This window comes from Perca fluviatilis, chromosome 2 (assembly GCF_010015445.1).
Source record: "Perca fluviatilis chromosome 2, GENO_Pfluv_1.0, whole genome shotgun sequence".
Lineage (NCBI taxonomy): Eukaryota > Metazoa > Chordata > Actinopteri > Perciformes > Percidae > Perca > Perca fluviatilis.
Window position 1 is genome coordinate 10,675,953 of NC_053113.1, and position 72,089 is coordinate 10,748,041.

Here is a 72,089-nt window from a genome sequence, read left to right on the forward strand (position 1 = left end):
GCAGGCCGAAGGTACTGGAAGCAGCATGGCATTAGCTGCTCTGCAATTCTCTTTCCCGCTGGAGCCCAGACGGAGAAAGAGCCCAAATCAAATACCCACAATCCCGTTGGCGAAGAGTGGGAGTCTGGCAGTGTTAGATTAGATGTAGCTGTGTCAATAATACAGCGCTCGCATTGGCAGTCGCCAGGAAAATAAAATCTGTTCACCTACAGTAGGTGATAACAATGGTCAGTGAAATATTACAGACGGGGGACATTTTCCCTAATAAAGCATCCCGTGAAGTTGAATCAAATACAATGGAAAAAGTCAGGAAGAGTAAAAATGCCAAACATCGGCAGAGCCAACAGCACATACAGGCACAACATATACTTAAAGATATACATATATTCATAAAGACATGGTCAGAAGAGAAGAGAGGCAGAGAGGTAGGATTAAAGAGAGGCGCAACATGTAGAAATATAAGCAATAAATCCACACAAAGTAAGACCCGAGGGGGGAGAGAAATAGAAAAAGAAATAAATAAAAAGGGTGGTTGGTGGAAAGAAAAGGGAGGACAGTGAAACAGAGGCGAAAGAAAACATTCATTTAATGTTGCATTCGTGTATGAGATAGTGAGGAGGAAAGGATGAAAGCTGAGGACATTCATTTCAGAAATAGAAAAACAACATGCTGACAAGGAGAGGTGTGATGGGGGAGAATAATGGGAGGAGATAAAGAGGGAGCGAGGTGGAGAGCGGGAGGGGAACAGCCAGAGGAAAAGAGAGAGATAATGACGGTGGGATGCAAGGACAGAGCAGTTTCTCTCATTTTTTTTGTGGTTATTATTTCTTAAAATCTTTATCTTCATCCTTTCTAATCCACCACATCCTCTTTGCTGCTGTGTGTTCTGCTGCTTTCACTCCTCTGCTCGTCTCTGCTTTCTATTCTGTTTGCTTTACAGAGAAAATCTCCTCAGTTGCTTTTACTTTGAGAAGTATAGAAGGCCGTGGAGGCCATTAGTGTAGTCAGTCCCTCCAGAAAAACGTGATTATGCGATCGCATAATTCAATGCATAATCAGCCAAAGTCTGCATATTCATGCGGGGGCCGCATTTTTTCAAATATGCCGCACTTTCGCCGCATAAATTGCTGATTTCCGCGCAAAATATGCGGTGCTTGCATGATTTCATAATCCCGGCATTTTCGTTGCAAAAAAGTCACATATATCTTAGCAGAAAGTTGAAAAAATGTTGCGTTTACTTCACACAAGGCAGCCATTTTCCCCTGTTGCCATGGGAATGTGATAAAGTGACGTAATTACGCGACGTGAACATCATCGAAAAGCAGGTGTTGGGGGTTGAATTTGACATGTACTTTGAGTCTCTTAAGTTGGTATCCAATAAGAAAGCTATCTTAATATCTGATATTATCTGAAATGTCTTTGTTTAAGTGCTCCTGCTGTCTATATTATTATATTTTTATTATTATTTTATATATATATTATATTATTATATATTATTAACGATTTTTAAAAGTCTGTCTCTTTTGTATCTTTTATTTCCCTCTGTTTAGAATATTACTTTTATTTTTACTTTAATATTATATTATTTGTATATATTTTTGTATCTTATTTTTTTACTTATTGCAATGACTTGAATATCTGTAAACTATTTTTGGAAATTAAGTTTAAAAAAAGCAGGGTGTTGGGGGGAATCACTTTTTCTTCTCTTTTTCATCAAACCGCAGTTCCCGCAATTTCATTGCATAAAATTGCATAAATATCCCACATATTCCATCACATTTTTTAAGAAAACGTGCCGCATAATCAAGGATTTTTGCCCGCAACAATCACAAAAAAACTGAGATCACACAATCTTTATACAACCTAAACAACACATTCTCACTCGCAGCGCGTCAAAAAGTGATGGTTGGTCAGGTGCCTTTGACGTTTGTTACTGATGCAAAAAGTCTCCCTTAGTGTCTAGCCCTTTTGTGTACAATGTTGACACTCCAGTTCGGGGCGTACATTGAACTGACATGCAGCACAAGAACGGGACAGTCAGGTTTAGGGTTAAGCTCTCAGCGTCACAAAGAGATGCAAAAATCACCCTTTAGCGTCTGTATGAAACGCACCGGGCAGAGCAGCAGCTGTAAGATGACGCAGTATTAAGAGTGACAACGGTAGCAAGTAGTATGAAAGACCCCAAATCAGCGTGAGGTATGTTGGGGTGGTGGATGCGTCAAACAACACAGGACTTTCATCCAGGAGACCGGGGTTTGTGTCCCATTCTTGTCCCGCGTGTCTCTGAAATGTACACTTTGTTTTCCTACCCACGATATTTTCGTAAACCCAACTGTCCCGTTCTTGTGCCGCATGTCAGTTAAACGTACGTCCCGTCCCAGAGCCTCAAAAAGTGATGCCAAGAGTCCCGACCAAGTGTGTCTAAAAGTGACGCCAAAGGGCTAAACGCTAAAGGAAACTTTTTGCGTCGGTAACAAACGCCTAAGGCACCTGACCAAGCGTCACTTTTTGACACGTTGGGAGTGAGAATGTGTTGTCAGGATACACCAAAAAGCATCTCAAAAGCAACAGGACTAACACTGTTTGTCTGTAATTATTACACTGCAAATTGGAGACAGAAACAAATTAGAGGTAAATTCAATAGTAATACAAATACAACTGTGATTCAATGGTCAGATACCTTTGTTCTTAAAGATTGTATTGCTTTATTTCCCATGTGCTACCACTGTTAAAGTTGAAAGTCGAATATGCAGAAAGTGTGTAAATAAAATTAAGAAAATCCATTATCTTAAAGTGATGGTTTCGTAGTAATTTCACCCTAGGGTCCTTTGCACCATGACCTCGAGCCAAACACCCCCCCAGAAGCTTTTTTCACCTGGGTCTAACATTGGGAGAGTTAGCATAGAGTAGCGTTAGCCGCTGAATAGCTTAGCGCAGAGGCTAATGGATCCGAAGTGTCTCTTAACATTACCCCACTAATAATGCCCGAAATGATACCAAAGGTCTACACTAGTATATATAGGTTATGCACTCATAAAACGATGGATTGTAAAGTTTGTAAGTACACCAGAAGTTTATGTAAATACACTTGCCTGCTGGCTTCTGCTCTCTGCTGTTGTTGTTGCTGCTGTAAGACGAGTGCTTAGGGACATCTACAAATTACAACAACCGAAAGAGATGCAACAAAAATATTTTTTAATTTAACTTATTTTTTAAAGTAAGTGCTGTAGTATAACTAGCGGAGACAAGTAATAATTGAGGTAAGTTTGGAGACATTACCTTATTTAATCATTAAATTAATAAATATTTTTGTTGCATCTCTTTTTTGTATTTTAATTTCCCTAAGCACTTACTAGCTTACCGTAGTATACAGCAGCAGCAGAGAGCAGAAGCCAGCAGGCAAGTGTTATTTACATAAACTTCTGGTGTATACTAAAAATTTTTACAATCCATCGTTTATGAGTGCATAACCTATTTGTACTACTGTAGACGTTTGGTATCATTTCGGCATTATTAGTTGGGTAATGTTAAGAGACGCGGTTTGGTTTCCCCTCTGCTAGCTATTCAGCGACTAACTGCTTAACGCTCCCCAATGTTCGACCCAGGTAAGAAAGAAGGTTGTGTTAGATCTGGTGTAAAGTACAAAAGGTAAAATTAAATACCGAACCATCACTTTAACAATAATTAGGGGCCTGGTTGAAGAAAATAGTTTAGCTTTAAAAATCCATTAAACTATTTCCAGTTTCACTCATGTGAAATCATTAATTTTCTTTCATACAGTGATGAACGTTTTGTTGTTTATCATATCAAGACTACTGTAAGAATCTTCTGAAATCAATGTGCAAAGCTGAAATGGAAATGTAATGCTTCATGGAGCGCTCAGAGGGGTATTTCTGTCTTTACTTTTCTCATTCCATAGCGAGGTCAGCGGTCAGGATCACCCAGAGAATAAAATCTCTGGATGGGATTAAGAGTCAAGCATGAATCAGCAGGGTGGACTGCAACAAATCATCCTTCTGAAGGAGGCTCTTCACTGCATCACCCTGCTGCTGCGAGCTGCCAACACAAAATCCACTGTTTGAGATTTGTTACTGCTACAATTCTGAAACTACACAGACATCCACAATACCCTCAGAATAATGGATCACCAGACTTTGTCATCTGAACGTCACTATTATTAGTCTTTAGGAAAGAGATGTGTTTTATTAGGTTGTACCATCGGTTTAGTTATCACAAGTGTGTAGGCTACATCTTAGATATCTACAGATAATAGGCGTAGATTTCGAGGGGGATGCAGGGGATATGTCCCCTCCAATTTGTACATGAGAAAGATTTGTCCCCCCCCTCCCAAAAATTTGAAAGACAACCCACTACCAAAACATTGGTAAAAATAAGCGTTCAGGGGGTTAAAAACATGTTTTTACCCTTCTAAGGGCTGCTTCTTAGGGTTGCATTTCTCCAAAAGTTGAACCTGTCTCAACATTATTACAGTATTGAAGGAAAAACAACACAAAAAAAATATTCAAATCCCAAAATTGAAAATCTAACACCTACCCAAATCTGAATAGTCGCATATTCTGATTCAGCCCTACTTCTTACCAGTAAACATAAGTTTTCCAACGATTTCAGACACAGGAATTGAAGGGTTTGGTGCTCAAAGGGTTTTGGGGGAAGACCCCCAGACCCCACGGTTAAAATGTGTGTGTGTCCCCCCCCCCATTTTGAAACAAAACCTACTCCCTTGCTACAGATTGTGTAAATCACTGTAGATGGGACAAAGTCAATTTCACAGTTAACTATTAATGAACACAGAAGGGGGATGAGCAATAACACTGAAAGAATAAGTAGTGCTTTGAAAGTTAGATGTTAGAGGCATGTAACACAACCAGCACATTACCATTAACACTGTAAATTTTAGAAAAACAAGGCTAATACATGCCAGTTAAACCATCAAACAAAGAGAAAGAAAAGCTCATGTACAAAGCAAGAAGTCCTGAAAAATGTACCCTAATACTGTTTTTCTTTCTTTTATTTCTGAGTGAATGTAATGTTACTTTACTTTTTTGGTACAGCTGTGTCCATGTGTATATGTTGTACTAAGATCTTCTCTGATATAAAAAAAAAAAATAAGAGTTGCACTTTAAATCTAATGTACTTGCACTTACTTCTTTCTGTCTGGAGTTTGTACTTTCAAGGTTGAAAGCATTTCATTTAAAGTGGCTTTGGATAAAAGCGTCAGGTAAATGACATGTATGGATATAAGATTTGTGTTGTAATAAACTTAAATATTCAAGTCACTCAAGCTCATCAAGTTATTCCTTTTATTCATCTGAGGGAAGATTGACCTGAAGTACAAGTTTTTCAATTCAACAACTACACGCTACTTCCCCCTCTGGCCCTGACAGACAAGTCATAGTTCACATAGCCGCTAGAGTTCTTCTCATATGAACATATATTGTTTCAACCAGTGCTGTCATGTAAATTTAATTTAATTTAATTTAATTTAAAATGCATTACATTTTAAATAATATCATAAAATCATTAAATCATTAGTCTCGCTAGTCCACACAGCATTCTGTGATGGGAGAAAAATGTGCTCTGGTTTACTGGCATTCCTTTAAACCAATCACAATCATGTTGGGTGGTGCAAAGCCCCGGACGGAGCAACGGTGCTGCTGCAAAATAGCCTTGGGAAGGAACTTGTTTTGGTGGAACATGTGTACGTTCAAAAGTAGTTTTAGTCGTGCAACAGAAAACTCAGATTGGACAGATAGTCTAGCTAGCTGTCTGGATTTACCCTGCAGAGATCTGAGGAGCAGTTAACCATAGTCCTCACAAATCCACTGGAGGTTAGAACGCCAACACAGAGACAGAGGAAAGAAACGGACATCCGGCCGAAAAGAGTTACATCCGGTAACGAAGCAATCACGGAAGTGGAACGTTGTGGATATAGACCATTAAATCATTAAAGTCATAGGCAATTCTGAAGTTTTTGTCCTTTTCTGGAAAAACATGCTTAGACTTTGCAACACTGTCAGATCCTTCAATTTTCAACTTACCAGGAGATTCTCTTTTCTTCTAACTTGGAAATGGCCAACTCAAGACTAATAAGATAGTGAGCTGTTATGCATTATATGTATTCACTGTAAAGAAGGAAAGAAGTAACAAACTGCAGGTTTAAGAAATTAAATAAGTACACAACTATAAAAACACACTGCAAAACAACAACAAAAAATTTACAAATACATAGATCATAACAACTTTGAATGATGAAAATCATTTCCTACAATATACATTGTTCATATTTAAAGGTTTGCCTTTGGGAAAAGTTTAAGTTTGAAAACTTGGATTTGTGTGGTGCTGTAGCAATGAGCTGAAAGATTCCAACAAAATATCAAACAATGCTGCATAAATAATACGAACAAACACATTTGCAATGAAGTATCAACTCCGCTAATCCAAACAACTCAACTAGCACGAGGGCGTTGTGTAACGTGTCGTGCAGAAATATGTAAATGCTGTGTCTCGTGTGATGATACGCTGATGACACTGTTGTTTACATTCAAGTTTGCTTCATTTGGTGCTGCAGGAAAAACAGCCTGGAGCCAAACGCAGGAGGTGTGGATGAAGAGAGACTCACTGATAAAGATAAAGAGAATGAGAAGAGGTCAAAGAAAGAAAGGACAGAAAAGATAGATAGATAGATAGATAGATAGATAGATAGATAGATAGATAGATAGATAGATAGATAAATAGATAGATGTAGGGATGGCCATGAAAGAGAGAGTAAAGGATGGCAAAGAGAGGGGACAGCAGGGTAGGGATTGTGGGAATAATACTGGTCTGTTCCACTCACTATTTTAACAGATGGCACCCTCACAGACACACACACACACACACACACACACAGACACACTTTCTCTCTCTCACATGCATGTGCATACACTCATGCTGTGTTCACCAAAATAAGCAAACACTCAGACTGGCTGGAAAACTGGGCTGCATTTCAGGAGATGGACAGTGTGTGTGTGTGTGTGTGTGTGTGTGGCACGCGCATCTTTTTATTTGACTGTTTTTGCTTTTTTTCCTATTTGTCTAGGAACAGTGACTATTGTAAAATTCGTCTTTTCAAATTTGCTGCATTTAAACAGTTTAAGATATCGGAAATGTATATGTTTTAACAGACTTAAATAGTTGACTGTTGCCTTTTATTTCACTATTATATCTTTAATGTTTGTTTGTTTTTGGGGTGTTTTTTCTTAAAGACATACAGAGAGGTGACAAGGTTTACTGTGGACATTCAAATCTGTTCCAGCATTTTACCCATAGACCTTCATTATGAAAGAGACGTCTGTACAACTGCCGACGGACAGGACACCTCCAACTACAAAAAAGGGCAAGGTTGAATATTTTGTTTATCCCCCGAGCTTGGATAAACAATTGTTTATGTGCGTCGTATCATCTCAAAGTTAAATCCATTGGAGAGGCCAGGGGGCTGAGGGAAAGAGACACTACTGAGCATGTGCAGTTATTCACTTCTTCTAATACATTTAGTTCAGTTTCAGCATAATACCATCCAAAAAAACAGCCTGGCCTGTGTGTGTGTGTGTGTGTGTGTGTGTGTGTATTGTCCCATGGGATGTCAGCTGGCTAACATGGCTGACTGGACATGACAATATAAACATCCACTCGACATGCAACTCCCAGTGGAGCCAGCAGTCTGTCAGTTGTCCTCAACTCTCCTCAACAACCCATAGTCCCACTTTGAACTGATTTCTGAACTGTAAGAGTGAGCCAATGATGGTAGCTGTATAAAAGTGTCTTTATGGTGGATTGCGTTTCTTCACTGTGTGTTTGAATAGCTAAAAATGTACCGATTCAAGCATGTGTGTACGTGGTGGGCGTGTCAGTTAGTGTATATATCTGTACACATGTTAATCAATCTTAATATTTTCCACGGATCGTTCATCTTTGATTTTGATTCGACTTTTGTGGTATTTGTTTTATTTGGCAATGAGGTGTATGTTCTGATGGATGAACTGACTGTCCTAACTGCTTTTAATTCACTTTTTTAAATCACCAGCCAACATGGCTAGTACATTGTTAAAGTTAGCAGCCAATCAGATTTTCCACTAGCCAATTTTTTATCCAGAGAAAATAAAACAGATCACGAGTGCCGCTGAATACATTTAAGCATCCATGTTTCTTTAACAATAAGTGTTTGGGTTGGGCAGCTCCTCAGATTTGTTTCGCGCAGTTCCGTTCCTTTCCAAGCCAAACAAAGACCAATATGTAAACACTGACTCGTCAGATGGTTTCTGCAGCCTGCCGATTTAATTCATTCATTCATCACAGGCCAAATTGGCTCGTAACTTTACAATGTTATACCAGCCAAAGTTAATTTTTACCCACATTTGGTGGGTGTCAATTTAAAGCCCTGGTCCTAATATTATATGGGGTTGTCACGATCTGTGTATTTTGCAGGCCTTATGTTCAAATTCATGTTTTGGGCAACCCAGGGGAACAAGTAAAAAATAAAAAAAAAATCTGTGGTTATGCTGTGAGGAACAAGAAGATTGTGATTGGTTTAAAGAAATGCAAATCCCAGAATGCATCTATTTTCGAGCTGGATTTTGCTCCACAGCGATGTGGAGATAAGAGTTGGCAATACGAGACTACGAGGGAGAAGAACAAGAGGAGGGGCATGCAGAAAAAGAGGAATGGATTAAGGAGATGGAGGGAGGTGAAAGGGGGGAGACAGGAGAGAGAAGAGAGATACTTGGCAGGCAGAGCGAAACACTTTGACACCTCGTCACGCTCGGCCCCGAGACACTGGCACATCGCAGCTTGCTGCTCCCACCAGCAGGCTAATCTACTGTAGATCAACAGATGGCCCCAGCCTTGTGTGTGTGTGTGTGTGTCTGTAAATGTGTACCATGCACGTGCGTGTTTGTCATCTTTGTGTGCATGTGTGTGAGCATGCATTGATTTGTCTGTCTCAGTGACTATAGAGAGCCGAAGTCACGCCCTTCCACTTCCGGCCAATGGGACCTATCTTTCGAAAAATTATGAACGAGAGTCAATGGAGAGATAATTATTATTTTTTGAACCCCATTTGAATTGAGCCATGGATTACAAATATCATGTTCGTCAATTTAAAAGATAATATTTCAACCGAAGAAAGTCTCTGTTTAAGACTGTGAAAATACGTAATTAGAAAGACTACACAGTTCAAAAGTCGGATGGATGACGTCTCGCTGAAGCTACGGTGTCTGTTTGTATCGTACCGGGGACGTAACGTGACTCTAATGAGCAGAGGATCTCGCTCGTTCTTTTGCTTATCTGCTGAAAACACTTCACCGGATAAAACACATAAGGTGAGATAACGTTACATGTGTTGTGGAACAGAGCTAAGCTAGCTAGCTAGCGAGCAAGTTGAGCATCAAGCTAGGTGAGGTAGATTGTGTGAGACGGGAGATGTAGTTCACTGAGCGGTTTCACACAAAACTAAGTGGTCATGTGACAAACCTACGGCTAACTGAGACTTTCTTCGGCGGTAATCCATGGCTCAATTCAAACGGGATAAAAAAAATCACTATACGTTCATATTTTTTCCGAATTAAGGTCCCATGAGGTCCACCGGAAGGGGCGTGACTTCGGCTCTCTATAGCCCTACTCGCCTGTTTTAAGTATTACCTGGTGACCTCTAGTCATTTGTAATAATAATAATAACGGCAACTGCGACTGAAAACAGCCTCCTCGCATAACCCAACAGCTATAATCTATATCCTGTCTGATTTTCTGACGCTCGGCTGCTGCAGCCTTCTACACTTTCATAAAAGAAACAGTATGACTGTCATTAATAACAGTTACATAAATGGCACAGCTTCCTTGCTTCATTGGAAGGTAATGATTGCTTATACGATGACTGATGATTAAGGGAAACAACTAATGAAACACAGAGAAAAACTGAAAACTGCATCGGAACCTCATGATCCCCAGTGAGACGACGCAAATGTGGCCAAAATGACCAAGGAAACTACGCCGTTTATCTTTCTGAACGTCGTTAATAACCATTATTTGGTCTTTCTTATACATCAGGGTGGTAATCATCGCTGCTAATTGTCCCGATAATTCACCATCAGCTGATGAGTTGTGATTCTCAAAGTAAAAGCTGTCGGTGTGGTTCACTTAGCCTCGTTTAAAGATCCAGGGAACTATTTGCCACCATTTGTCTGAACTGACTGTAAAGACCCCTGAACTATTTGTACGATATCGTACGAATCCGTTCGTGAGAAGGTATCGCATTTGTAACGTGTTTTTCTACTTTAATGAGGAAAGCACCTTACATGTTTCCTTGTTATTTTATAGAAATGGGTTATGCCAGTGCCTTTTTTTTCTGCCTGTTGTTCAATTTCATTTAAGACTTAACTTGCTTTTAGCAAAAAACTGTATTTTGTTATAGCCATGCTCTAAAGTGGATTCAAATATGAAAACATGAGAGAGAGAGAGGCAACCTGAGGGACAATGAATGACTGACGCACACGTACACTTAGGGGTGGTACGGTTCATGAAAAAACATCCGAACCGTTCGGGTCCGCTTGTCTCGGTTCGGAACGTGTGTTCGACGCACGCACAATGTGGCCTCGTGCCCGTCAGGTGCCCCGTATGTGACCTCAGAGTTTTTGCCCGCAAAGAAGAGCTAACAAAGAATACAAAACGCATAGTAAAGAAAAAAACATTTCAGGCCGTCATGCCAACCTGTATACGTTTTAACATCAATGTACGCTGTAACGTTTTTTCACTCGCTGAAGCGGCTGCAGTTTAGATCCTGTCGGGTCTCTGCAGCGGGCGGGGCTAGTTCTCCCCGCGACTGACGCGCACACACAAACACACACACAAACACACACGGTGGATGCAGGAAAAAACAGAGAGGAGACGTATACAGGAGGGCCTGATAGCTACGGTCGTTATTGTAAGTGCAATGATAAGTCCAATAAGTACTTTATCAAACTGTATGTGTGTCCCAGCCCAGGAGTGTGTGTGTGTGTGTGTGTGTGTGTGTGTGTGTGTGTGTGTGTGTGTGTGTGTGTGTGTGTGTGTGTGTGTCTGTGTGTGCGCGTGTATGTGTGTGTCCCAGCCCAGGCAAGGATAGGAAATTAACTAACAATTTAAACTGTTTTTATGTTTAACGTAGTCTGACTTATTCAAAAGACGGAGCTTTAAGAGTTCCTCTCTTTTTCTTTTAAAGGATACATTTTTGTAAGCGCTACACTGAAGTTGGCAGTTTGATAAATGCAAGTTATTTCAATTGATATTCTGTAATATTTCAGTCTTCATGTGCAAAAAAGGCACATAAGTTCCTGTAGATGGCAATACACATTCTCCTTTTTTTTGTCAAATAAATGAAAAGCTTGTTGAAATCACGACAATGTCTTCCCTCTTGCTGTATCAAAATCTCAGCTAGCTTTCCTCAGAGATGGTCTTAATAATGTGCTTAAAGTCAAGTCAAAACAAATAAAATCGATAAGTTATTACAGACAGAATTGTTGCACTCGACATCAAACTAACGGCAGCTCCGTCTCTTCCTCGCATCGCATCTTCCTCTCGGTAAATAAGCAAATGAACACAGAAGGAGGTTGATGGATGGATGGAGGGATGGAGGGATGGTGCGACAGAGAAATGGATAAAATGATGAATTGTGACTGACAGAAGTGGTGGGATGTTGCAATTTAGAGATCACCCCGACAACACGCCCCGCTTCATGTTGCATCTTCACCTAAAGTAAATAAGACGGCGAGAGGATGGCGGGGGGGGGGGAAACAGATGGGAGATGGATGGAGAGATGAAGTGGGGGAATGGTTTGGAGGGGGGGTTATCAAGCCGTGATACATTTGGAGAGACGGAAGCGGTGGGAAGCTGTAATCAACATCACGACACATCAAATCCCACACAGGATCGCTGTTAGTCCTCCGCCTCTCCCGTCACATTTCCATATTAGGCCTGTGGATATTAGCCCCGCTGGAGCTGCTGATGGGAAAACAACATACATCACACGCCACGGTGAGATCTCTTTATGTCTATAACATGTTGTCTGTGATTTGTAGCCCCGGGTGGAAACATTTACATAAGATCACAGCGGCCTAGGGGTGTCCCCGACCGACTGAGAATTGACAAAGTCCAATCAGAATTGTCAAGTCGTTGAGTGCTGTATCGAATGGTGTGTGTGTGTGTGTGTTCCACAGCACATTTTATTTCTATGTTACATACTGTCAACTGGTGGAGTTTACAAGTTTTTTTTAAGATTATTTTTTGGGGCATTTTTGGCCTTTATTCCTATAAGACAGCTTAGACTAGAGTGCGGATCGGGCCGCATTTTTCTGTCCGAGCCCGACCCGCGTCCGACAGAGCAGTAACCGAACCCGAGCCCGACAGGCATTGAGATATTTATATATGTCCGAGCCCGACACAGTTAAAATCCCATTTTTTTCTCATATTAATGACACGTGTACGTTTGTTTGTGTGGAAAGCTTTTATTAAGCAACTGTAGGAAGGCATTCGGAAATGTCAACAGATGAGCGCATCAGCGCACACGGGGCAACAAGCGCACGTTAACACAAGGCGCGCACACGGGGCAACAAGAGGCCCAATCAGCTACATAAACAAATTTCCGCACACAGGAAGACGGATGTTAGGGTAATATTTTAAATTTATTTTAATCACAAAAACTAACCTTTGCATCAAGTGAAAACAGGCCCGTTGGCTACCTACATAATAAGCGGTTTTACATTTAAAATGTTCAATGCCTTATCGCGCTGATGTGACCGAGCCCGACCCGAACCCCAACATCATTTCTAAATATCTGCTCGGCCCATCGGGTCTCGTCGGGCTCGGGTTGGGTATCCATCCTCTAGCTTAGACTTGAAAGGGGGGAGAGAGAGGGGAAATGACATGCAGCAAAGGTAAGGTGACCAGATTTCTGAGACAAAATCCAGGGACATTTTCAGCTCAGAAGTGTAAATACCTCCAAAACAGGTCATGTTTTTATCTTTGGAAGCTTAAAACGGGGACACCGCCTCAGGCACCGGCAGCTGGACGGCCGCTGCTGAAGGCTTTCCCTGCGGACTGCAAACGTGTGACGGTCAGGAAGACGTTTTGGCAGGGGGAAAAACTGATCAGAAAATGTAACGAAACTGTAACGGAACGTTGTAGAAATGTAGTGGAGTAGAAAGTATAGATAATTGCTGCAAAATGTAATGAAGCAAAAGTCAAAAGTATGCACTCTTGATTCATTGACAGATACGCGAAAAATGTAGGCCTACTTAAGTACAGTAAGTACATTCCACCACTGACTGTCCTCATATCTTAAATGTGTTAGTTATCATGTTTTCAATAACGCAAACAGCGGCTGCGGGCATGTTTCCAGAGTCGTTTGGCAGCTAAAGCAACAGGTTGTCTCATTTCCTCACGGTCTAACCCTGGATGGTGTTAAGTGAGATGTGCTTTAGCCTCCACACTTGACTTGCCGAGAAAAGAGTTTCCAAACCGCTTTAGTTATCTCATCAAGATTCTGTCTTCTTTCAAACGGAGCGATCCAGCGGAGCCGCAGCCCTCTGTCATTAAGTAGTTTCAGCTCCTCCAACTTTAACACCATTTTACACACTGAACTTAGCAACACAACACTTGAAAGCCTAAAATACATACGTTTATGTATAGAATACACAAGTCCCGACCTGTAGCTTAATTCAAGGTTCATCGCTAAATTAGCTTAGACACAGATTTTAAAAAGGAGCAGGTCGATTTAAAATCGATCTTCATCTGGATTTTCTAGACTTAAACACACCTGGAAAGGATACCTGATGACTGCAGTTCATAACATTCTTCTTGTGATGAGCTGCTGATTGTGTACCAAAGTCTCCTCTGTTTTATACAAGGATCTTTTGTCATATTTTTTGATTCTGAAATACTTTAGCTGTTAGATTTTGTATAAAATTCACCAAAACAGAAAAAACAACAATGCAATGGAACAAGTTCAAAATATTTCAACCCACGCGAACTTGCGGTGCAGCGTGAATGAGGCAAATTTTGTGTCCTCGCCTCATTCGCGCCTCATTCGCCGTCTTACCATTGACTTTGTTTGGAATCGAGCCGCCGAATCCGCGTGAAACGCCTTGGTGTGAACACGCCTTGGTGTGAACAGGCCATTAAACAGTAAATGCCAAAGGGTCCTGACCACGCTAATGGCAACCATTACCCTGTAAATAGATGATAATCTGATATAATCCTTCTGAAGGTTGTAGGTTTACAGGCCCCTTTAAAAACATATCTATGAGGCTGATAACCACTGATAACACCTATTCAATGGAGTAATAACTCTCGAAATGGATATACTTACTGTATCCAGATACCCTTCCAGTATTAAGCCATCCATATTAGGTCCTCCTCTACTGCAGAGATCTTTAAGTCTCGTCTTAAAACACATTTTTATTCTTTTGGGGTATGATTTAGTTTAGGGACATTTATATTGTGTAAGTAAGTGTGTTGTTTGTACGATTTTCATTGTGTCTATATTTTTATTGTCTTTCTTTATTTTTATAACATAATATAACTATGTACAGCACTTTGTTCAGCCTTAAATGTGCTGTATAAATAAACTGACTTGGCCAAGCTAGCACAGAAAGAAAAGAACACAGAATATCTGTTGGTCTCCACAGCCTTCTGTACATGTAACACACACACACACACACACACACACACACACACACACACACACACACACACACACACACACACACACACACACACACACACACACACACACACACACACAGCATTTTCACCGACTTCCCACCACAGGAAAAAAAGTTCCCAGCGGACTACCCAGAGTGCATCAGTACATTCAGCCCAGTGCTCCCCAGACAGCGCTGAGCTCTGATAGGCCCCCTGAGGATTACACATTGCAAAGGTTTTAACCAATAGGATCAGGCCATTAGCTCAGATGGAGTAAACATACTTCCAATAAAGAGCAGAGGAAATTGAACTGCAGCAGTAACTGAGACTGCGTGTGTGCGTTTTACTTGCTGAAGTATCGAAATTTCTTCCCCGGCAACAAGAGCCGACGATAAACCTGGCTCGGTGAGAAAGCTTCGGGAAGTATACTGGGAGCTTACTGGTGGCGCTGTACTGGTTCCTCCCTCGAGCAACTACTTCTGAAGTCGAGAGTCAACACCAGCATCCCCCGAACCGAGGCTGTCTGTGGAGATATCCAAGCTTACAAGACCTCGGCCTTATCGGCTCTCTCACTGCTGCTTCTATTTCAGCTCTGCGAGGCAGAGGATGAGGAAGAGGAGGAAGGACAGACAGCGAAGGGTGGGAAAGAGAAGGCCGGAACGAAGGAACAAGGGAGCGTAGGCAGGAAGGAAAGGAAATGAGACAAAAGAGCATGCTTGGTAGTGCTGTGGCGGCCGTCTTTAAGTCTGTATCCGTCCATCAATGCCGCTGAAATTATTAAGTCAAACTTTGTCTATGTGGACGACATTTCATTTCCGAGATTGCTCAGGTGCTGCCGGAATTTCGGCCAGGTGTCCCTCATTTTGGCCGGATGTCCGTCACCTTCCGCTTTCTTTGTGTTGGCGTTCTAAAGGACTATGGTTAACTGCTCCTCAGATCTCTGCAGGGTAAATCCAGACAACGAGCTAGACTATCTGTCCAATCTGAGTTTTCTGTTGTACGACTAAAACAACTTTTGAACGTACACACGTTCCACCAAAACAAGTTCCTTCCAGAGGCTATTTTGCAGAGGCACCGTGGCTTCGTCCGACGAGAGACAATTGTGATTTGTTTAAAGAAATGCCAATAAACCAGAGCACGTTTTCCTCCCATCCCGGAATGCTGTGTGGACTGGCCAGACCCTCCTCCGCAGCGCTGTGGAGGAAGGATCTGGCAATGCGAGACTAAGTCAAACCAAACTTTACACATCATTCTACTAATCCTCTCTTCCTCTCGCTGAAAACCAAAGTCATTAAAGAAAGATGAGCCAATATGATGGAAATGGTAGATTTAAAGGACATAGTCTCACACTGCCAGCTCTATCTCCACAGCGCTGTGGAGATAGAGATAGAGTGGAGTAGCTGGGATCGGAGGAAAAAAACACTCTGGGTTGTTTGCATTTCTTCAAACCAATCAAAATCGTCGCTAAGCTCCGGACGCAGCGACGGTGACTCTGCTAAATAGTCTCGGGAAGGAACTTGTTTTGGTGGAACATTTGCACCCCGCAAAAGAAAACGCCACATACAATATTAAATTAACTGTTGACACAATACAGTACCGTGAGCTATTTAAATTAGCTGGATACATGTTTACACCTCATTAGCTCTTACCAGTGTATCTCCGCGTGTACTCCGTCCACAGGAATCCCACCAGTCGGCCCCAAAAGGTCCCAGCTGGAGAGAAAATGCCGCAAACCTGCCTTGTTGCACAATCCAAATTTTTCTAAGGGACTTCCTATTTTCAGCGTGTAGCTTGCTAGCTCAAAGGTCGGTTTTTGTTTTCCCGAAGAGAACTGAGTTAGACTACGGCAACACACAATTAGGGCCAAAACCATCCCACAGGACTCATCACACCCCGGTCACACACTGTTTGAACTACTGCCATCAGGCAGGAGATACAGGTCCATGAAATCAAGAACAAACAGACTACAAAACAGCTTTTATCCAACAGCCCTAAGTGCATTGAATAATGCTTCTAAAATATAGTTCCTACCACTAATCTACCTCAATAGGGATATGTGCAATTTTTAAATGTGGATGCCTGTATGAGTGTGTCTCCCATGTGTTTTTAGCATTAATATGCAGTATTAGCTTTTTTTTTTACTATGTATTTATTTAGGTATATATTACCTCATAGATGTTTGGCACTGACAAGGACTGCACTTAATTTCGTTGTATCTGTTACAATGACGATAAAGATATTCTATTCTAATTATTGATATTATCCTGGATATGAATTGTCGTCGATCCAGACTACCTTAGATAAGACTTGTTGGTATTATGAGTGAGGACATGTACAGTAAGTAACTAATAAACAAGTAGTGCTAGTGTAGATTCGCTGCTGGCCCATGGACCACACCCACATTGTGATGGAGAGGCATATATGAAAAATATATACTAAACAAGTTTCTTTTACATTCACAGATCCAATTACAGTAAAATAGGGAAGTTTTTTTTTTTTTTTTTTTTACACATCCTAGTCCTGGTTTGAAAGCTGCAGATCTAAGTGTATGGAAGAAATATTTATTCATAATTCAAATTGAAAGTCCAAAGAGAAAACAAAGCGAGATCAAATGATTCATTTTCCATTTGGCTTTGGCTTTTGAATTTAATATTTGGCTTTTGAATTTCAATTTAACATTGCCTTTTTATTTTCATTTAATATTTGGCTTTTGAATTTCAATTTAACATTGGATTTTCATTTGGATTTAATATTTGGCTTTTGAATTTCCATTTAACATTGCCTTTTTGGTTTGGACTTGACACATGTCAATGTAAATGAGGAGGCGTGGCCCAAAGGCTGGTGGGAGGGTCTGAAACCAAAGGGGTGCAGAGGCACCTTATGAGCACCAGGGGGAGCTGACTGTTGGGGAGCACACTGTTGAGCGTCTGTCTGCAGCTTCACAACCAGGCTGGCTTGGCCTCTTATTTCACATGATAGAAACTGATGATGTAGGCTAAACACAAACCACATTTCATGCAACAACAGTGAAGTTTTCATATAGTTACTATAATTGGGCCCGTGTTAGTGAGGACTAGATTAGGACTGTATTTAAAGCTGATTCTGGTTCCCAACTTCGCCCCAGGTGTGTCTGTTTAAAACACGACTCAGACAACTTCTCTCTTTTGATGTTATATTTAATTAAGCAACAGTAGAAACATGGGTGTGGGTAACTCTGCTATGTGTGTTTTTGTGTGGTCAGATCTCGAGGACGCGCACACATGCACACAATCTCAACCGGATAGTCATGTCCGAACTGCGACCTCTCCTTTTTCTTTCTCTCACTTTTTTTCTCCAGGTGGTGCGCGCGATGTAAGGAGCTTACTGGGTTCCGATCCCAGATGCAAAATGACTTTCTTGTCAAGCGATGCAGGTTTATTAGACTATCCGGTGAATGCAGTGTGACTTCCAGACAGCCTCTGAGTGCTGCAACACAGTCAGCTCACCATCCACTTCATTTCAACGTCGGCCCGGGTGCCAAAAACGCTGGCTATTCATCCACAACTCGGGAGTGTTGGTGTGTGTCTGAGCCTGTCTGAGCCAGCGTGCCATAGGACCAGAGCGGTGGTTTTGCGTGTAGTTAAAACGATGTCCACATTTCATTACTGCCAATGAGGGATGCACTGAACCAAAACGATAAGTATAGGCCTTGATCCTTTAATATATATATATATATATATATATATATGTACACGTTTGATTGCATTTCACAAGAAATACCAGATGAAAGTTCATTCTGCAGTTACGCAAAACTGTCTAAGCCCCCACCCTCCCCCCTATGGAGTAGTGATGCTCAAAGCAAACACACAAAAACGGATATAGGTATATATATAGTTTTGTCTCTAGGCTTTTTGAGTGTTATTCATTTAGTATCTGCTCTAGCTTTTTCAAATTTTAGACACAGACATGGTGTTAGTAACAACGGTCCAAAGTGATGTGAAAAAGACTAACACAAAACAGCCTCAAAGAGACACAAAGCGACTACAAAGAGACACCAAATGACCACACAGACCCCAAAACAACCCCGAAGGACACGGAAATGACCAAAAAAGAGACACAAACCGGCTACAAAGAGACACCAAATGACCACACAGACCCAAAAAGAACCCCGAAGGACACGGAAATTACCAAAAAGAGACACAAACTGGCTCCAGGTGACACCAAATGACCACACAGACCCCAAAACAACCCTGAAGGACACGGAAATGACCAAAAAGAGACACAAACCGGCTCCAAAGAGACACCAAATGACCACACAGAGCCAGAAAGAACCCCGAAGGACACGGAAATGACCAAAAAGAGACACAAACTGGCTCCAGGAGACAACAAATGACCACACAGACCCAAAACAACCCCAAAGGACACGGAAATGACCAAAAAAGAGACCCAAACCAGCTACAAGAGACGCAAAAAACCTACAAAGAGACACAAAGTGTGGGGTCTGGGTGTCCTCCCCCCAGGGTTATTTTGAGCGTCAAAGACATTTCCTGCATTCCGATACACTTTTATGCACCAGTTTATGGTGGGAATACCTTTATTTATCCTATGAGAAGGAAAACACAGATGACATTCTAAATATATCAAAAACATAATGGAACATAAAGCAGTAAGGGGGCTTTCACATCAGGGACCTGAGCCTGGATCACAAACGTTGACCCCAAAGCAACGAGGACAAAATAAAATAGGCTACTTACATTTGTCTTAAATGTGCGGTGAAAGGAGGATACTGGCGTTGGTGTAGGCGGAGCATTTGGGCTCCGGTCGCTACGCACACACTACGCACTGTACTCAGCGGGTCAATGAAAGATGAGAAAAGTCTCTCTGCATGTTCTGCAGTGTTAGTTTAGTTTGCTGTCACATTACTGGACCTCGTATTTGTGAATACAAATATCTGAAGGGAAAGATATGTCACAAAACTACATTGTTGCCAACCCGCTCTCACTCCGCACTCGTAAAATACAGACTTTTAGCGTCGATACCAACGCCAAAGGCACCTGACCAAGCGTCGTATTTTAGGGTATGAAGGGTATGGAAATCCTGGCGCTGTCTTAGTGGGTATACTGCGTATACCTGCGTATCACGTAGACTACCCCACTGGTTCGACTGTATAATTTAACGGACATTGTCCATAAAACAGATTCAAAGTTGTATTTCTGATTATTTACATTGCAAATTGCATAAGTTGTCCCAAAAGAAAAAAGTCCACGTTGTCACATTTTTTTTTTAAACCTTTGTGAGACTTTTTACGACATTTCTGTCGTTTCTTTTCGTTTCGAACTTTATGAAGTTGTTCAACGTTTCCAGAAGTTTATGAGCAGCTTTGAACGAGCGGATTTTGACAGAAAATGTTAATTTCCGGGGTTTTTTAATGATGGGACAAAGTCCGGGTAATGAGCTGCCAGTACTTTATGTTATTTTACGGATGTATTCCTTAGAGTGTACAGCACCTGTATCTGATGCTTGTCTCATTATTGTGCTGCAGGTGTTCTCATTTTTCTTGCTTTCATCACTTTAACCCTGTACCATGTTATACAACGTCTCCAGTCTCAACAGAGTGTAACAAAGGTAATTTTTGCTCTGCCCACAGGCACACAGAGAGGAAACCTGTTCCTGCAAGTATGACAATGTCATACAGTACATCCTGTGGGCCTACTGCACACGCTCAGATCGCTATTAACCTGTCCTGGATGTAAAATAGGCACTTCTTTCCCTTATCAAGGTGACTTAGTGTATCTTGTTCGAATTCTCTCCTTCATGTTGATTCAATTCAAGAGTATTTTAGTCTTCACTTCTCAGGATTCACTTCTCTGAAGTCTCTTTAATATAGACCTTTTTCTCGCTGGTCCGATAAGAGAAAAAAAAAAGACATAAAATCAAATGAGAAGTGAGGAAATCAGCGGGCCCTCTGCAGTGTTATCTGGAAACAGTAGGAGCCGCAGTCCACAGCGCCAAGCTGAATGGAACTAATTAAGCTGTCCAGCGATATCATTGTATGTCCACTAATGCAACAATGCCACCGTGGGCTCATATCCGCTGAGTTATATATTACAAATGTCCCGCGGTATATGAGCACAGTCAAGCTGTCTGCGGCACAACGCTTCAAAAACTCCACTCGTTGATCACACAGTGGAATGGATGGCGTCGCACTTAAAGGTTCCATGACATGGTGCTTTTGGATGCTTTTATATAGGCCTTTAGTGGTCCCCTAATACTGTATCTGAAGTCTCTTTATATAGACCTTAGTGGTCCCCTAATACTGTATCTGAAGTCTCTTTTATATAGACCTTAGTGGTCCTCTAATACTGTATCTGAAGTCTCTTTTATATAGTCCTTAGTGGTCCCCTAATACTGTATCTGAAGTCTCTTTTATATAGACCTTAGTGGTCCCCTAATACTGTATCTGAAGTCTCTTTTATATAGACCTTAGTGGTCCCCTAATACTGTATCTGAAGACTCTTTTATATAGGCCTTAGTGGTCCCCTAATACTGTATCTGAAGTCTCTTTTATATAGGCCTTAGTGGTCCCCTAATACTGTATCTGAAGTCTCTTTTATATAGACCTTAGTGGTCCCCTAATACTGTATCTGAAGTCTCTTTTATATAGGCCTTAGTGGTCCCCTAATACTGTATCTGAAGTCTCTTTTATATAGACCTTAGTGGTCCCCTAATACTGTATCTGAAGTCTCTTTCTCAAAATCTTGTTGCAGAATTATAGCCACTGGGACCTTTAAGTTGCGCACATAGGGGGCGCCTGGATGGCTAACCTAGTATGGCGTGCGCCCCGAGTACTAAGGCTCGGTCCTTACCGCAGCTGCCCAGGGTTAGATTCCAACCTGCCTTTTGCTGCATGTCATTCCCCCTCTCTCTCCACTTTATGTCTTCAACTTTCCTCTCAAATAAAGGCCCAAAAGGCCCCCCCAAAAAATTGTGTTTTATATTTCTGGATCTGGCCCTTTCCCTCGGTCATTGATGACTGACACCATGAATGTGTATATATATGTTTCGGTGGAATGTAGAAACTGAACAGCCCCTCCAGAATACAGTATATAAAGCTATCTGTATATATAGATATAGACAATCTTTATTTTAAGGAAACTAAGGTTAGCAAACATTTTTGGCTCAGCATTGGACATTAAGTTGGACTCCAGCTCAAAGACTTGAGACTTGGCTTGGACTCTAGCTCAAAGATTACCTGGTATGATATTGACATACATTTCACGATGTAGGAGAAGTTGCTCTGACATGAAGAGAGAGAGTAGGCCTACACAGTCGTATTCTGTTTACCTTATTAATCTGTCTAAAGATATTTATACTCAGGCAGGAGGGCAGGAAGAGAGAGAAAAAGGCAGGAAAAATGTCGAAAAAAACAAACCACAAACGCAAGAAAAAGGCATCAAAAACATTGAAAAAAAGCTTTAACAAAACAAGCAAAGACATCGAAAAAAATGACAAAACCATTGAAGAAAAGGTTGTCCTGGCTGCAGTCTCATTCTGTTTACTATATTAATCTGTCTGTAGATATTTATAGTCTAACAGGAGGATCATCTTGATATCTCGTGATCACTCAGAGAGGTTTTAGTTGACGAGAAGCGTCAAAATCTGAAAAAGTCTTGATTTGTTTGATCTGTGCCACATATGGCTTCTCTCAGTCTCTCGCACGCACGCACGCACGCACGCACACACACACACACACACACACACACACACACACACACACACACACACACACACACACACACACACACACACACACACACACACACACACACACACACACACACACACACACACACACACACCTGCCTTTAGAAATAGAATCACTGATGGCACTCATACATATTTGAAAATGAGTGTCTTTAGTAGAGGATAATGAAAACAACCACACTGAGAAACTATGAATAGAAGGCGGCTGCCAGAGCTCTGGGCAGGTTCTATAAAACCCCAAATACAGGCGGCATCACGTTCGACATCAACACACTGCAGCCAAAAGAAGCTCCTGGCAGCTCCGGCAGGAAAAAACCCAGCCGTCGTTAAGAAAAAGCGCTGAACTAATTAGACAAACAGTCGAAAGGCCTGATGCTTTATGGGACTGACTACAATCGCCGCTGTGGCACAAGATAACACCAAGCAAATAAAAAAAGGAAATTGGAAGTCTGGGCTCAGAGAAAATATTGAGAATAAATACAGAAAAGAAATGCACCAATATGATAATGCCATCCTTCATGTTAACAGATGGGAAGAATACTAATTTAAAGGCGTTTCCGAACCCCAAGAATCAACTGAAAGGACTGGTGCTTGATGGAGAAAACTCACGTTTTGTGAGCCATACGTTCATATAGCTACGAAAAGTTAAGCAATGTAATTCGTAAGTATTCCACTTTTTATTTTTTTGGGGGGGGAGGGAATTTCTGCCTTTATTGGACAGGAAAGCTGAGACATGAAAGGGGGGGAGAGAGAGGGGAAGACATGCAGGAAAACCATCACAGGTCGGATTCGAACCCTGGACCGTCTGCATCGTGGAACAAGCCTCTGTACACGTGCATCTGCTCTACCAACTGAGCTAAACAGCAACAGCATTTCACTTTTTGTTTGCTGCATGCACCCCAATGACTGCTTTTGTGTACGAATGCGGCCGGCTGTGCATTACGCTGTGTATACAAGGGTGTTTGATCCGCACCGGTCAGAGTCGGGTCTGACACGAATATTCTAAATACATACTGCAATCAAGCGTAAAACATAAACAACCCGGCAAGAAAAATACTCTAAATTCAATCTCAACAAAAGCTCACTTTACATTGATGGGTGATTGTGACCGTGGGAATGAGGTGGAATATAGTCTTAAGTGTGAAAGCAGCAAGCAAGTTTACACAAGTTTCAGGCACTCCAACCTGAAACGCAGCCACCAGTTTAGTTCTGTTTAGTTGATGTAGAGGGAATTGTGTCTAAAGTAAGGCCCTAAGGCCTGTCAAATCTGACTCCAATTTAATAATTCCTGCACCTTCTTTCATTGGACTTGAGTTTACCAGAACACAAGGATCAATCTGAGACGAAGAGTTCAGTTAAGCAAAGTTTACTTAGTCCAGCATAAGATAAGTTACAACACAATTGTGGGTTCACAAACAGAGACTAAGTTTCCCTGGCAACAGACATCAAGTCAGAGCTGGTCCACCAAGTTGTCCTCCGAATTATGAGCTCCGATCTGTTCTCTCCTTCAAGCTTTTATACTATCCTCAGCTTTCCTAGTTTCTAGACAGAAACTATTATCTTTCACACACACACACCAAGGTCGAGGCCTCTGTGTAGTGCAACTTCCTCTCCTAATCTCTTAACTTTAACTGTATTTTCATGTTCTTCTGCTTATCTGTCTGGTACACAATGCATTCTTATGCCATAAAAACCTAAACTATTTTTATGACTTTAGCTTAACTTTCTGTTAACTTTTAACCACTTCTTCAATGACTAACAAGCAACCCTCTGGTTCCCAACTCAACGTCTTACGCACTGAGCTACTGCCACCCCATACCAAAATATCCCACGTGTTATTCAAAAAATGCTATATTAGTAAAAAAAGACTTTTTCAGATTATCCAAACGGAACATGCTGTTTACATGACCTGTATCAAATTCTAAATATTGTCATATTCGGAATAATAGTGGAATATTGGTGCGCATATATACGTGCTCAGTGAAGTTATTACCAAAACTCTCCTCCTCAGGAAGTCACCTCGGGAGGAGATAGAGAGAAGAACGGAGCAAGGGCGAGGGGAGGTGGAGGCCATGTGGGACGCTTTATTTGCTACTTCATCATCCAAAGTGGATGTGTGTTATTGCTGAAGAAGCACTATTATAACTGACATCGTAGCCAAAGTTTTATGCACAGCCAGCAGCGAAAATGTACAGCTGTACAACTGAGGCTGCTTGCATTAAATAATACATCAATAATAATAACATGACAAGTTTTATTAGAGCAGGGACTGTAATGGGAACTGTGCTCACATGTATATGAGCTTATAGGTGTAGGATAAGTATACATAAAGTAGATTTAAGTTATGAATTGTTATTCATTATCATAAAAAGTGTAAAGTATTTACAAATCTTTAAAAGAGTAACAGAACTGTGTCCACACTCCCAACACTTTTGTGCTGTCAGAATATGATTACATATTGGCTACTACTGTATGAATTCTTTTCTTTTATGGCTTGGGCCTCGACAGCTTTAAATGTGCAAAACTTTGTCCTCTGGCCTCCCTTCTTTTCTGTCATTGAACGTCACCACTACTGTATATTGTATATTATTGTCTCTATTGTACAGTATGTGTCGATATTTCTATTTGTCTGCTGACTGTTTACTACTACATGTCTATTTGTTGAATGTATAGAGAGTTATCACCTACCAAAGTCAAATTCCTGTGTATGTAAGTATACTTGGCCAATTAATCTGATTCTGAGGTGGTTGTGCTGCTGTGCCGCGCCTCTGACGCTGAATGACCACAGAAAGAACACAGTGGCCCACACCGTGTACTGTAAGAGGCTTGTCTGCTCCCTGGCTATTGTCCGATCAATAAAGTTATAAAGCGCCGCAGAGAGAGAGAGAGAGAGAGAGAGAGAGAGAGAGAGAGAGGAGAGGGAGAGGGAGAGAGAGAGAGAGAGAGGTCCAGTGAAGCCGAGCAGCCTGCCAGCAGCCGGCGGCCGTGTCCTGGCTCCCTGGCTGAGGCCTCCGCTGCTGTCAGGGTGCTAATATGTCTTCTGACCTCCAGCTTGTACTGAGAGCAATACACAAAGAACCTACTCTATTTATTTTTTTTCAAAGTCCAACAGCAGCAGCATTATGTTTACATCAACAGGTATATTTATGGCATTTGGCAGACACTCCCGGGAACTAAAAGTCCCTTTTCCCCACCGTTTACAGAACATCTGAATAACTCAACTTCAGACCAATGTTGGATTAAAAAGCAAAAGCCTTCTTTAAGATGCTATGTTTGCATCTTTTCGCAAATGTTTGGAGGTGGTACGGGAGACTGAAAAAGCACAAAAAAGGATTTTCTCCAAAATGAAACCAATTGAGTTGTTTTGTTGCTTGTCCTATCCTTTCCATAATGTTGTCAGACACTTACAATATTAATCTGAGTCTGTCAGTGGGAAAACGAGCACTTTTGTGAAGGTAAATACAAGCTATTAACTTTACATTGTAGCTTGTTTCACCGCTGCCGACTGCAGCGATCTCGCTTAATACTGGACCAATGTCAAAGATTGTTGTTCCCATCAGTCACTTAGGCACAAAAACATAGGAAAATAAGGTCCAGGTTGAAAAAAACGATAGTTACCCTTTAGGTTTAGGCACCAAAACGACTAGTTAAGATTAGAAAACAGATTGTGGTTTGGGTTAAAACACTAGCCCCCTTAAGTAGTACTCCCGGGACACAAACACCCATTTCCTGGGTGAAAGTCTTGTGTTTTCCTTTTAACTTCTTCCGGGATACAAGCTCCCCACCCTGGCTTGAAAGTCCTGTGTTTTATGTTATACAGAAGTAGTGACTATGGGGCATACAGCAATAACTGCGTGCAATACATGGGAATTACAGTGCGTTACTTTTCGTAGCTATATGTACAAATGGTTCATGAGAACAGCCTGAACTGTGTAGCCTGAGACAAAAACAGAAAACCACAGCAAACAGGGACTCTGGAATGTCAATGCGATGCTTTGGTTTAATGCACGTTTATTTTAAATCTGGGTTGAAATATGTGGATATACTCCTTTCTTTGACATCTTACAAATACACGTTATATGTCGACGACATTGTTTAATATTTTTGCTGTTATATTTTTTTTGATTTTAATTTTTGATTTCCTTATTTCAAAGGGACAACGCACATGAATCAACATGAGTACAGAGTCCAACATGTAAATGTGCCAGATTTAGCTATACAGGCTAATTTTCATCTGCAGTCCCTGGCAGGTTGGTGGCTTAATAAAACAATAGATATGCTACAACAATACAACAAATACACATAAAACCAGAAAGACATAGGCATAGACACGTAAAATGACACAATCACTATTCCAGAGCATGACGACTGGCAGGTTGATGGTATGAGAAAAACATAACACAAGTAGCATACACAGTAGACACAGGTAAAAGTGCATAGACACACATTCAACAACGCATCAACAACACTGCACACGCAGAGACACACTACTATAGTAGTAGTACATTTTGTTTGTAGGAATTACCAATTTGGAGATGTGGAATTCACGGATAACTATTCTGTGCACGTTGTTAATAACAAGTTTACCCCTGAAACCATCCCGCCTCTGTAACCACCGGCACAGGCTTAGAAACATGGTGGATCTGAAGTTTGTGTTCCGAGATAACGAGAGATTCTGCAGCCTGTAGCTCACTCGTCCACTGAGGTGCACTTGCATACTGTACGTGTGGATAATGGCTGTATAGTCCTAATAAAAAAAAAGCTTGTCATTGCACCATAAACCGGCACATGCACATGATAACTGAGGGCAAACTTCCTGCCCAACAGCGCCGCGGGAAAACGCTCCAAAGTGGCAGCTTCGCCGCTAATGATCACTATTTATAAGGCCATTCTCTCCTCTCGCTGCAGATCTCAATAAGAAAAAAAAAAAAACAACAGGGAAGGAAACCTCTTCAGTATTCAGACAGCACTTTCTTTACATTCTGCTCAACAAACTTTAACTTCAGAAACTTGAAAAAATGTGATCTAAGCAAACCATACTTGACGGATGCCTAGGATCTCTGCTCTGCTGTTCAGTCATTAGAGTAAAAAAAACACACACACACACACACACACACACACGAGTCACCTTTCCCTCTTGTTGTTGTGCTGACTCGCGTACCAGCCTTCACTCTCATTATTGGTGCTCTCATCCTGCGTCTGGACTTATTATTCTGCTTGTGACCATTAGGCCTGTTCATCTCATTACTGTAATTCTGATTCAAGGCCCACACCTGCCATTACTGCGAGCACTTGGTCTCATTAGGTAACTCCGGTCACAGCCGCAGTGAAAGCAGCAGCAGCAAATTAGTTTGGATTGAAAAATCTTAAATGAGACAGAGGGGCAGCGGGAGAAGATATGACTCTCTCGCTTTGTGTGTGTGTGTGTGTATAGAGGCAAATTGCAATGTGTCGGGTGTGTTTTGTGAGAAAAAGAAGGAGAGAGTAAAGTGTGCAGGTGCACGCAAGTTTGTTGTGTCTCAGGATCTCATTTCGGTGCGTTAATGTGTGTGTGTTACGAGAGCTATAGCTACCTAATGGACCTATTTTGTAGTCGGAGTTGCTTCAAACGATTTAGTTGGAGCAAGAAACTAATGTGGCTATTAAGGCTGCATTAGCTAAAGTCACTGACACACACACACACACACACACACACGAACACGCACACAGACACACGCGTGCACAGACACACACTTTAATTGTGAGTTGTTGCAAATGTTTCTTCTTCTATTATGAGTTTGTGAGAGAGCCGGCAGTGAAGTCACCCTCGGGCTGCTGAAGCCCATCAAATATATCACGATATTCTCCTTTTCAGATGATTGTTACCGGCCGACCCTTCACCTTTAAGACGGGTGGCCACGTGGGCAGCGTGTGTATGTGACCTAACGTTAGTCTGACGGGGTTTGTTATGGGAAGTGAGGCTTTCCGTGTGTAGAAAAGTACCGTAAGCGGCAGCTGCTGCTGACACAGTGATGCACATGCTTTTCCATGGGAAGTGAAGCTACAGTAGTCAGTGTTTTATGGGGGGTCAGCCCTATGCTCCCACAGCCCTATGCTCCCACAGCCCTATGCTCCCACAGCCCTATGTTCCCACAGCCCTATGTTCCCACAGCCCTATGTTCCCACAGCCCAATGTTCCCACAGCCCAATGTTACCACATTCTAGGATTAGGGTTACATTCCATCTGTAGTCCATTACTACTGGATAATAGGTTGGGTGTAATTGGCTACCAAATTGGGAGAAAGGGGGATACAATCTGATACAAATTCATGAAAAAGGAAATGTGGCAACATAGGGCCTAATTTTGGAAAATAATTGCAGAAATGTGGGAACACAGGGCTGTGGGAACATAGGCATGCTGCCCGTTGCAAAGACAAACCGAATCGCATTATTAATGCATCATCACGACATCTCCCGGCCATTTTTCACCGCAGAAAGCTGCTACCAGTCAGGCTAAAGCTAATATAGTTAGGCTTAACCCTTGTGTTGTCTTCCCGTCACCCATGCAACTTGTCCTCCCAGGTATAAAAAAAAAAAACATTTTAGATGCTTTTTTTCAGCCCTTTTTTTTTCCACTCCCACCGGATTCACCACTAACATCAACTTATTACCACTAGTTTTACACTTATTTTTTGAATTCACAATCAATGAACCTCACTTATATGAAATTATACCTAATTCTTTAGTGAAAAAAGCTGAAATTATCAATTATTTTGACAAATATTTACAATTTAGTGGATAATCAAAGACTGTCAAAGTTTAGTCAATCTCCAAATGCTATGAAAGATTTTAATATAACAACCAAAATTCCTGATCCTTAACTTTACTTGCACAGAGCGTTGTATGGTACCATCCGTGTTATTTTTGGGCAATTTTTCTGAAAGAAACCCACATTTCTGACATAGAAACTTTGAAAACGGGTCAAATTTGACCCGAGGACAACATGAGGGTTAAGAAACAAGGCGTCTGTCCCAACTAACGTTAAGGTTCGGAGGAGTATGTGTCTGATATAACATAATTTACACTGATTTAAGTGTTCTTGGAGACACACAGTTTGTTGCCAGTGCGTGACATACAGGCTCCGCATGCACAGCCAACCACCAATCACAATCAAGGTTGATCAATTTAACAAACAACCAAGGCTAGTCCCCGCTAGTTGACCACAACCTGAAATTTAGAGGAAGCAACATGCATACATTATTCATATCATTCACTTTACCCTGGATTGATAGTATTATAAGAAAACAATGATGTCATGTGAGTCAACCAGTGTATTTAACTACCTAATTTCCCTCTCCAGTAGTCACAGGGCTTACTTGCTTTGGTTTGGCTTTGGCTTTGGTTTGTAAAGTTAAAAAAAGAACAGTTCACATTTTTATTTTCTATGTAGATGCACTCCCCTACAAAATAGTGTTAACCTTAAAATCTTATTACAAATTACATTACATGTCATTTAGCTGACGCTTTTATCCAAAGCGACTTACAGTTGCTATATACGTCAGAGGTCGCACGCGTCCGGAGCAACTAGGGGTTAAGTGTCTTGCTCAGGGACACATTGGTTGATGTATAACAGTGGAAATCAAACCCAGATCTCCCACACCAAAGGCATGTGTCATATCCACTGCGCCATCACGACCCCACAAATGCAGGATGCAGGGTCTTAAACACATTCAAAAGGTATGATTTATCTCGCAAGAAAGCAGAAAACTCAAACTTGCACTAATGCTCCTTTTGGGGATGATTTTCTTTCCTCCCCCCCCCCCTCCCCCACCCAGCAGCCAAGGCCGACTGGAGTTGATCATGTTTGACATCAAGGTAAGAAACACAGCGGGAGTGTCTGCAATGTTCCATTGATTTTTATATTATCTTATGGGTAAAATGTTCCCCAAGTCAACTGTAGCTCACAGATCTGTCGAGTGAAAATGGAAAAGTAAGAAAGGCAATGTATCTCAACACAGTGAGCACAAGTGCATGGCTTTAGATCTGAGATTGGACAGTATGTTTGTCTCTTTATTTCGGAGTTATAATGAGTCTCCGCTGGAGAGAAATACAAGAGAAAAGTCATTTACACAATAAATGGCCCAAGTGCTTGAGGTACAGAGAAATCAATCAAAGCAAAAGACTGCAAACACCGAACTCATTACTTTCTAAAATACAACACAGTGAACTATGTAAATATAAAAGTGATCCATCATACCTGTTACCTCTTAAGTGGAGAGAGGACATTTAACAACAGCAATGTCTCCGTGTCAAACCCCACAACCACCAATAAGCTGAGTTACCCTTTATTAATCCCTGAGAGGGAATTTGTCATCTTCAACCGACTCAAGTTACTAGAAAAGTTTCAGTGGGTCCGACTCAATGGCAAAATATTTTGATTCCTTTCGGCAGACATAGATTCCAAATATCCGAAGCTGAAACGGAGCTGAAGAACGTGGAAACCTTACCACGACTAGACGCCCAGGCACAAGGACTTTGTCCTGTCACGAATAAGTAAATATTAAATAACTGAGTAAATACAGAAGACACTTACTGATATCTAGACTACAATAACACGCATGCCACAGTTCAGTCTGTCAAGTTGGTCTCTCAGATATTCGCACGTTCGACTTTGTAACAAAATGCTTTAGCTTAATTTACAGAAAAATAGGGTTACACTTTACTTGAAGGTAGCTACATAAGAGTGACATGACACTGTCATGAACGTGTCGTAAACATTATAAACAAGTCATAAACGTTTATGGCATAACGCTTCTTTTAGTGTCATTCGGTTTTTGTCATGACAAGTTAGGGTTAGGGTTCATGTAGATACTGTCGGTACACGATCCGTTCTGCCTGCACGATCCGTTCTGCGCATGCGCGATCCGTTCTGCACATGCGCAAAATTTGCGCATGCGCTGTTGTACGAGGATTTACGACACTGCACGATCTATTCCACGCTTCCGGTCAACAGCCAAGCTAACGTTAGTTTAGCTAACAGCTAATTGGGCTAACCGCTAGCTGAGACAGCATGTAATAACTTTAAAAGACCCTCAAAATAAAACTTGAAAATAAACGTTAACATATATAACAGCTGTTACGTCAGTTCTACTTTACTTGTGCTCATTTAAAATACAATCACTCAATATTTGTCTTTATTGTTATTACTGTAAAGTCTTAATTTAGCTCTAGCCTGCTTTTCCCATTAAGTTTGACTCAACGTTATTTTAGACTGAATCTAGCTGTCAGCTAGCGGTTAGCCCAATTAGCTGTTAGCTAAACTAACGTTAGCTTCCCAGTGGAGGCTAGCCATAGGCTAGCGTGGAACAGATCGTGCAGGTCGTATCCTCGGTAAAACAGTATTATCTTGCGCATGTGCAGAACGGATCGTGCAGGCAGAACGGATCGTGCAGGCAGAACGGATCGTGCCTCGACAGATACCTTCAAGTAAAGGGTTACCCAGTATACAGTGCCTTGCGAAAGTATTCGGCCCCCTTGAACGTTTCGACCTTTTGCCACATTTCAGGCCTCAAACATAAAGATATAAAACTGTAATTTTTTGTGAAGAATCAACAACAAGTGGGTCCCAATAATGAAGTGGAACGAAATTCATTGGCTATTTCAAACTTTTTTAACAAATAAAAAACTGAAAAAGTGGGCGTGCAAAATTATTCAGCCCCTTTACTTTCAGTGCAGCAAACTCTCTCCAGAAGTTCAGTGAGGATCTCTGAATGATCCAATGTTGACCTAAATGACTAATGATGATAAATAGAATCCAGCTGTGTGTAATCAAGTCTCCGTATAAATGCATCTGTTCTGTGATAGTCTCAGAGGTCCGTTTAAAGCGCAGAGAGCATCATGAAGAACAAGGAACACACCAGGCAGGTCCGAGATACTGTTGTGGAGAAGTTTAAAGCCGGATTTGGATACAAAAAGATTTCCCAAGCTTTAAACATCCCAAGGAGCACTGTGCAAGCGATAAGATTGAAATGGAAGGAGTATCAGACCACTACAAAGCTACGAAGACCCGGCCGTCCCTCTAAACTTTCAGCTCATACAATGAGAAGACTGATCAGAGATGCAGCCAAGAGGCCCATGATCACTCTGGATGAACTGCAGAGATCTACAGCTGAGGTGGGAGACTCTGTCCATAGGACAACAATCAGTCGTATACTGCACAAATCTGGCCTTTATGGAAGAGTGGCAAGAAGAAAGCCATTTCTTAAAGATATCCATAAAAAGTATCGTTTAAAGTTTGCCAAAAGCCACCTGGGAGACACACCAAACATGTGGAAGAAGGTGCTGTGGTCAGATGAAACCAAAATCGAACTTTTTGGCAACAATGCAAAACGTTATGTTTGGCGTAAAAGCAACACAGCTCATCACCCTGAACACACCATCCCCACTGTCAAACATGGTGGTGGCAGCATCATGGTTTGGGTCTGTTTTTCTTCAGCAGGGACAGGGAAGATGGTTAAAATTGATGGGAAGATGGATGGAGCCAAATACAGGACCATTCTGGAAGAAAACCTGATGGAGTCTGCAAAGACCTGAGACTGGGACGGAGATTTGTCTTCCAACAAGACAATGATCCAAAACATAAAGCAAAATCTACAATGGAATGGTTCACAAATAAACATATCCAGGTGTTAGAATGGCCAAGTCAAAGTCCAGACCTGAATCCAATCGAGAATCTGTGGAAAGAACTGAAAACTGCTGTTCACAAACGCTCTCCATCCAACCTCACTGAGCTCGAGCTGTTTTGCAAGGAGGAATGGGCAAAAATGTCGCTTCTCGATGTGCAAAACTGATAGAGACATACCCCAGCGAACTTACAGCTGTAATCGCAGCAAAAGGTGGCGCTACAAAGTATTAACTTAAGGGGGCTGAATAATTTTGCACGCCCAATATTTCAGTTTTTTATTTGTTTAAAAGGTTAGAAATATCCAATAAATTTCGTTCCACTTCATGATTGTGTCCCACTTGTTGTTGATTCTTCACAAAAAATTACAGTTTTATATCTTTATGTTTGAGGCCTGAAATGTGGCAAAAGGTCGAAAAGTTCAAGGGGGCCGAATACTTTCGCAAGGCACTGTAGTTAGCCTAAAACTGACATTCGGCGGTTTGACTTGCACACTTCCCGTTTGACATAATGTTAGGTTTAGTGTCAAGATCCCACAGTCTGTCCATCCTTCCTACAAATTCCTCACGTCTGTCAACTTTTGCATGGGTTCTTTTCATTGTTGGTAGTGCATCCCACCACACAGCAGCTTTAAGACATTTTTATGTTGTTTGCAGATGGAATTGACGCGGAGGAACCTCAACGCAACGTAAAGTCAATGGAGAGCAGAGAGTGGTTTCCCACTCTGGTGGGGGTGGGACTCAAATGTGCTCCATACTATAGATACATGATGCAGTTTGTATTGAAGTTTCTACCGTTGATAATTATTGTGGCTCTCTAACATTCCCCCACAGAAAAGTATATTCCACACTACAACTGTCTCTACAAAAACAAATAGGCAAGATGCATTAACGACCATAACCATATAACCATTTGGCAAGTCAAAGATCTTTCTCCTGCACAGTTACTGTGGCCAGTGGATGTTAAAGCTTTTTGATATTAATGAACGTCCGTTACAATAAAGCCATTATCAAATGAGCTGCTACAAAGCTAATTAACCCCTGTGTTGTCCTCGGGTCAAATTTGACTCGTTTTCAAAGCTTTTTATAACAGAAATATGGATTAGTTTCAACCAAATTGCCCAAAAATAACTTGGATGCATGGAAGTACGTTGTATAGAAACCATGCAAAATTCTTCACAGGTAAACTTAATGATTACTTTCATTGCATTTTGGATGTTTTATTCAATTTTATAGCATTTGAAGAAAATGTTTAAATGGTTTCAAAACAGTATCCTGACTAAACTTAGACCTATACCATTCTGTGATCCACTCAACATCCTCTGATCTTAATTATTAGTCAAAAGTATATTCAGGGAAGTCATAATTTCGGCTTTGTTTTAACTCAAATTAGGTATAATGTCATTTAAATTAGGTTCATTGATCATGTACAAAGAAAGCGGTCACGGAAGGCTTGTATCATGTGGACGCTCCGACAGTTTTGTTGTCATTACTTAGAATTCCTCATGGGGGCGACAGAAACTAGGCACTATAGCTTTAAAACCACTGGGTAACCATGGATTGGTTCTAAAACGCCCACACCAGTCAAACGTGATTTGACACCATCAAGCTCAGCCAATCAAAGTAGGAAGAAGAAGAAGAAGCATCAAGCCTCGTGTCCTTGATCCAACGTTTAATATTTAGATTAATATAAGATAAATCAAATATAATTAACGGATGAAAGTTAGAAAGAAAAATAGCTAAAATTATACAAGCACAGCAGCCTACCTCTCTTAGAGGGAGGGGGGCCGTCCTCTTCTCACAGGGCACGGATCAGTGCTGGCGCTCATCCGGGTTCACGTGCACGTACACGTGGTGCGCATGCCCACGTAGGTTTGACCGGAGGGACCCGGGTGACGTGCGTTAATAGTCCTCGAAGTTTGTCATTGGCTCAGCCAGCTGTCCGTCAAAGTGTGCCAAGATTCCCTGCACAGAGAGAGCAAGAGGAAAAGGATAAGTGGTGAGAAGAGGGGGTTAAAGAAGAGAGGGGGGAAAAGGAGGGATGAGGCAGACAAGTGGACAGATGCAGCGAGAGGACGGCAGAGCAGCCTAAAGGCAACTTGGCTGGTGAAGTGACATGTTCCTTCAATCAGCATAAAAAAAACGTCCATCACTTGGAAAAGAAGAGAGGCCAGGGACAGACTGAGATGAGAGAAGTGCAGAAAGAAAAAAATACAGAGAGAAGGTCAGACAGAAGGAGGAAAGAAAGCATCATGGGTAAAAAAAAAAAGGCACCATTCCTTCCCACGGCTTATCACTGACAGTATAGACTTCTCACTCCCCAAACTAGGAAGTGTGGGCAGTGTGTGCAGATGAAAGGTGTGTGTGGCTTCCCTCAGTGGCGCCAGTGCACGGAGCTCGGAGCTTTTGCGGTCTCTGGAAATCCGGCGGACCCTCCGTGACGTGATGTCCATGTTCCTGTTCATGTTCCCAGTCATTTGGCAGAGCTCTGCCGAGTGCACTGGCGCCGTGGAGGGACGCCACAAAGCATTTATCTAAAACACACTGCCCACACTGCCATGACACAGAGCTGGATTTAAATCAGCAAAATCTCTCTTTAAATCTAAATAACTTTAGCCTTTAACGTTTATACGTTATTGTTATAAGCAACTTAAACTCAAAGATTCAGTTTAAAACTGCAGTAAGAACAGTGGTAGCTCATGCCATACCTTATTTTGCACATACTACTTGCTTATACTACTGGAGAACGCAGTGCCAACTGCCAAACCATTTAGTTGAGTATTCATTTGATAAGCATAACAGTTTAACTGGTAAAATCTGTCTGTATAGACAGTAAAAAGCGAAAAAGGGATTTATGTTAATTAGATTCAGCAAAAAATTGTCCCCATATTAATCTACAGTCTTTTTTTAAATACTTGATTGATCAAATAAGAGTTTTTAGCAGTAAGTGGAAGCACAATGTGGAATACCAAAGGTCAAAAGATCACATAAATGCAGGTAGTTAGTTAGCTCTCTGGTTTGCACATTTGCTTTTCGGTTTTGTTTATGGAAAATCATCAGTACAAATGGAAGACGTCACCCATCAGAGCGCTCTGATTACACTTTCTGTTGTTCTTTTCTGCGCGGAAGCAAGGAAGGGAGGGGGAGGGGACGGGATGAGGAGGAGGCTAGCCACCCACCTTTATATAAGGGTATATTTTATCTGTGAGAGGGTTTTACAGAAAAGAAGGCATAGAAAAAAACGGACAAATTTCGAGAGGCACAAGCCCACATTAAATAATACAATTTCATGTACGGTAGGCATAAGGAGCAAACAGAGCCGAGCTGGAAACCTTTGGGAGTTAGAAAATCACAGATGGACGGTGTGAATTCCCTCTCCGTCCCTCTCTCTTCAACCCTCTTTCTCTTAGTTACATCTCTCCCGTCTTTCGCCGTGAGGGTTTCACAAACTTGGCATTCTAAGCATGTATCAAATTAAAAATCTTCATGTTGCCCAATTTGTAAATTGATCTTTAAAAAAACACTACCACCTAGTTGTTTGCAATCTTTTAACCCCTAACAATCACGTCCACAGTTATCCCACTTACAAAAAGTAGCCCAGGTTTGCCCCGCCTCCCAAACGCAAACCATTTTTACCCAATTTAGTATTAATTATTGTTCAATGTGTTCAATTTATTTATAAAGCACATTAATACAACAGAAGTTGACCACAGTGCTGTACAAGAGATAAAATAACACAATCATCAAGACATTTAAATTCTAGAGGTTTTAATTCTAGAGGTTTTAAAGTAAGATATGGAATCCTTTCCCTCACAGCCGACAGAAACTTTCTCCTTTACAATTCAAAAAAAATCTGTGAAATATATTTTACTGTATCATTAACCTAACATGTTTCTTGTTTTGTGTTACTTTTCCTTTTTTATCCTTGTTGAATTGGTCCTTTCTTCTGTCCCTTTTTCATTTCATAGATATTTTTTATTTATGATATTATTATACGGAACCCATACTTAATGATCTTCAAGCCCCTTCAAGGTTTTCTGGGTTTCCTTTTGTAGAATATTGTAGTTAAAGTTATATTTGTGCATGTTGCAAAAGAAGCTGTGTGCGGTCATTGAGATAGTGGTTCAAGGAAATGTCACTGACGCATAGAAGGTTAAGCTTGAGCCTTTAACAAGAGTTTAAGCCTTTATGGCATAAGAGTGCATTGGGTACCAGACAGATAAGCAGGAACACAGGAAAGGAAGTTAAAGTTACAGAACAGACGAGGAAGTTGCACCACAAGGTCCCGACCTCGTTGTGTGTGTGTGTGTGTGTGTGTGTGTGTGTGTGTGTGTGTGTGTGCATGCATGTGTTTGTGAAGACACCCCCCCTGTGAGGAGAGAATAAATTCACAGGGAAAACTCAGATCAGGGTTCATTTTCAGACGAGATCTTGGTAGACCAGCTCTGACTTAAAGTGTCTGTTGCCAGGGAAACTTAGATGCTGTTTGTGAATCCACAGCTGTGTTATACTTTTATGCTGGACTTCAGTAAACTTTGCTTAACTGAACTCTTCGTCTCAGATCGATCTGTTCTGGTAAACTTATGTCCGATGTAAGAAGAATTTGACCGGCTTTAGGACCTTATTTTAGACACAATTCCCTCTACACTTTGCATGTCATTTTTATTTAACATCTGGTAAATGTATGATTTTTTTTTTTTTTAAGTTGTTCTTTTTACATGCTAAATTAAAATAAATGAATCAAAAGTCCCTTTCTGTCTCTCTCTTCATCCCTCCGTCTCTTAGTTACACCGTATTTAGTGATGACTAAATACTGCTGCCTTTCTCTATGTCAGAAACGATACGTTTCGCTTTCATCATCCCCGCTGAGAGACTCAACATACAGTCTTCCACCGAGACATATGGGAGATGAGTTTGGCCCAATTCCTAAACAGTGTTGCCACAGTTATAAAAAGACCCATTGAGACTGAAGTGGAAAAGACTAAATAGGTGACTGCAGGAAATTGTCTGACTGCAGGAAATTGTTTCTAAGCACATGTTCTGGTTGGGAACGTTCAGCCATTTTGTAAAGAAAGAAAAAGAAAATGCTGCCAACCCTTCTCCTGCTGCCCCGACTCAAATCAGCTCAGCTTGGCAACTCTGCACAGGGCTCCTCCACACTCTGCTTTGTCCAATGTCCACCACTCTATTCGTCCCCCGGGACTCTGTGGTCATGAATGGAAAAATCCACTCTGGAACTCCAATAAAAACAGTATCGGTTCTGTACTTTGCAGAGTTTTTCTGTTGCCTGTGGGTACCTGCCAGCAGCAGCAAACACGCTGTCACAATCGGATATTTCCTGCAGCTACGACTGAGTGTGAAAACAAGAAAAAAAAAGTTTCAGCTATCTAAAACTTCAGCAGGAAGTGTCAGATTTTGGTGACAGTGCTTTGCTGATCTTCAGCACGCAGACAGAAGAGGAAGAAACCAATTGGAGAAGAGGTTCAAAGGTCGCTTTTGGCTCCAAACGCCGCTTAAAAAACCAAAACGTGGCAATGTAAATGTAGTCTTAATGGAATATGGCAGCAAGGTTTGTCTACCGGCAAAAATTCCATGATGTTACAGAATCTCGAATGCAACAACCTGAGTCTGGAGTTTTACCAAAACACCTCCCAAAAGCTGCTTCTGGCTGTTGTCCATTGTTCTGATCTTGGTAGGAAGCCACACATTATCAAATATGAAGGATGGCAAGTGTCTTGTGTGAACCAGCAGTCTATTCTGCTCCCAAAGTGTTAAGTGTATGAGGTGTTGAGCACGCAGCGTTTGGCTCAGACATACAGTTTCAGAACTACAGTGAAATGAAACTAACTTACTGTTGCACATTGAAGTTAATTCAATTGTATTTATAGTGTCTAATCATAAGTTATCTCAGAAAACTTTACAGATCCTTCTTGTTGGTTATTGGCTGGAACACTGTTTGTTATGTTTTGTGGTGCAGGTTGTCCAGTTTGTTAGTGAGAAGATGTTTTCTGTATGTGACAAAAACACATTGCTTAGAGCACCTTTAAACTTTCTTTTAACATGTTTTGGATACAAACATTTTTAAATGGGATGTAAATGGATTAAAATCAAGAATAAACTTTATAATAACTCATATTGAACACAATGACATAGCGGAAACTACAGGCTTCGGTTGAAAACACTGACACGTTTTGCTCATCTTACACACACAGACACACAGACACACACACACACACGTGTGGTGGAATTTTACAAGACATTTTCAGTCCAACCTGGCAACGTGTTCTAAAAAAGAAGCAAAGGTAGATCGTTCAGTGATTTTCACACCCTTGACTATCCCCTTTCTGAATCTGAGAACACAAATCCAACTTCACACAGTGTTGATACCTCATTTCTGCTCTTCAGTATTTACTAAAAACTGAAGTGACATTCCTCTCCCGCTGTTTGTTTGTGTCTTTCACTCTTGTCTGTATGTCTTTCAGTGCAAATTGAAAGACATACAGACAATGTAACCTGGCAACCCTGCTCCACGATGGAAACATATAACTTGTCCCGCTCCAAATGACCCCTTTTTCTATTCCCTATTACACCTTTTTTCTCAAAAGTCTGATGGCCAATATCTCGGAGGTCAAACTTACAATGATACAACCTGGCAACTCCAGGTCATTACAGGAAATAACCTCCTTCTGCAGCTGATAGTATTTGAAGTGGCAACACAAAAATGCAATTTTTACTTCAACTTGCAGAACCCGCTTGAACCTGGCAACCGTAACTCTCTACGCCTGGTCGAACATGAAATAACCTGCTTTTCCCCTTAGCGCTACCTGATTGCTTCATCTGTTTCTCCAACCTGGCAAGTTCGAACAGTGTTAATGAAACCTTACCTCTGCCATCATGCATCAATAACCTCCTTTCAGTGATATCATCAATACCCAAAGTGTAGAACTTTAAGACATCAACCTGGCAGCCCTCCTCAAATCTGGCAACATAAATCTTTCACTGCTTCCCCCCCATGCCAAAACACATTCACCTCCAATTCCGATGAGTTCTCTCGTGTACAAAACATATAGTCAGGTAAACAAGTTACAATAATCAAACCTGGCAACTAGAAACTCTGTGAAAAGCCAAAAATCATTTGGATTAAATTACTATTATACATCTAATTAAAGAGAAACGTTAGCGATCGGTTACGGCAGATCCATAGTGGCTCTGGGAAGATCCAATAGTTTTAAACTTCAACAGAGTACCCGCTTTCAAGGAAGTTAACGCTTGTCAATGGAGAGTGGCCTGGACTAATGAACTGGACCAGAGTCCTGTAGGACCAGGCTAGAGTTCAACAGTGACCGCGCACTTTTTTAACGGCTCTGGTTTCGGAAGTGTTTTCGGCAATTTTGAAAAAAGGCAAAGGTCCATGACCGCGTACAGAAACGATGATAGACCTGGTAGAAGCTCGGTACAGTAAACGTTGCCATGGTAACCCAAGCCACACAGTAAGAGCCTCACAGGAGGAGGCAGCTCAAGAGCCACAGGTTTCCCCTCCCCTGATTTACATATTACACATTTACACACAGATTGTCAAACTGTTCACACAAATGCTATTAAGACATTATCTCTCGCCATAAAATTGAACGGCTATTTTTTTAAGAAATAAGAAAGATCTTGCAATTTCAATTTGGAGTCGATTTGGATGTTTCCCCATACAACTACATAATTCACTCAGTTTTTGGTCTTCAGTAACTCCACGGGGAAAAATTAACAACAGTGTTAACCAGCGAGTAACTAACTCTGTCTGCCGTTTGGTGCTGGGTATTTAGAAAAGGCGTATGTATACCTCTTTGAAGGTTTCAAATATTGAAATCATACAGGAAATACAAGAACAGATCTTGAGCTGAAGTTGTTAATTTTATTTGAAATTTATTGTAATTATAACAATTACTGTCACAATTGAATTGAATTTTTTTTTCTCCAAAATTAGGCCCTATGCTCCCACATTTCCTTTTTCATAAATTTGTATCAGATCTTATCCCCTTACCGTAGCCATAACCCCCTAACCGTTTATCCCCCTAACCCTAACCCTAAAAGATGTTGTGGGAGGATAGGGCTTAAATTGAAGGGAAATGTAGGAACATAGGGCTGTGGGAACATAGGGCCTAATTTTAAGAAAAATCTTAGAAATGTGGGAACATAGGGCTGTGGGAACTTACAATAGGGCCTAATTTTCAGTGAAAAAAAATTCTTGGCAAGGTGGGAACATAGGGCTGTGGGACCATAGGGCTGTGGGAACATAGGGCTGTGGGAACATAGGGCTGTTGGAACATAGGGCTGTGGGACCATAGGGCTGTGGGAACATAGGGCTGTGGGAACATAGGGCTGTTGGAACATAGGGCTGTGGGAACATAGGGCTGTGGGACCATAGGGCTGTGGGAACATAGGGCTGTGGGAACATAGGGCTGTGGGACCATAGGGCTGTGGGAACATAGGGCTGTGGGAACATAGAGCTGACCCCATCACCTCAATTCACGAAGACATGGTGCTGCTTTCCAGAGAAGGATGTGTCATGGGTCAAGGGGGAATGGAGGTGGTTGCGAAATTGAAGGGGAGTTTTAGATGTCAACTTTTGGGAGATCACTGCCCTCTGAATTATACGGCTTCACGTGAATGACACCGTCAAAGTATTGATGTACCTGCGTGGCTGATGATAATGTGTCGTCTGCACAGGGATGCACAGGTGACACAATGTCATCATCAGGGAGGCCTTGGGGCTGGCTGTCTTCTAGGAGATGGGATGGTGTTTCCTCTGCATTTTTTGAGACAACGTCGTTTTTTTGCAGCACTTTTTCCTTTAACCACGACGTTACTTTCTGCAGTGGCTGCCTTTTTGCCTCTTCAAGAAGCTGTTTGGTTTTTTTGAGTTCTTTTGCCAAGTTGTGCTGCTCCATCGTCATCTCGTTGATTATTTTGATTAAGGCTCTGTGGTCCTGGTCGCTTTTCACCGCTTTCTGATAATTAAGTTCCTCGTGACGTTTCAGGGCCCGGGACGAATTGTCGAGGCACCTTTTGTAACTGCTGATAAGGACGTCTTTATCGGCAACCGCTTTTCTAAGACCAGCCTCAATGTTTCCATCCATATGCACTTGGGTGTCATTGTCGATGTAGTGTCTTTTGACGTCAATGACTTTCTGTATGCATTTCTTGGGGTCAGAGGTATAATCCATGCACGCCTGCAGATCGGCCTTGAACCGCATCATATAGGTGGTCATGTTTCGGTTTTTCTCTCTCTCCTTAACCAGGTTTGGATCACAGACCTTCAGTTTGTGTTTCAGGTGTGTGACGGTTTCACCCAGGTCGGTGTTCTCTCGTGTGGCCTTGTTAAGCTCCTCTCTCGTTTCTTTGAGCTCCGACTGTGTCCTTTTCAAATTGTCCTCGACGTCGTTGAGCGTGTCGTTCAACAGGTTTAACTTAACATGTATAACGGCGTTGTTGTCCTTTTCTTTAGCCCAATCCTGTTTTAATTGTTTACTGTCCTTCACCAAGCTAGAGATCTCCAGATTTCTTTTCTCAATTACATGCTGTTTGTCTTTGACCGCATTCTCTAATGCCGAAACCGTTCCGGTAAGATCTTCCTTGTTCTTCAGACCATTAATGCTCTTCTTCAGCTTTTCAATAACCATCTCCAGTTCTTTGCGCTTAATTAATTCTTCCATTCGCGTCTCATCCTTTATCTCATTTTCTCTAGCGATGAGACGGTCTCTTTCTCGTAGCTGTTTTCGCAACTTCTCCACTACCTTTCTGTTTTCCGTCTCCACCCGGTGCAGCGTAGCTCCGAGCTCTTCCAACTCGGCCGCAAGGTTTTCTTTCTGCTCCTCAACGGTCAGTAGCTGGTCGGCTTGCTGTTGGCGCGTGGCCTTCTCCTCAGCCAGCCTCTTCTCATGGTCTGCTTGCATTCTCGATACAGCAGACTCATAATTCTCTTTCAGTTTTTCTGCAGTTCTCCTGGCGTTTGTCTCAATGTCACATTTCAGCTGTCGGAGTTCTGACTCGGTTTTTATTTTGTTTATTCTCAATGCCTCAAATAATTCCAGCAACTCAGCCTGATCAAGGGTAATGCTCTCGGTTTCAGCTTGGCTCAACTGGAGTTGGGTTTTTTGCTCTTTCACCGTCTCCTTGTGAGTTTTCAGCTCTTTCGCGAGATCCTTGACTTTGGTCTGCAAAGCGTCTATTTGCAAAAGGTTAGACCTGGCTATTTTGTTATGGTTCAACTCTTGTTTTCTCACTTTGAACATGAGCTCCTCTATCCTAAACTTGAGTAATTTGACATTTTTGTCCTGTGGCGCCATTGTTTCTGTTTAAAGGTACTGTATATGACACTCAGAACAATAATATAGCAAGGTTAAATGTGCTTTGTAAATCGATATTCCATCAGGAGTGTGTGCCAGGTGAGAAGTTTGATGTTTGCTGATAATTAAACTCTCCCTTTATATGCCCGTAGTGGGCTGGACCTTCAGAGGGCTGCCCACACACCACAGAGACACGACTGTGAGACTTGTTTTGTTGGTTCTTTGTTAAAACGTTGTGAGCAACAGGCTGCGCGCCTGCCAGTAGCCGGGCAGACGGAGGCAAACAGTTGGAAGTTATGAAGTTATATGTTGAAAAGTGTTACAAGAACAGAACTTGAACAGTCAAAAAAAGAAAAACGGTTGCTTCAAAATTGTCTTGTCTGGGCTGTGATCTGTGCTGAGAGGGTAACCAACTGTGGCAGTGAATCCTTCTACACACTGGAACTGCAAAGACATTAACGGAACTTTGTGACATCGCCCATCAAAAGCACAGCCTGTGTCATCAAAGCATCATAAGCATGGTAAAGTCTAACATTCCGACACAAGCTGACAGCACAAGTCAACGAATTTCAAAAATAAACAATTCTGTGTGTGTGTGTGTGTGTGTGTGTTCTAACATTCCAAAAAGCCTGTATAAAACTAGCTTTCTTTTCACTGTTAGTCTTGTTTGCTGTTAGAGGTCATTTATGATCATCAGATGAAAAATTACAGTTTCAGAAACGTGTAAAAGTTACTTTTGTCGTTAATATGGAAAGTTTGGCAAATGTATTTAATTGTGTTGCATTTCTATTTTTATATTTTATTAAAGGTCCCATGACATGGTGTTCTTTGGATACTTTTATACAGGCCTTAGTGGTCCCCAAATACTGTATCTGAAGTCTCTTTTATATAGACTTAGTGGTCCCCTAATACTGTATCTGAAGTCTCTTTTATATAGACCTTAGTGGTCCCCTAATACTGTATCTGTAGTCTCTTTTATATAGACCTTAGTGGTCCCCTAATACTGTATCTGAAGTCTCTTTTATATAGACCTTAGTGGTCCCCTAATACTGTATCTGAAGTCTCTTTTATATAGACCTTAGTGGTCCCCTAATACTGTATCTGAAGTCTCTTTTATATAGACCTTAGTGGTCCCCTAATACTGTATCTGAAGTCTCTTTTATATAGGCCTTAGTGATCCCCTAATACTGTATCTGAAGTCTCTTTTATATAGACCTTAGTGGTCCCCTAATACTGTATCTGAAGTCTCTCTCGAAATCCAGCCTTCGTGCAGAATTACAGCCACTAGAGCCAGTCCCACAATGAGCTTTCCTTAGGATGTGCCATTTCTGTGTCTGTAGCTATTGAGGAGGAGAGAGGAGGGGGGGAAGGTAAGGTGGAGGGTGGGGGTGTGTGGCCTTGACCAACTGCCACTTTGCTTATTAAAAAGCCATGATGTCTCTCTTTCATGGGTGGGCCACATTTTCTAGGCGGGCAAAGCAGAGAAAGGGGAGGTAACCTTGCTCCTTATGACCTCATAAGGAGAAGATTCCTGATTGCCCATCTGAGCTTTGATTTCCTCAAAGGCAGAGCAGGATACCCAGGGCTCGGTTTACACCTATCACCATTTCTAGCCACTGGGGGACCATAGGTAGGATTTTAAAAAACCTCATAAAGTGACATTTTCATGCCATGGGACCTTTAAGGAAGCCAACCACTTCTGTTGTCTGTGTCAGGATTTCAAAAAATATTGAATGACCACAGGGCTCGACAGTACTGGTACCCGACGTGCCAGGCTCGGACAGATATTTAGAAATGATGGACGGGTTCGGATGGTCACCTCAGCGCGGTAGCGTAAGGCATTGGACATTTAAAATTTAAAACAGCTTATTATGTAATGGGCCTGTTTCACTTGATGCAAAGGTTCGTTTTTGTGATTAAAATACATTTAAAATATTAACCTAACATCCGTCTTCCTGTGTGCAGAATTGCGGAAATGTGTTTATAGCTTTAACTGGCAACTAAACATATCAGGCAGACTGCATGCCGCAGCGCATTGAGCGCTCAGAGTGCAAAGATGGAAGATGTTAAAAAGAAGTTGGCCTCAGGAGATTTTAAAACCGCCGAAAATGAAGTAAAGTCTGCTGTGTGGAAGTATTTCCACAGTTGTCTAGACATATTTTAATTTTACTTCAATTATATGATTGGGCCTCTTGTGTGCGCCTGTGTTAACGTGCGCTTGTTGCCCCTTGTTCACATTGCTGATGCGCTCATCTGTTGACATTTCTGAGTGCCTTACAGTTGCTTAAAGGACATGCCGACTTATTGGGACTTTAGCTTATTCACCGTAACCCCCAGAGTAAGACAAGTCGATACATACCCTTCTCATCTCCATGTGTGCTGTAACGCTGTCTGACAGCTCCAGCATTAGCTTAGCCCAGCACAGATCCTGCAGGTAACTGGTTCCAACTAGCCTACTGCTCCGAATTGTGACAAAAGTGACAAAATAACGCCAACATGTTCCTTATTTACATGTTGTGATTGTAGCACAATCGCGTACAAAAACAACGTAACATGAACACCGCCGTTTTCTAACCAGTAAACAAACCGGGAACTATATTCTCAGAGAGGCTTGCTGCGAGCATATCACTCCACCCAAGTACTATATTCTTCCGCCTGAGAATATAGTTCCCGGTTTGTTTACTGGTTAGAAGATGGCTGTGTCTCATGTTACGTTATTTTTTGCACACGCGCGGACTCTTACAAATCACAACATGTAAATAGGAACATGTTGGCGTTATTTTGTCACTTATTCGGAGCAGTAGGATTACTGGAACCATTCACCTGCATGTTATGTGATGGGCTGATGCCGCTGGAGACGTCAGACAGCCTTACAGCACGCACGGAGATGAGAAGGGTATGTATGGACTTGTCTAACCCTGGGGGTTACGGTGAATAAGCTAAATTCCCGATAAGTCGGCGTGTTCCTTTAATAAAAGCGGGCTATCCACACAAACAAATGTAGCCTACATGTGTCATTAGTATGAGAAAAAAATGACATGTCTCCAAAATGACCCTGTCCTCTTTACTCCCTTTAAAAAAATTTTAAAGGGAGTAAACTGTTGCAGTTTTACATTAACCTTTGCACTTGCTAAATATCCTGACATCTCCTCCACCGGCTTACAACTTACTCCAACCTGGCAACCTGTGACCTGCATCAAATCGAAGCACTTCAAATCTGAAGAGCCTGACGTAGTATGCTGTACATGGCAACAGGATTCTTTCCACTGCGCTCCCTCTAAATCCACTCACCTCCTCTGCTTAAAAAAAATAAAAATAAAAAATCACTCCAACATGGAAACTCTGCCCCGCTTGTAAACATCCCTGCAACCTGGCAACCGCAGCAGGTGCAGCGCTCTGCGGCGAGATAAGCTGAGAGAGACAAACTCCCCTCATCCTCCCCCACCCTCCCTGCTACTCCTCCTCTCCTCTCTCTATCACTGCAGCTTTGTTCAGCCTGCGTATCAGCCTCTCTACACACACACATACACAACCAAGCTCGTGTGTGTGTGGTGTGTGTGTGTGTGTGTGTGTGTGTGTGTGTGTGTGTGTAGCAGGTACTCTTGCAAACACGCACAAAATGTGCAGAGTGTGTGCGTGTGTGTGTCTTTTATAGAATAGCTTAGTGTGGTGGAAATCAAAGTGGATTGTTGTCTTCTGTCCAACCCTAACCCATTCTCACTTCCTAGCACGTCAAAAAGCGACTCTTGGTCAAGTGCCTTGGGCGCGACTCTTGGCGTCACTTCTTGATGCGCTGGGTCGGGACGTATGTGTTTAACCGACACGCGGCACAAGAACGACGCTCATGGTGCTGTATCTCTATTTTTTTCTTCTCTTCCGTCATGCCAGAAAAGCAGATATACAATTTTTTTTCATTAAATGTCGGGATGCATCATTGATCTCTGTCTCTACAATCTGTGTGTGTGTGTGTGTGTGTGTGTGTGTGTATCCTAGCACATTGTTGACCTCAAGCACTCATTGTCATGAAAAGCTTCAGTTGATTACAACCCGTAATAACCATGGTTTGTGGTAATGGAATAACATTACTGGCGCCAATAAGATGTGAGTATGTATGTGTGAGCTTTGTCTGTGTGTGTGTGTGTGTGTGTGTGTGTGTGTGTGTGTGTGTGTGTGTGTAAGTAAAGAGGTTTCTGACCCCATCATCACACAACGACACCTTCATCCTTCAGCCTTTCGCTGGCTTTCTTTTTCTGTCACCAATCAATTCTCAGCACCAGGGCGACCATGGAATCCAATTAGAGCCGCCTCGTCACGAAGGCGCCACAGATGCCTGTACACCTCTGTGTGTGTGTTTGTGTGTGTGTGTGTGTGTGTGTCTCTCTGTGCGTTCATGTGTGTCCGAGCTTTTACAGTCACCTTGAAAACGTAACAGCTGAACATTTAGAAACACTGCTGCTTTTTCAGAGAGTGAAAGGATGAACTGAAGGGCAGTGAAGAGGGAGATAAAAGATGGAGCGGGATGGAACATTAAAGGAATTGTTCCTTTCTTCCTCAAAGTGAGCTGTGTAATCAATGTAATGTCTATAGGTTAAACCTAGCTTAGCATAAAAAAAAAAAAAAAAAAACTTGGCTTTGTCTAAAGTGATAAAAAAAATACACCTACCGGTACTTAAAAAGCTAATTTATTGTTAATCTTCATGTAATAGATTTTAGGATTGTTACATTTCCGAGAAAAATGTGCATTGCCACTAAAATCCAGTGCAAAGGCCAAATAACTGTCACAGTAGCTCCATGGATAAAGTCAAGTCCAAACTAGGAAAACCAACGGCTATCAGTCTTCTGGCGATTTAGCCTCTGGGGACAACGGCCAGTATTTCAAGAGTATTTTGTGTGTGTGTCCAGGTCAAAGACTTCCTCTTATGTGCGGCGGTCATTGTTAACAGGGACATTTTGGCTAATCTCTATGAACTATGGATAGTTGCATATGTAATGAACAGACCCTAACGAAATCTGCGGATTTTAGTTTTTTTTTAAAGTTTTCAGCAGTGATCCAGAATGTAAATCTGCGGGCTTCTGTTTTGGGTGGGGATTTGTTGACATTCTTAGTATCATTTTTTTTTTTTTTTCAATGTATTTGTTTAAAATCCTATGGCAATCTGCGGACAATCTGTGGATAATCTGCATCCGCAGATTCGGTGTGGCCCTGGTAATGAATAATATAATCAATGACTAACTCGTCATCGGATGATTGCCGATGGGTTCGGCCTCTTTTCAGTCCCTCCAGAAAAACAGGATTATGCGATCGCATAATTCAACGCATAAACAGCCAAAGTCTGCATATTTATGCGGGTGCCGCATTTTTTCAAATACGCCGCACTTTCGCCGCATAAATTGCTGATTTCCGCACAAAATATGCGGGGCTTGCGTGATTTCATAATCCCCACATTTTCGTTGCAAAAAAGTCCCGTAATATACACAAGAGCAGCCATTTTCCCCTGTTGCCATGGGAACGTTATGAAGTGACGTAATTACGCGACGTGAAAATCATCGAAAAGCAGGGTGTTGGGGGGGGAAATCACTTTTATTTCTATTTTTCATCAAACCGCAGTTTTTGCAAGTTCCTGCAATTTTATTGTATGAAATTGCATGAATATCCCGCATATTCCATCGCCTTTTTTAAGAAAACGTTCCGCATAATCAAGGATTTTTGCCCGCAACAATCACAAAAAAACTCTGCATTTTTCTGGAAAAATGAACAAAGTCAATCAGCATTGTTCTGCTCATCTACGTCATGTATAGTAGAATCTTACAATTACAATAGTGTTATTAATATATGACCATTGCACTGAACTGACTTGCACTATATTTATATTTATATCTTAAATCTCAGACCATACTGATATTGCACTATTCCTTCCCTCTCTTAAATTCTATTGTATTGTTACAATATATTGCATACTTATCAATATTTGTTTTTAAACATTTCTTACTGTCCATTCTGTTTTTATTCTTTATATGTTAAGAGAGTGTTTTTCCTTGTTTGTTTACGCAATCCTGGCCAATAACGCCGAATCTGATTCTGATCTGCAACTAAAATGTAGCTGCCGGGAAGCCGAGTAGGGGAAACTAACCTGCCCGACGTGCTTGCTGTCAATGACCCAAGGATCCAATGACTGCGTTTTGAACATTCATTTGCAGGAGAAACAAACAAGGTTCTGTATCCGAGACACTTCATAAGTGTTTCAACAGCCTACAGAAGGTGTTCAAAAGTCATACGATGAACAGCGTTAAACAACGGTCAGATTTCCTCCATCACCCCATCTCTCCATTCACAAAAAACAAACCGGGTAACAGACGATGTCCCTCCTGCTTCCTCCGCCAGGAGCGTGCCTGTTCCCACAGCCCTATGTTCCCACATTTCTAAGAATTTCTTTTTTCACTGAAAATTAGGCCCTATGTTCCCACATTTCTAAGATTTTTTTCTAAATTAGGCCCTATGTTCCCACAGCTCCCACATTTCTGAGATTTATTTTCCAAAACTAGGCCCACATTTCCTTTTTCATGAACTTCTGAATCTGATCAGATTGTATCCCCCTAACCCCTGACCCTATAAAATGTTGTGGGAAGATAGGGCTTAAATTGGGAATTAGGAACACAAGATCTAATTTTGAAAATGTCCTAGAAATGTGGGAACATAGGGCCTAATTTTAAGAAAAATCTACCTAGAACATAGGGCTGTGGGACCATTGGACTGTGGGACCATTGGACTGTGAGACCACTGGGCTGCGGGAACATAGGGCCAAGGGGGTAAGCTTCGCTTCAGAACTCGAACCTCCTATGGCGCCATTTTGACGCTACAAAGAGATCACCTCCCGTTAGCATTCCACTGACTAGCATACATTTTGGCGCCACTTTGACAGTGAATAACTTTACATCTGAAGCGTTTAAAGACTCTATTTGTCCGTTGTTTAGTTCTAAAGAAACACGACAATGTATAAAAGGCTCCATTACCTTGTACCTCATGTTATGGCTCCGTAGCAGACGTTTTTATAACAATAGGCTAACGATTGTGTCATAACCAAGCGACTTACTGTCACACAGTAGAGGAATTACCGTATAGTACAGGAGAAGCTCGCAGGCAGTTTGGACTTACGTTAGCTGTTTAGGTTTAATTACTAATGTTAACTAGCATGTTAGTTATCAGTAATTAGCCTGTGCCTATGTTATCTCCTTACATATACCTACACTCTCCGTCTCTGTAAGATTGGGAATGATTGAGATTTCTCTTGGCACAGCTACCAGAAGACTTACAACTTTCAGACAGGTTGCTCACGTCACATTTACGTTGTCTCTCTCAGTTGGAGGCTGCTCAGTAAAGCAAGAGATCACCGGAAAAGTGCTTCTAACATCCTTCACTGGTCTCCGTCCAGAGCAACGGGCTCTGTTGGTCCATTTTATATATGTCAATGCACAGGGCCAACCCCCCTTCCGCCGGCGCCATGACCACCGTAAGTAATCACCCAATTACTGGAAGTGACGAAAAAAAGGTGTCTACAATAATTACAACTAGCTCTTACAGGTACTGTTTACCTGTATGCAACCAAACGTTCTGCAGATATCTGTTCACGGAGATGGTGTCGAGTCAAACACAAATTTGCTCCAAGGGGCTCCAAGGAGATTTTAATCACCTTCAGCTGAGCAGCTGATTGATTGAATGAACACATACAGTAGTACATCTGGGGTAATTATCAGAAGCAGCACATACACCACACACCATCATGAAAAAAAAGAAAACCTTGATATTGGAATAGGCTGAGAAAAACAACTCCGTCAGTCACAATTAGAGGTGCTGATATCTGAGGGAAAGAACTTAGCACTGCACTGCGGGCGGGTCAGATGGGAGGCTGAAGTATGTTCGACCATCCCCAGTTGAACCACATTTCACCCAACAGTCTGCATGGAGTTGAAGTTAGTTTAGATGGCATTTTGTAGTTTTAGGGCAAGTTCTGTGGAACTATTTCTTGGCAATCAACAGTTCACCCAGGATGCAATTTTCTGCGTGAGATTTCCCCCTTTCTGGCCTACATATCCCTACCTCTGCTGAAATATTTTTACCCCAGGTGGGGACAAAATGTATCCCCCCTCAAAGTGATCAATGCTACTTCACCAATAGACCATTACATACATAAAATAGAGGCATTTTAAACTAAGTAAAGATCTCTAACGTGAACAGCCTATAGTGCCGTAGAAGAATAAAATCCGAGCGGCAGCTGGCGGTTGTATTTGGCCGCTACAGAGCTCGGGGACGCCGGCTACCAGCGGCAGTTGTTTAGCCGCCAAACAGGTGACTGTGAGCCGGCTACAGGCACCGCCAGTGTATGACGGTGCTTTCAGGGGCCTTGGTAGTGGAGTTTAGCCAGAAAAAGTCAGAGTCATGCGGCGATGACAGTTAAGTTTAGCCACCAAAACAACTTGTTAAGTTTAGGAAATAGATTGTGGTTTGGAATAGCGACAAGCACTTCCTGGGTGAAAATATTTAACAAAAGAGAACTCCGCTCCCCAGCTTAAGAGCGCTGTGTTTTATGTTGACACCATGTTGTGCTATTTCATTTTGGGATTATTTTGTCATTGGATATTGAAATACTGTAAGCTTTTTGTTGGGCGCCCGGATAGCTCAGTTGGTAGAGCAGCCGCCCATATACAAAGGGCTTACTCCTCAACGCAGCGGGCCAGGGATCAACTCCGACCTGCATGTCATTTCCCCCCCTCTCATGTCTTCAGCTTTCCTGTCAAATAAAGGCCTAAAAATTCCCAATTAAAAAATAAGTGTTTTGGCATGGCTGGCTAAGTGGCGCTATATCCATGGTGGTATTGAAAGGGGATTTAATTTAATTCTTGTGCATGATCAAAAAAACTGCTTTTTTCACAAGTCACACCCTGAGTTCACTTACTACCTCTGTGCAGTGTAACATAGAGTCAGTAAGCACAGGTCTTTGGTTTTAGTTTCCAAAACCAAAAACCTGGCAACTTCGACAGGATTCTCAGATGCTGCACAGGCACTGTGGTTGGCCTATAACCTCATATATCCTTTTCTTTTTTTAAAGAATATTAATAATCTAAGCATTTCTACTTGAACTGAGTCCCGATTTCCACACTGAACTTACCTCCACACACACGCACACATCCCACACACACAGCCGATAAGCTGTGGCAGCCCCCTTTTGAAGTCCGACTGGATTTTGTGGCAGAGCGAAAAATCCCATTATCAGAGAGGAGAGAGGAGGGAAAGAAAAAGAAAATAAAATGAAATCCTTCCCCTGTATGAGCTATCTACTCTTTTCAGCAATCTGAGGAGAAGACACCAAGTCTCACTCTCAACACATCACGTATTTTCATTCCTTTTACACAATCTACAGTATGTTAACCTGCTGCTCACCGCACACACACACACACACACACACACACACACACACACACACACACACAGACTTACAGTGCAGGTAAGACGTCACTGTATTCTGCTCATCAAGGACACTTTGACAGAACATACTGTACAGTTCAGTCTCTGACTCAAACTCTACAGTCCCTTCCACACATGCACTGAAACCAAGGAACATACTGTATCTTGGCAAAAGTATCAGTACAAAGTCTATTATGTCCGATTGAGCCCATGTGTGAAGAGAGCAGATCATTGTCCGGAGAATTCACCAAGGGTTGATTTACATGAAGACGGCATCGAAAATGTCTATAAGAAGAGTCAACGACAAATTTCAGTGAACGGCAAGACACTCCGTTGTTCATGACCAAATCACGAACCGGCCACGTGACTGTGGTGTAAGCCTCCTGCGCGATAAACCCAGGCACCTCCCCACGCCTAAACCAAACCAAACCGACTATTTGAAGTGAGAACACGTCTGACACGGACAATCGGGATCCTCACACACTGTCATTCTCAGGTGTCAAAGTCCAAACAGTTTATTCACGCTCTATCAAAAAAAAACAGGTGAACGTACCAAAAAACTCAAAAATCAGAAGACAAAGCAGGGTCGAAAACTCACTAGAAACACACGAGGAATAACAGTCTGGACCGCTGACACAATCGGTACGGGACAAACTGGCACAGGATTGAGAAAAGGGGCAGGTATATAGACACAGACACAGGTGGGACAACTTTAGGGGAGGGGCAGTAATCACACATGAAGTGAGAAGTTAAATGAGCTGAAACGGGACGAGACGGGCAGTATCGAAATAAAACAGGAAGTGGCCAAAACGTACAGAAATACCAACCCATTGTCATTACCAACTCGTAAAATACTGACACTTGGTCAGTGTCTCTTAGCGTCAGATACCGACGCAAAAATCACCCTTTAGCGTCTGTATGGAACGCACCGGGAAGAGCAGCAGCTCGACCGTGGCCCTGTAAGATGATTAGGGTTGGGCATCGATTGGACTTTAACAATTCTGATTCCAATTCCGAATCTTCCTTTCGATTCTGGTTCTTATCGATTCTCGATTCCGATTCTTTGAGGGGTGGAGTTGAAACGGGTCACATGCCTAATTTCACAAATAAGAGGAAAGTTTTATTTTGATTCAGTGGTGGGTTGCAGTTTACCAGGCTTTTTCAACGTAAAATAAAGCCAGAGCGCTGTTTACTGTGCTCCATGGCTGCAACGCAACAAGCGCCTGGCCGCTACGGAAACCAAAACTTGCGCATGTTAAATTGAGAAGCGATGATCGGATTGGAATCCAAATCCTCCAAACGATTCCAAACGATTCCAATAAAGAAACCATTCTACTGGAATCGTAATTTTTGAAACGATTCCAAGTAGGAATGAGTTCTCGATGCCCAATCTTAAAGATGACGAAGTATTAAAAGCAACAACGGTAGAGAAAAGTATGAAAGATGGGGTGGTGGATGGGTCAAACAACACAGGACTTTCACCCAGGAGACCAAGGTTTGTGTCCCGTTCTTGTCCCGCATCTCACTGAAATGTACATTTTGTAACCCCACCCATCTTTTCTGCCCCGTTCTTGTGCCGCATGTCAGTTAAGTCCCGATCCAGAGCGTGAAAAAGTGACGCCAAGAGTCCCAACCAAAGCACTAGACACTAAAGGAGACTTTTTGAGCTACGGAAACAAACCCCAAAGGCACCTGACCAAGCCTCGCTTTTTGGCGCGCTTGGAGGTAGAACGTGTTGGAAATACTGTACATATGAAACAAAACATGACCTTATGGGCCCTATTTTAACGATGTAACCGCACGGCGTGAAGCGCATGGCGCAGGTGCGTTTAGGGCGTGTCCAAATCCACTTTTGCTAGTTTGACGGTGGAAAAAAAGGGTCCGTGCGCCGGGCGCATTGTTCAAAAGAGTTGTACTTAGTGTCTTCATTAATTCATAGGTGTGTTTTGGGCGTAACATGCAATCAACCAATCAGAGATCATCTCCCATTCCCTTTAAAAGCCAGGCGTGTTTGGACCTTGGCACATTGCTGTTATGATGCCGGATTTGTACCCTAATATTTTTATTTGTAATCTTCTGCATGAGTGTGTGCTGCGCGTCCCTGTTTGTGTGTGTAACAAGCATAGTGTGTGGTGCTGTGCACGAGCCTAGGAGCATTTTACTAATGCTCTGTTAAAATAACAATGAAATGCTGCGTTATTGACTGTAAACCAGGTTTTTGTTGGTCAATGGCGCGATCACTTCCCGCTGCCTCAAGACAGCAATACTCCCAGAATGCACCTGAACACACCTCCCTGTAAGACCAGCACGCCCATGGGCACAAAGATGGGTGCAGGTGCATTTGCTATTTAAACGTCGCGGGCGCTGGAGGGGAAATTGACAACTGCGTCGGGCTGTGTGCTGCGCTGCGCCGGGTGCAAAATAGGGCCCTATGAGTTGGAGCCAGACATGACATTCTCTGGAGATTGTCCAGAAGTTCATATGAGTCAACGGCTTAAGTCGAGCACCACAACAGGATCCCCCCTTTATTTTTTTTATTTTTATTTTTTTTAATGCTCTGAGTCTTATTTTCTCCCTGTGGCATGCTTAGTGAAGTATAATCTCCACAGACAGCTGGCAGGAATGAGGAGGGCACTGAAAATGGAAACAGAATGAATATAAATTCTTGGGGAAAAAAATGGGAGAATAGTTGTAAGGTAAAGTGAGGACAGAGACCGAGTTTTGATGCAGAAGGAGCGGCGCAGGGCAAGAAGCATCCAAAGGGCTCTATTTAAATATAATTAATGTGAGGATCAGCGGTCCGATTCAGTGAAGGAGTTTACGAAGATGGAGGATAATGATCATTTCCTCAAAGCCTCCGCAGCCTCCCTATCCTCTTCCTTCTCCCTCTCTGAATCTTCATTCCTTTAATCAGAGGGAAACCTCCTATCAACATCTTCAAAAAGCTTTCTCATCTCTGCTCTCTTTCATTTTGTTTTTCTCTCTTTCATCGGACGGCACAGTCCTGTCACTCTCGACCAGCTCTTTTATCTCACATTCACTCGCTTTATTTCCCTTACTGTGTCTGTCCATCTGTTCACACACTAGGGATGTAACAATGCATCGTGAATCGGTTTTATGCGGCATGTTGGAATATACAATCTTTAGAAAATGTGATTTGGTCACCTCCAAAATATTGCGATGACTTCTGACACCAGTTTTTAAATACAAAACGAGTCTGCACAGGAGTTGCAGCCCCATTTTTAATCAAAATGCAAACCTCTCAGCCCATTTATCAAAACCTCCTACCTTGTGTTACTTCAGAAAAACAGTCATTTACAGTCCCATGAGTCTGTCTGCCTGCCATTTAGTGAAATGAGAGCCTGTAGTATAACCTAACAACGTTACCATAGCGAGAGATGGAGGGAGAAAGAATACCACTAATTTCACTGTCACCAGACTGTCTGGCTGCTGTGTGTCGCTAAAGTTCTACTTGAGGATGTTCTGTCCTATCATAAAGGGAGACTGAAACCTACAAATAATAAAAAAAACAAAAACACATAAAGCTCTCCTCTTCCGGTATATCTATGAATCCATAAGATCACTGTTGGTAGTCAAATATTACATGTATTACAAATGAACAATTTACACTTTTGTGGAATGAAAACGTACATTTAGTGGTTTCCTCTGTGTCATTTTCATTGTATAAAAATGGACTTAGAAATGCCCTGATGAAATCCTACTACTGCACCTACAACCTACTGCACGTTCTGTCAACCTGAACAAACTGGAACTTTCCTGCACATGGTCTGGGAGTGTGAACAGGTGCATGAGTTTTGGATTAAAACAACATCAATAATATCTGACGTGATAGGATGTTGAATTCCTACTGACCCGATTGTTACTTAACTTATGACTCTAAATTACACCTGCTTGGGAGACAGAGGAACATTTGGCTAGCCGGCTCAACTGAAACCAAGAAAATGATAGCTCAACGCTGGCTTTCCCCGACCCCCCACACACTTTGGTTGGCGGTTATGCTTGAGCTCTCTACAGCATGGATTAACAAAGCCAAAGCATCAACTGTCAGCCTATGGAAAAGCGCAGCAGCACAGGTATCAGTCCTAATGACCTCCGCGTCACAAGAACTAGATGAGAGTGACTAGGCAAGGTGTGAGTTCTGTTTGTTTATTTGTTGTATTAATTTTATTTTTTTTTTTAATTATGAAACTTTTGCACACAAACACTTAAAATGTACTTTATATTTTGAATGCCTACATCTGGTATGTCTGGGGTGTGGTTTTTATATAAGCCATTACAGGTTTCTACCACACCCTCACATATATTTGGTATTTTTTCAATGTGAACATTTGCACGCTGCAAAGAAAACGCCACATACAATATTAAATGAAGTTAACTGTTGACACAATACAGTAATGTGAGCTATTTAAATTAGCTGCATACATGGTAAAACATCATCTGTTCTTACCAGTGTATCTCCGTGTGTACTATGTCCACAGCAATCCCACCAATCGGTCCTAAAACGTCCCAGTTAGAGAGGAAATGCCCTGAACATATTCTTTGAAAATCTTAAAATCATTCCCCGAAAGGACCAAGCAGGCCTGCCTTGCTGCATGATCCAAATTTTCTTCATTTTCAGCGTGTGACGTTAGCTTGCTAGCTCGGGGGTTCTAGTTGCTGTTCCTCGATGCGACCGGAGTTCAACGTAATTACAGAGAAAGCCGAGAGTGAGTGACATCCGTCGGAAATCCTGGCGGCGCCAGAACAATCTGGTAAATGAGCCGTCTTCGATCCAGCCTAGTAAGAAAAAAGACTGAGTGGTTTTCTCAGTGGGAAGCCAAAAGGCAATCAAGTCTCACACAAACAGAGTAATTATAACCAATAAGTATCTCTGGTATCAGCCCTCTTTCAAAAGACACACACACACTTATCCTGCTGATTGACCTGGAGTGGACCTCTTGGCCTTTGATTTCTCTGCTCTGCGTTAATCAGACGGAGATTACAGAGGGAGAACAAGAGAGGCTGTCACACACATACAGAGGGAGAAAGAGACAGAAAGGATAACGAGATAAAGAAACAGGCACAGGGAAAGAAAAGAACGATAGCAAGAAGAGAAGCAAGCGAGGAGATCGATGAATGCTTTGATGGCGGTAAAGTGGCTGTTGGTTGGATAATGACATGATAAGAGTCTGGTGTTAGTTAGTCAGGTGGAAACACTTGTGCTTTTAACTGTGAGGAACTCAATCGTCAAGTAGACCGCCCTCTTCCCCACCTCTGTCCTCTGTAAGTTTGAGTGAAATCGCATTGAAGTAGACATATCATGCTTTTTCACATTTTCTAAATAAAAAAAAATCTACATAAAAGACAATAAATCAGATCTTTATTTTTCACGCTCCTGTTGTGTTCTTCAACCCCCCGATGTAGACACAAGCTGTCGTCCAAACTGTTCCCGTTAAATAGTGAACTATATCCTTAAAAGGGGTGATAGAATGCAAAACTGATTTTACCCTGTCATAGTTGAATAATGACAGTTTGGTGGGTAAATAGGACATACATAGAAGCTCAAAATCCCATTGACACCCCTTTACTATATATATTACAGGCTACACAACTGACCTGAGATCAGGTAGTCTTCTGAATCTAGGTCGCGCAGATCTCTGCTATTCCATTACAAAATTCACTTCTGAATCTTTTTAATGCGAGAAATCAACTATGTAAAGCTCAAATATGGGCCGATTTACGAAAATGGATGGCTAATTGCAAATTTTGTCCGACTGTGTGTCGGAGTTCAGCGGCCGGTACTGCCTGTGTTGTTGCATCGCCGCCCGGCCTGCCTCCCTTCACAGACCCCGGCCTGCTATGAGGTACTTGGAGCTCCGTCACGGCTGGCAGCCCACAGCACTCCATACCCCCCAATCGTTTGTTTAAATAACTCAACACATTATAATTACACACATTAAAAGATTAACTGGAACTGTGGTAAGAGATTGCTGGTGTAACAAGCTCACTGACCGCACTCTCACTCACATACACGGGCCATTTAGCTAGCAGGAAGAGGGGAGTTGCAGGTCCTGGAGCTCTGTCAGGGCAGCAGCGTTTGGTTGTCCATTAGCGCAAAAAACAGTGACTTTGCGCGGGTATGGAGTGCTGTGGGCTGCCAGTCGTGACGGAGCTCCAAGTACCTCATAGCAGGCCGGGGTCTGTGAAGGAAGGCAGATCGGGCAGCGAGGCAGCAACACAGGCAGCACCGGCGCTGAACTCCGACACAGTCTTACCAAATTTGCAATTAGCCATACATTTTAAAACGGCCCATATTTGAGCTTTACATAGTTGATTTCTCGCAAAAAAAAGTCTCAGAAGTGAATTTAATAACGAAATAGCCCGATAAACAATGTATAACTTTGCAGTGTCTGAAATATGAGTCCTGCCGTTGAGTCTCCCATGTGTTTCAATGTAGTTTGCTCAAACCAATCAGCACGTAGCTCATTCTGAATATTCATGAGCATACCATATTTGGAAGAAAAGCTCTTGTTCCAAATAGAGCCATATTCACAGGGTAGTTATTAAGGGCCTAATAAAATAGCATTCGGGCAATTTTCAGCCCAACCAATGTTACATACCCCATTAGGAGACCTTAAGGAACAGTGTAAAATCGTACAAACTTGTTCATGACAATGCGTAGCAAAGGCTCTGTGGCTCAGTGCATTATAATATCTGGAGAACTCACAATTGGTCTTTATCTGTGTTTTTCCTGGCAGATCCATCATGGCTGCCTGCAGGGGCAGTTCTACATTGAATGATGCCCTGGGCGAGACACCCACCAAGCGCCCCCCCCCCCCACCATTTTTTTTTTTTTTTTAAGGTGCACAATCTCTACCTCCAGCATTGCCAAAAGACACAATATGGAATAAATATTTGAAATAGCACAAATCTTGTGAAAACAGACTAAAGAGAATGTAATTATTACACTATAGCACTAAGAACAGAAAACCCAAACTACAACTAAAACCTGACCTTTCTGAAAAATGGGAAATACCAGTGTTGCAGCAGCACAATATCAGACACATAGCACACACAGAATATAAATGAAATAATAGGATAGAATATAAGAACAAATAATTTAAAATCTATACAAGTTGGGAATAAAACTGTACAACTGTTTAACTAGTATTGATAAAGCTGTACCGTCCTTGCGCTCCCCTGAATATGTATACCAACTCCTACTCCTAAAACTACTAACGCCATGTAATGAGTAAGCAAGAATCAGTGAGAGTTGACACATTAAATACTTCAACAAAGTGCCATTTATTAATACACTAAAACTGTATACTCCTAATGAATCATAAAACAAGCTATATATATATATATATATATATATATATATATATATATATATATATATATATATATATATATATATATCTCTCATTTCAAGAGGCCCTGTGCTTTAATTTGAAGAGGTCTATCATGAGTTTTTGTCTGCCTAAGCAGATAGAAAAGCATCAATTCTCGTTAAGAAAGTATGCATGATGTGCAACGTTTATATAGGCTATAATGCACATATAACACAGTAAAGCATGCAGTTTTATCAAGGGCGAAAGTGTTTTAAGGGGAGTTGTGCTGAAGCCTCACTCCCTCATCTCTGTCCCTCTCCTCCGCCAGCTGGGCTGCGGTTACTGTAAAACAGTAACCGCTTGGGTACCTTTGTTTCATTTTGGCGTTTAGACCATTGACATAAAAAAAAGTTTTAGACTCGTCTTGGTCCGTCTCTGTGTACTTCCCATTTCTCCTGTCACTTTGTGTTTATCTTTGGCGCCGCGGAACACTGTTACAGACTAGTCGATTTCATTGTGAAAGTAGGGGGTTTTGACCTCTCTCAGCAAGCAGGGTGCCTGCCAATTCCCCACAGAGTGAAATGATCGATAACAGCAAAACGCTTCGCGGTGCAGAGGATTTTTATTTATTTTTTTAAGTTCTCCTGCTGCCCCCCATGTTTTCATGTGTAACCTCATCTACAAGGATTTCCTTTTATCCATTTTGTTATCTATTGTAAAGCGAGGAGTAGAAAGTGCTGTGTTTGACGCAAATTGTAAAACATTGGATTTTACATATTAATGAGAAAAGTGTCCATCCTCTGCAACCCAAAACAAAATAAGTGATGTTCTCCCTCGGTGTATGTGTACTCATGTGTGGGTGTCTCTTCTGCTCAGATTCCACAAAGCTTATTGCTTCAGAGAATCTCGCTTTTTTCATATGAAAATATGAACACAATCGCAAACATTAATAATAAAGGATGACAAGTCTTTTTAAACAATATGAAAACTATCGCAGAGAGACGAGTAAGCTTAAAATGCATTAAATGCATGAGTTAACAAGTGAAACACGTATTATGTCAGTTCAAATGCAACACAGCTGAGACATTTCAACTTACTGTTACAGAGTAGGCCTAGTTATAATATGAATCTGCAACCACACATTCACAGGATGCGAAGAGGCATTCTTAAAACTGAGTGAAGGGTTTTATCATTATGATACATGTCTGATATAATATCTAACGACCAAAGACTCATTGTATGAGACTACATTATGGGTACAAGACTGAGTGAGAAAGGGACTTTTTCCCCAACTGTCCAAACATCCCAAAACTGGCAAACAAGGGACTTTTTTCCAAGATTATCCCAAGGAAGCTCGCAGTTTTTTGTCACTGAACGTACTTTTTTTGCTTGCATATGATATTCATGGTTTACCCCAGGAAAAGTTGATTGATTGAGCCTGGAGTCACAGACCGATGGCAGCTTTAATGAGAGCCCTATAGTTTCTGTGATACCAGAATCATGGAAGGAATCGCACAATTGAGAATTAAAAAACATACATTAAGTCAGCGCTAAAAGCTAAGTGGAGATTTGAAAATATGACTAATGTTCGAGTCTTGCTAGAGTCGGGGCGCTCCCGTCGATCAATCGTTTGGTGTAAGGTCATAAAACTCAGTCCCAGTCGGTCTATTTCCCTTTTCCCCTAGCTTGGTTAAATCTTTCAAAACTAATCTGGTTGTAGTCTTGCAATGTGTGATTCTGCAAGATCTCCAGTCTTTACACATCACGACAGTCTTTAACGTTGGATGTGAGCTGGTTGTCTTTAGATGTGAGATGGTGTCAGACTTCAGTCTTTTCAAAGTCTGTTCAAAGTCTTTTAGTGTGTGACAGGCATACAGAACATGTACATTGTTCAATGGCGTGATCACTTTCCGTTGCCTCAAGATAGCAATACGCCGCTGCGCCGGATAGAAGACAGGGCCCAACGTATTACACAAGAGAGTATGTCTAAACATGTTGAGTCATTAGCCAGGTTCAGTCATGGTCAGCAAGGAGTTGGCCTTCTTCAGGGAATTAGTTTTCAGGAACCCAGACCAGTTTTTTCTATGATTAAGATGTCCATTCAAATGGATCTGATCAAACTGATGTGACTTCTTGCAATTTCCAACAGACCTGTAAAAAAAATCCTAAAATGCATTAAAACATAATTCACAGTGGCTTAGGCCTGGTGGGCGACCAGGCTTGCAATGCACCGGTGGGAAACCCTGATATTATTTCTTATTTTCTTCTTCTTGCAAAGAAATTAAGAAGTCATTAGGCTCGTTCACGATGAGCCAGGTCTGTGCAGAATCCATCGACGGCGATCGCTTCCCAATGCATGCCGGTTCGATTTACGCCCAACTTGCTCTGACACCATGTGAACGACAACTTTACCAGAATGAGACGTCCACAGTTTTTAGAGCCAGGCGCCGCAGTTGATCTCATCCGACTTCAGGACCCAACTAACACAAACTAACACATGATTGGTTCAGAACTAGTCTGTATCCACGACGTTCCACTTTCGGGATTGCGCCGTTGTCCGATCTGAGTTTTCTGTTGCACGACTAAAAGAACTTTGAAACATACACGTTACACCAAAATAACTTCCTTCCCGAGGCTATTTTGCAGAGGTACTGTGACTCCGTCCGGGGCTTAGCGCCGCCCAAGACGATTGTGATTGGTTTAAAGAAATGCCGATAAACCAGAGCACGTTATTCTCCCATCCCGGAATGTTGTGTGGACTAACCAGACCCTCCTCCGCAGCGCTGCGGAGAAAAATACTATATTGTTTGTCATTGCTGTACATTTATCATACGTAATGTATTGATTACCTAGGAGTTCCTAAAGTACGTCATAGCAGGCATTTTTATTAAACATTACATACACCTAATCTAAAAGGTAAACTGAGGATGCTGAACACTGCACTGACAAGTGAAAAGTCTGAGAAGAATTAAGTCAAAATCAATAAAAACAACGAATGAAATAAGTTTAGCATGTGGGTGTAAATGGTGCAAAACACCGCAAATAACGTTAATTAAATGACACCTTCTTCTCAGGCTGCAAGCTGCGAGTCTCGCTTCCTCCGGAGCTAAATGGGGTCTGACTCTCATGGAAATTAATCAGGCAATGTTTTTATACTGCAGAGCAGTGATAAGGCAGAAAATGACCCGTTTTTCTCATGTCTCCACATTTGTTTCGGCGGCTGTTTTCCACGGCGCTGCGTTGAGTGACAGCAGGGAAGGACAGGTGTGTGTGTGTGTGTGTGTGTGTGTGTGTGTGTGTGTGTGTGCATGTGTGTGTATTGCGTGTGACACTCAGGATGGGCAGAGCCGCTCATTTAGCTCCTGTCAGACAGGCGTTTCGGTCACTTTAACGCCGAGGCTTCTCTGTTTGAAATCATTTGACATCTTTGTGACAGCTCCATACCGTCACAGAAATAGAGAAAATATTTTTAATTCCTATGGCAGTCACATCTGTTTGCAATATTTGTTTATCTCTACATAACTGGATCATTTATTAGAATTCAGCAGGGCTGCTCCTGGTAATTTTTTCCATTATCAATTAATGTACTATTACTTTTTTTTTTAAGCATTTAGTTTACACCATTTTAAAAAGGAAATAACAATGCAGCAGAGGCTGAGGTTCACATTTATCCTTCTTTTTCACCCTGACTAACAGGCTGACATTTAATTTATGCAGCACAAGTAACACTCTGATAACACTGATGTTTTTCGTTTCATCAAGTATTGGCTTTTTTTGTGTAAATGACAAAGCTAGATGTTACGTTCATTATAAACTCTATTCAGGACATCCATGGCGACTTATTTTCTACAATTTGAACTATTTTAGTATTATGGCAAGGCATACTAAAGATGAGAGTGCTTTTCATGATGTCCAACAGTGTGTAGTTGGTTAGACAAAAATCTGGTAATATGAATGAAGTGTGCGCCATGTGGTGCAAAAGTTAGATTTTTAATAATGCTATATGCAGTTTTGGTTGCAGTACTTCATTTTGCAGGATATATATGAGGTATTTTGCAGTTTGGGTGTGTGTGCTTTTGTGAATTGTGTTTGTGTTTGCTTTTGTGAATTGTGTTAAGTATTTTTGATAAAACCAGCCTAGTTTGCAAAATTGTGTTTTAGCAATTGGAAACAACTGTCGTTACACCTGTGTTGTCTTCTGTAAAAGCGGTCGACTAAATGACTGATCTTACCTTGTCCTACACATCAGTCACTATGGAGGAAAAATATAGACTAGAATATGATTTATTGATCCTGCACATATCCTGTTACAGTTTGTTATTCACATATATTATAACTGCTTGTTCACTTTATTGCTATTAATCATCCTCATCAACTGTTTTAACTCAAACAAGCTGTCAAATCCAACTCCACTGTGGCCTCCGGCTTACTGGTAAACCCATGACTGCTTGTTTACGTGATTATGTTCACGTAATTAACAGATGCCTGAAAAAAAAAAGCTCACAAATGAAATCAAACTCTGTGTCTATAAACACCCCATTAAACACTGAAACGACAGACAGGACTTTGTTTGATCACTTCCCACTTGTTACAATTGATAGTCTGGTCTAGTATAAAGAGGAGCAATAAATCATAAAAGCATGCACGCTCCAGTTCCCCATACAGTAGTTTGGGTCTCGTTTCTACAAAAATCTAAAAAATTGTGAAGTAGGGAGAAAAAAAAAATAATCCGTGTGTGCCATAGATGGTTGACTGCCTTTCAGTATACAAAGCGAAGCCAAAATATCCTGGATACAGGCGCTGCCATCATGTCATTTTGGAGCCACGGTCTGCTCTGTAGTGATTGGGCGATGGAGCCGCGACATCAAAGTCCCGCCCATACACCCGCACGACCGATCGCAGCATTTAGTCCTGATGTTTCACCCCGTTTTTATAGCATCGAATAACTAATAAAAAACAAACTTATCAGAAAACACTTGAACTAACCTTAGCCTGATCAGAACTTTCTGAAATGACAGAAACCATCTTTGGGAAAAGATGTATTCGACATGTGCTTTGAGTTGTCCCATCCGCTAACATGGATGGGGCGAGGTTCATGACCTACACTGCAGCCAGCCACCAGAGAGCGATCCAGATGTTTTTGCTTCAGTTGTACAGTCTATGCATCAACCCCTGGTGTGTACACTAAGTACTAGTGGTCCTGTGAATATGTACGTGGAAGATGGCGCCTTATTGTATTGGTGTGTATCAGTGCGTTTGTTAGGTGGACGGACTCGTGGTCCTGAGTCTGTGTGTTGGAAGTTCATTAAAAAGGCGTCAAGGAGGGGTGACGCTCAGCACTTCTTAGTGATTGTATTGATTTGCTGAGCTGGCAGCTCAGACTAATACCTGATGGTATTAATGGTTTGTTAAATATTCATGATGACTATCACTTTGCATACTCAAGGACCGGTTTGGATACACACCTACCAATGGAGACGTTCAGACAAAAAATTATTTGTCTCTCAGCGTCTACACACACACACACACACACACATACATACATACATACATATATATATATATATGTATGTATGTGTGTGTTTTGTTTTTGTTTTTTTCTCGAAATAAGGCCCCATTGTGCTCCACCGGTAGAGGAAGGACTTCACCTCTCATTCGAATAAATCACATTCTATGATGGACTGACTTAGACATTTGATACCTCCCAGGGTTCCAACGTTAAGGTGTTTTTTCACTTGCCCAAAGTGATTTTTTACAGGCCCCTATACAAATTGCTTTCATCATGGCAGTCCAGCGTTTAGTTTTTTCGGGATGAACTGCCTTGAACTTTCCGCAAACTTGGCAAAACGTTGTAGTTGTTTCATAGAAATCCTCTACTGCCACCCGAGAAAACTCTCTCTTCTTCCAGGACGCTTGAAACTCTGTCGCTGTAGCTCGTACGCAGCTCTTTCTTCTTCTTCTTCTTCTTCTTCTTCTTCTTCTTCTTCTTCTTCTTCTTACAAGACAGCCGCCAGTCACGCATCACTATTGCCAACTCAACTCTTGATTGGCCAACGGCACATTCAAATCAAATCATTCGAGAAGCATTCTCCTATGTGGGCAAGAGAACGATAATGTCATTTATGATACAATGACAACACATTCTCACTCCCTTCATGTCAAAAAGTGACGCTTGGTCAGGACTCTTGACTCTTGGCGGCACTTTTTGAAGCTCTGGGTAGAGATGTACGTTTAACTGACATGAGGCACAAGAACGGGACAGTTAGGTTTAGGAAAAGATGGTGGGTGGGATTACAAAATGTACGTTTCAGTGACACGCGGGACAAGAACGGGACACAAACCCTGGTCTCCCCGGTGAAAGTCCTGTGTTGTTTGATCCGTCCACCACCCCAACCTGCGTCCTTACGCAGAGTTTTGGTCTTTCGTACTACTCGCTACCGTTGTCGCTCTAAATAATACGTTTCCTTACAATGGCGCGGTTGCGCTGCTGCTCTGCCCAGTGCGTTCCATACAGCGCCAAAAGGGATATTTTTGTAGAGGGTTTTCTCTGGCCGATGCCGATCTTTTGAAATCAGGGTCGGCCGATGGCCGATATATGCTGCCGATTATTTTTGGCCGATATTTGCTTGGTTTTAACCTCTATTTGAAAGCTAAAATTTAACACTAATAAGTACTTAAGATACACAAAATTTCTCAACAAAAACATTTATTGAACACTTGAACACCAATCTGCACTTGTATACTTACATTAAACATGTATAATGTAAAAACATATATTGTATAAATAAACAAAACGGGTAAGAAGAAAGAAAGAAAATAAATTTGACTTTGTCAAATAAACTTTTCAATTAAAAGATAAAGTTTAGTACACTTGGCAGCATTTATAAAACAGCTGAGAACAATAAAATAAATTGACCATTTTAACAATAGTAGTGCTGACACACAGTAGCAACCAGCAGCATTTCTTTGTTTTGGTGTTGGCTGGGTGAAGCGCGCCATAAAAGCCAAAAGTGGTTTTCTTTTCAGGCAACAGACTTAATGACTAAAAAAGGGGAAAATACAAGGTTAAGTTAGTATTTTTGTATAGTATCTTCTTCAAGTCATTTTATAGATAGGTATAGATATAAAATCTAACATTTGTTTTATAAACCAGCTAATAATTCAGTGTATTGTAAGTGATACAAGGCTAAAAGTTTCTATCATCTTCCCAAAAATCGTCCTGAAACATGTATTTTTGGGTTTGTTTTGTTTGTTGACAGACAAAGCCAAATGGACAAAACCTAATTAAGGGGAAAACAACTTTAGGCCATATGGTCAAAATTTAAATGATTTAATAATAATGTAATAACTATAACTTATAACAATAACGTATTTCACTAGTAAATTGCTGTTGAGAACGACAAAACAACCACCATGGCCAAAGGGTATTTTACAACAACTTTGAATGCACCGCGACGCACCGTCTGTGTTGTTCTTCAGACAAGTAGCTAAACAACGGCAGCAGCACACTGCTTAACATACTGCTGTTGTATCCTACACAGTGAAATAAATCACACTTTACACCATTTAGCTGTCAGCATTTTAATCGTGTTTAATCCATCTGCTAGCTAACGGTAGGCTAACGTTAGCTGCTGACGAGTGTAATGTTAACTAGCGTCACATGCTGCGATGTTTCTGTTATTCTAACATTCGTTTTCGGAGCATCAGAGAGCAAAATTCTAGCTTAATTATTGTGACATGACAGCATGACACGACAGCTATCAATATCCAAAGTAGCCGAACGTCATGTCGCCTATTCATGTTTTTTCTCGAAGTTGGCAGTAACATGTCATACGTTTTTCATTAAATATATACGACTTATAAGAATTTAATCCTTACCGTTTTCTCCGAGGAACAGCTCCTTCCTTGGGCACTGGATGAGGTCTGCTCACTCTGCTGGTAATTGACTCTAGGGGCAGCATGCGTCAAACACGTGTTCCACAACAACAACAACACCAGGCTGCCCGCAGATGCGCCTGCCTATTAATCGGCTTGATATTGGCCGATGCCGATTATGTAAAAAAAGCCAAAAAACTGATTAATCGGTCGTATGTGACGCTGTGAGCCACTGATCAAGCGGCAGTAATTGACAAATTGGGAGGGCGAATGGGTTGACAACGACGATCGGGAAAAAGTATTAAAATTGACTTTGCCCTTCGTGGCGTTTTACTTGCCCCCAGCCATTGGGCAATCCTTATTGTTGAACCCTGACTCCTGATTTTCCTATGAACATCATATATTACAGAGAAGAGATATTTCCCCCAAAGCTTTCCTCTCTCTGAAATACTCAATGCAGTTTGGTAACGACTTATCAAATTAGGACTGCGGGTGCACAGCAGTTTGTCAGTGTGAGTAGTTGATTTCCTTCTGTGCTCATTAGTTAGAGTTGTCAGGTTTTGACTGGATAGCTGTTTGTCCACTGGCTGAGCTGTCATTGCTCCATGTGAGCTGCTCACCTAACTTAAAGTGCTCATAATATGCAAATTTTCAGGTTCATAATTGTATTTAGAGGTTGTACCAGAATAGGTTTATGAGATTTAATTTTCAAAAAACACCATATTTTTGTTGTGCTGCACATTGCTGCAGCTCCTCTTTTCACCCTGTGTGTTGAGCTCTCTGTTTTAGCTACAGAGTGAGGCATCTCACTTTTGTCCCATCTTTGTTGGGAGTCGCACATGTGCAGTACCTAGGTAAGGACTACTAGCCAGTCAGAAGCAGAGTATGAGGGCGTGCCCTGACGGTACCTAAGTAAGGACTACTAGCCAGTCAGAAGCAGAGTATGAGGGCGTGCCCTGACGGTACCTAGGTAAGGACTACTAGCCAGTCAGAAGCAGAGTATGAGGGCGTGCCCTGACAGTACCTAGGTAAGGACTACTAGCCAGTCAGAAGCAGAGTATGAGGGCGTGCCCTGACTACCTAGGTAAGGACTACTAGCCAGTCAGAAGCAGAGTATGAGGGAGTGCCCTGACGTAGTACCTAGGTAAGGACTACTAGCCAGTCAGAAGCAGAGTATGAGGGCGTGCCCCTGACAGTACCTAGGTAAGGACTACTAGCCAGTCAGAAGCAGAGTATGAGGGCAGGCCCTGACAGTACCTAGGTAAGGACTACTAGCAAGTCAGAAGCAGAGTATGAGGGGTGCCCTGACAGTACCTAGGTAAGGACTACTAGCCAGTCAGAAGCAGAGTATGAGGCGTGCCTGACAGTACCTAGGTAAGGACTACTAGCCAGTCAGAAGCAGAGAATGAGGGGTGCCCTGACAGTACCTAGGTAAGGACTACTAGCCAGTCAGAAGCAGAGAATGAGGGCGTGTCCTGACAGTACCTAGGTAAGGACTACTAGCCAGTCAGAAGCAGAGTATGAGGGCGTGCCCTGACAGTACCTAGGTAAGGACTACTAGCCAGTCAGAAGCAGAGTATGAGGGCGTGCCATGCTAGCAGCTAGGCGAGCATTATAACGTGTGTTACAAAGTGACCATGGTTGTCTCTGAAGTGAAGGCTGGACTACACAACAAAAATACCGATTTTAATCTCGAAGTTTGAACTTCAATCTTTTGAACATCAAACTTTTGAACTTCAAACTTATTTGTATTTCAAGAAACAAACAGGGGAACGTCAGTATATTCAGAGTTTACTGGGGACTTCACTGGCATAATGTTAATGTTGCTGATGCCCTGTGTTTTTTTTTTTTATCCAACTGTATTCTTGTTCCCATGTTAACTTTCAACACACCTTGCTCCGTCTTACAAAATGTAGTTTGTGACGAAAACCAATCAGGGCAGGTGGAGCAACTGCAAAAATGTGCAAGAAAAGCAACCATTGAATGAAAAAAAAAGATGAAAAGTAATCACATAAAAAGGAGGGATATTAATAAAACAAATACGCTTCTAACAGTTTTTGCCAGATTATCATGAGTCTAAGGGGAGAGTGAGAATTGTAATGTGTTTTTCTTTCTTTTCTCAAGCTCCCAATGTCTCATTACAGCTATAACTAATAATTGATTAATCAATAATAAATATAATTGTTAGTTGCAGCACTAACCATCCCCTTCCCTTAATCTCTGCGTCAAAATGCCCTTAGTGTCTCTATTTAGCAACGATGACTGGTTGTGGTCCATTTGCTGCGTAAATGCCAAACACCAAATGCCACTAGCTTACTTTTGTGTGTGTGTGTATGTAGCCCATTTCACAGTACAGCAATTTGTGTAAGTGGGAAGTAGATTGTTCGCATGTTTTAATTTCACACTGTAAGTATGTGTATGCGCTTGTGTGAATGTGTTCTTGAATAAGCAAGAGTAAAGAATGTGTGTGTGTGTGTGTGTTAACATCTCTGCATGTCTTCTGCAGCTTTGCTTCTTCGCATGATAAGCTGTCTGAGAAAACTGAGCATTTTGAAATAAAATAACATGGAATTACATAACAATGTAATGACTAAAATTACTCATTTGATTTTTTTTTTTTTTTTTTTTTTACTCAATATGCAAGAGGTGGATAACAAAAGGAACACTTTAAAGGTTGTTTTTTTTAGGGTCTAGCACCAAATTTCCATTGTAAACACGTGAACGAGCTACTTGCTGTTGCCGCTTGAGTTGATGTTGGTGGTGACACATTTTTTTCATGTTAATAACCATAGACGCTATATTAAGGAGAAAACAATGGTTCTATATTAACTGTAGTAATAATAATAATAATAATAATGTTGTACATTTTGTAGGGGGTGGGGAAAGAAATCGATACAGCATTGTAACGCAATATTTTTTAAGGCAATACCGTATCGATACACAGACTCCAATAGTTGATCTTTTATTATACATGTGATGGTTAGTTTGTCTGCCAGACGATCCCATTTTTCAGCATTAAAATTCAAGTGAGAAAATAAATCCGATGTTGACAAAGTTGTTTTGCGGGACATCATTTGCATAACTTGGAAAAAAGGGAATACGTTTAATTATACAACAAGTAGATCCGACCAGACAATCCGATTGGTCAACTAGACATTTAGAATGTGCTCAAATCAGCATGACAGCACACCCAGAGTCATCTGAGCACACCTGGAGCGTCACTTAAAATATGGAGGCATCGTTTTCTGTCGTACAGGGGGCGACTGAACGCATCTCCCGACAGTGTTGTATTCTCTGTGCAGGGCTGCTCCGAGTGCTCTTAGACATTTATCATCTCGCTATCCTCACACAGCAATTTGGAGCCACTTGTCACAGCTGGAAGCACACTTGTTGTACCTGCAGCAACTGTCACTTCTACAATGACACGCTGCATCAGCTGCGATAACACAAATTACGTGCTTTTAAAAAAACAAACATCCAAACCAACAAATGGGACCGTAGTTCCAAACAGACGGTTAAAATAAAATGCCAAACTTGTCTCAGAAATGGCGTGCTGCTTGGGAACACGCCGGTGGGACCTTAAAACTTGTCTTAAACGTTTGAGCTTCAAAATATAGAACATCTTGCTAAAAGTCTTTCAATTGCATCAACCAAGGACTGAAATGTACCCTTATTATTTAAGGAAAAATCTATTTTGATTTGATTAGATTGTGTTCAGGTACACAAGCCTGAATTTAATCTGCATTCCTATGTTTTATCGACAGAGGTGTATAGTCCAGGTGCCAGAAAGTAGAAATCCTGTCCAGCAGCTGTCCCAACCATCACTAAACCAGCTCCTCTACCAGGTAGATGAGCTCATTAGTGAAAACACCTGTTCTAGATGTAGAGGCAGATCCAAAAACATGGCAGGATTTTTACTTTCTGGCACCTGGACTATACACCTCTGTTTAT